The following is a 72,089-nucleotide window of genomic DNA, read 5'->3' as shown; positions in this document are numbered from 1 at the left end:
TTTATTGAACTCTTTTTCTAAAACAAAACATTAAAACATGCAGAAGTGACCTTATGGCATCCACTATGAACAATTCTGGTACGGCTCAGTATGATTTTGATATTCCCATCTACCAAGCTGAAGAGGAGAGTGAGGAAGACTGTGAACTCCCTGCAGAATTGGTCAGACTGCTGAAGCAGGAGGAAAGGGTCATCCAACCTCATCAGGAGGAGTTGGAGGTTGTTAATCTGGGTACTGAGGACGCCAGAAGAGAGATCAAGATTGGGGCTGCTTTAGAGGACTCTGTTAAGAGGAGGCTGATTGAGATGCTGAGAGAATATGTGGAGATATTCGCCTGGTCATATCAAGATATGCCTGGTTTGGATACAGACATTGTGGTGCATCGACTACCCCTCAGAGAAGAGTGTCCGTCAGTCAAGCAGAAGCTTCGGAGAACGAGTCCTGATATGGCTGTCAAGATCAAGGAAGAGGTTCAGAAGCAGTGGGATACGGGTTTTCTGGCTGTTACCAGTTATCCCCCGTGGGTGGCCAACATCGTTCTTGTGCCGAAGAAGGATAGCAAAGTCAGAATGTGTGTCGATTACCGGGATTTGAACAGGGCGAGTCCGAAAGATGATTTCCCATTACCTCACATTGATGTATTGGTTGATAATACGGCTCAATCCTCGGTATTCTCTTTCATGGACGGTTTCTCGGGTTATAATCAGATTAAAATGGCGCCAGAGGACATGGAAAAGACAACATTCATTACACCTTGGGGCACGTTCTGCTATAAGGTGATGCCATTTGGGCTGAAGAATGTCGGTGCTACCTATCAGAGGGCAATGACGACTCTCTTTCATGACATGATGCACAAAGAAATTGAAGTGTACGTGGATGATATGATTGCGAAGTCGCAGACAGAAGAGGAGCACCTGGTTAATTTGCAAAAGTTGTTTGACAGATTGGTCAAGTTCAAGCTGAGGCTGAATCCAAACAAGTGTACGTTCGGGGTGAGATCCGGTAAGCTGTTGGGTTTCATTGTCAGTGAGAAAGGGATTGAGGTTGATCCAGCTAAAGTCAAAGCTATCCAAGAGATGCCTGAGCCGAAAACGGAAAAGCAAGTCCGTGGGTTTTTAGGGAGGTTGAACTACATTGCAAGGTTCATATCTCACCTAACTGCCACGTGTGAACCAATTTTCAAATTGCTCAGAAAGAATCAAGCAATCAGGTGGAATGAGGACTGTTAGAAAGCTTTTGACAAGATAAAGGAGTATTTACAGAAACCTCCAATCCTGATCCCTCCAGTTCCAGGAAGACCTCTGATAATGTACCTATCAGTAACCGAGAACTCGATGGGGTGTGTATTGGGACAGCATGACGAGTCTGGTCGAAAAGAGCATGCCATATACTACCTTAGCAAAAAGTTTACCGACTGTGAAACAAGATATTCACTGCTCGAGAAAACTTGCTGTGCTTTGGCCTGGGCTGCTCGCCGACTGAGGCAGTATATGTTGAACCATACTACCTTATTGATTTCTAAGATGGATCCAGTAAAGTACATCTTTGAGAAGCCGGCTCTCACCGGGTGCGTTGCTCGATGGCAGATGATTTTAACAGAATATGACATTCAGTACACGTCACAGAAGGCCATCAAGGGTAGTATTCTGTCAGACTACCTCGCCGAGCAACCAATTGATGATTATCAGCCTATGATGTTTGAATTCCCTTATGAAGACATCATGTATCTGAAGATGAAAGATTGCGAAGAGCCTCTTGTCAATGAGGGACCGGATCCGGATGACAAGTGGACACTGATGTTTGATGGGGCTATGAATATGAATGGCAATGGTGTTGGGGCAGTATTGATTAATCCCAAAGGTGCACATATACCTTTCTCTGCCAGATTGACTTTTGACGTCACCAACAACGAAGCTGAGTATGAGGCTTGTATCATGGGGATAGAAGAAGCCATTGATTTGAGGATCAAAACTCTTGACATATTTGGAGATTCCGCTCTAGTGATCAATCAGGTCAATGGAGATTGGAATACGAACCAGCCGCATTTGATTCCATATAGAGATTACACCAGAAGAATACTGACGTTCTTCAAGAAGGTGAAGTTGTATCATGTCCCCCGGGATGAGAATCAGATGGCTGATGCCTTGGCAACTTTTTCCTCCATGATCAAAGTTCATTGGTGGAATCATGTGCCACATGTTGCAGTGAATCGACTCGAGAGGCCTGCGTATGTGTTTGCAGCCGAGACTGTTGTGATTGATGAGAAACCGTGGTACTATGACATCAAGAACTTCCTCAAGACTCAGGAGTATCCTGAAGGCGTGTCAAAGAATGATAAGAAGACCCTGAGAAGGCTAGCTGGAAGCTTTTATTTGAATCAGGATGACGTGTTGTACAAGAGGAACTTCGACATGGTTCTGCTCAGATGCGTGGATAGACACGAAGCAGACATGTTGATGCAAGAAGTGCATGAAGGTTCGTTTGGTACACATGCTGGTGGTAATGCAATGTCCAAGAAACTGCTGAGAGCCGGTTATTACTGGATGACTATGGAATCCGACTGTTTCAAATACGCTCGGAAGTGCCATAAATGCCAAATCTATGCTGATAAGGTGCATGTACCACCAAGCCCGTTGAATGTCATGAACTCGCCTTGGCCGTTTGCCATGTGGGGCATTGATATGATTGGGAAGATTGAGCCTACTGCTTCGAATGGACATCACTTCATCTTGGTTGCAATTGTTTACTTCACCAAATGGGTGGAAGCAGCTTCCTATGCTAATGTTACCAAACAAGTGGTTGCCCGGTTCATCAAGAAAGAAATCATCTGTCGTTATGGAGTTCCTGAGAGAATCATCACTGACAATGGTTCGAATCTCAATAACAAGATGATGAAAGAACTTTGCAAAGATTACAAGATTGAACATCACAATTCTTCTCCTTACAGACCGAAGATGAATGGTGTTGTAGAGGCGGCAAACAAGAATATCAAGAAGATTGTGCAGAAAATGGTCGTAACGTACAAGGATTGGCATGAAATGTTGCCTTTCGCTTTGCACGGGTACCGTACCTCAGTACGTACGTCGACCGGGGCAACCCCGTACTCCCTTGTGTATGGTATGGAAGCAGTCCTACCAGTTGAAGTGGAGATCCCTTCTCTGAGGGTTTTGTTGGATGTCAAGCTGGACGAAGCCGAGTGGATTCGAACAAGGTTTAATGAGTTAAGCCTTATCGAAGAGAGACGGTTAGCAGCTGTGTGCCATGGGCAGTTGTATCAGAGAAGGATGAAGCGAGCCTTTGATCAGAAAGGGCGTCCTCGGAGCTATCAAACTGGTGATCTAGTTTTGAAGAGGATCCTTCCTCCCGGTACAGATAACAGGGGCAAGTGGATTCCTAATTATGAAGGTCCATATGTTGTGAAGAAGGTCTTCTCCGGTGGAGCCTTGATGCTTACAACTATGGATGGTGAAGATTTTCCGTCCCCTGTTAACTCAGATGTAGTCAAAAAATACTTCGCATAAATTGACCCGCTGGACAAAAAGAATAAAAGAGTCCAGGCAAAAAAGGGCGTCCCGGCGAACCAAAAAAAAACAGAAAGAAAAGGTTCGGGCAAACATTAGGGATAAAAATGAAAAGAATTTGTACACCCGGTAAGTCGAAAACCCGCAAGGGCGGCTTAGGCAAAAATGGGTATCCCGGTGGATTGAAAACCCGAAAGGGCGATCCAGCCAAAAGAGGGATTAGAGCGAAGACTACAGTCTGAGTTATCTGTACTTCATCGCGCTTCGTCGTCTGTCATCTCGAAAGATGTGATCGGTCCAGTCATTCTTCTCAAAAAGCAAGGAGTTAGGAGGGAAACTGATGATCTGTGGGTTATAACAGAATTGGGAAATAGTGGATGCCGTGTTCACATTGCCATTAGGATAGTTGTTGATACCTCAGGATTGGCATTAATTTTAGAAAACAAATAATGTATCCACCTCTGTTGTTTTAATATGTTGGGTTGAAGAAATTCAACATCTGGACCAACATGTCATGTACGATGTCACGACGTTAGGTCTGTGACATCGCACATGTGTAGAAGACTGAATTAATTAATTCAGTATATGTCAAGGGATCAGCAAGGATATCTGGTGAATATCCTAACTCCCTTGTGGAGGACTTGAAGACTAATTCAGAATATATATAGGCTCAAAATATGGAGATATATATGGAGAGAGATTAGGAACTTGAAGACCTTGTTTTTAGCAGAATTTTTCTGCTGAAGTTGTAACAGCAAAGAACAAGTCTGCTGCAGCTTTCTGAAGGCCCAAATCCAGTTGGGTGATTAGGTTATAAATAGCTGATTGTAATCTAGTTTTTGTAAGCCTCTTAGAATGAATTTTTAGGGGTGTGTGTAAGGTAAACCTCCCAATCTGTGGGAAGGTTACCATGTGTCTCTCAGTGGTAAACCTGAGAGTGTTTGTTACTCAAAGCCTGTAGGCAAGAGTAATTATGTTCTTGAATGAAGCTGTGAAGCAAGTTCAAGGTGTTTGCACATTACATTGTATTTGTAGTGATAGGAATGGAAACTGGAGGTTTCTATCTAGGAGTTCCTAGGTATAGATTGCATTGGGTAGGGATTAAGTGAGGAGTTGTAAACGGGGGAGTTTAACTCTGAATTGATACTACTAATAGTGGATCTTCTTCCTGGCTTGGTAGCCCCCAGATGTAGGTCATGTTGGACTGAACTGGGTTAACAATTTCCTGTGTTTGTTTACCTCTGCATGTTATAATCATGTCTGCCATAATTCAGGTTGTGTTACAGTCTGCCAATCAAGTTAATAACAAACCTGATACATAGCCTTCTGTTGGAATGTCAATCAGAATGTTTTGACATTCATCAACAACAGCACATACTGTTTAATAAGCTGATGAATTCAGTTCAGTATGTAGTGAAGTCTGGTTTTCAAAAGCATATCAGACAAGGCCAAAAGAGCTGTGGGAAACTGTCAAACTGGATGTCTTGACAGTTCTTCCAGTAAGCTGATACTGAAGTAGAGACTGGTTGGTCTTTTACAGTACAGCAAATTTAGCAGTCTGTGTTCAGGAACTAAACAGACCGAGCATATGGTTCTGGGCTTGGATGTCAGACGGAATGTTGTGACATTCATTCCTGACAGCATATGCTATATTGTTGGATGGTTAGTTTTTCTGTTTCAGGATTTTTCTCAGGCTATTCTTCAGGAATCCACCAGCTGTTCTAAAATCTAGGAAACTAACAACTAAGCTACAATTAATGAACCTAACAAATAATCTATTTGTTAGCTCCTTCATAAGTGGAGATTAGTTTAACTTGTTACAACCTTTAATCTAGGAAATACAAGTACATGACCAACAAACTGGAACAATGTAACAGATGATGTTCAAAACAGGATTGAGACATCATGATGACAACTGTGCAGGAAAACAACAGTGGTGAATGTTATGGTGCACATAACTAGGTGTTCCTCCATTCTAGGATGACATAGAATGAGAGGATGTGACACTGAAAAAAATTAAAAAGGGTGTACATTAGTACAGGGTGTAATAACTGTCTTGCTGTATGTACAATGTTAGATCAGATGTCATGACTTGAGGTAGAACATCTGAATACTGACTACACCAGAATTTCAATTGGTATCAGAGCAGGCATCCTGTTCTGTCTCTGGATGAGATCCATGGGTGATACTTTCTGGTAGCTGGCAAGGAGTTATGTTAGTACTGAAGCTGGAACCTGGGTAAGGTTCTGAAATTCCCTGAATGGTCCCTTGAAGTAGGTGGATGGACTGTTCATAACAGGAATGGTGTGTACCTGTCTCTGGAGATTGGCAATTGGGCTGAGTGTGAGACAGCTGTGCCAGTACTTAATAACATTCAAACCTGGTATGGTCTTGGAGGCCAATCTGGTGAAGTGTGTGTTCACAGGTTGAGTTGTATTATGATTTCCGCTGCATAATACCTGGCAGAACTCAAACTCTGATGTAGTTTCCCCTCATGTGGATGAAAGGCTGCTGTGTTCAAGATCTCATCATAATCTACTGAAGATGTCAAAGATACTTGAGTCTCCTCAAGTCCACTCATCATGACGTTCTCACTTCAGGATGGTAAGAGTCACTTAATTACTGATTCTCTTACTCTCTTGAGTAGTGTATATGAAGACCTTGAAGACCTTCAAGGAAGGTTTGTTCCAAGGAGGTGGAACCAATGTTCTATGTGATGTTAGAACATGTTGTTCAACAAGTATGCAGCTACTGGTTGAAGAGCAGATGTATTAGGGCTCAAACAAAGGGATAATTCTGTTTGGAACCTACTCCTGACCTGGAAGAGGAGACATCTGTGTGTGCTAAGTTGACAAGGGCAGAGTCAACTGGGTGTGAGCTCAAGAAGGTCATCCCTAGAAGTTGAGCTGGTTGAGATGTGACATTGTGCAATCTCCTGCTGTTAGGCATCTTCCTGCAATTTGATCAGGATTGGATAGTTGTTCCCTGAAGTACTATGATGTGTTGGAAGACAAGCCTCCTGGATGTTAGCAGTCAATAATGGGGTAACCTGATTGTGATATCATTTAAGGGGGTTGGAACCATGAATCTTGTTATTCAAACACCACGTTCAGAAGTGGCAGTTCTTACTAGGAGTGAGAATATGAAGATTCAGAGGTTGGTTGAGGTAATATGCTCTGGCAATGCATATCTACTATTGACTGGTGTGTGTCTCACAAGTACTTATGATCAGCTGAAGCCTGATTGGTGTGATTGGAGGAGTTAGTTGCCACTGGTAAGGGATGGTGGATGTCATGTTGAGACATTTGTGTACAATGCATGGATATTGGTGTGGAGTTTCCATGATTGTTGATTTGAGGGGGAGTTTTGGTCAACCCCCTCACGTTTGGTCAGCCTAGGGTCAGGTTGGCTGTTGACCTGTGTCACATGGGTTCTGGTTGATGTGTGACACATTTGCAAGGAAGGATTCATCTCTCTCATTCCTAAGGGTGAATCTAATCTGGAAAGAGTCTCAAGACTGTTGAGGTGCTTGCAAGCAGAAGATGTTGACACAAAAAGAGTACCTTCAAAGTATTCTTATGGTGGAAGTATCTGAAAGGATAATTGGGAAAAGGATTTAAGATCAATGTCTACTTGTGTCAAGTACAAGTATTTAATTGATTATCCTTGGAGCTCAAGACAACTGATGTTCTTAAAGATGCTGGAACATCTCTTCTTCAAGACCCTGTGCAGAATCACAGGAAGGATAGTACATTGGCTTTGATCTGTCTCTTTGGTGGCAGCAAAAGCGTATGATCTCTGAAAAGGTTTCCTGGCAAGAAACATGTTCAGGCCTGGTGTGTACAAGAAGAAGAAGACATCATAGTCTTGATGGTGGTTACTTGGATCAGTTTATTTCTGATCTAGGTAAGGAAGTGCATTGGCTAATGCACACTGTGGAGTCAAGAACTAGTGACAGCAGTCTTGACATCATGGAAACAGCCCTGCTTTAGGAAGAGGAATCCTTGGCATAGCTGAAGGGTTAGTTTCTAACTGGTCCTTCTGAAGACTCATACATCAGAGTGTCTGATGTCTTTGGAGAAGAAGCAGGGATTCATCAAGGTGTGATCTTGGATGACTTAACTGCAAACCTGCAGGATGGAGGTTGTTTACTCAAACTTGGTTCCACAATCAAGTCTATGAGAACATTGAACTCTTGTTCTGTGAAGGGAGAAAGTTCTTTCAAAGTGGCAGAAGAAGGAGCTGAATTCAACAGCTAGATGTCAAAACACAATGTTGTGACATTTGGTTCAACATCAGACGCTTAGTTGGTGAAGTGGCACATCAACTTGAGATAGAAAGGTCTACAGGGTTGTAGATTGGATACTTCAAAAGCTTGAAGTTCTATTCTTACTTGGAAGGTCAGAATATCTTTGGGAGAAGTCTGATAAATTTGGGGAGGTCAAAAAGCAGCATTTGACCTTTTCATGTGAGGATTCATGAAGGAGGTAATCAACCAGTGGCATTTGGTCTATCTCAGAAGTGAGTTCTAAGAATCAAGATAATCAACATATGGCAGCAGATTATTCTTGAGTAAGGTCTGAGACTAATTACTTTCGAGTAGAAAAGTAGGAAGTTGAAGACAAAAGGAGGGGCTTCCATTCATCCCTTGGAGCTTGTGGTAGAAGTTCTGATCTATCTATGGAAGACTGTCTCTGGTAGTGGGATGAGAGTGTATATATCCCAAAGTATGTCTGGATTCCTCTGGCCCAAGATGAGGACTCAGTAATATCTGAAGTCTATCAGATAGTGCTCCCTGTGATGCTGTGAAGGAAGTCTCAGCTGATGTTCAAACATCTTGTGAAGTGATCTTCTGTTCTGGTTAGAAGAGAAATTGACACAGAGTGTGGATGTGTTCAGCCAAGAGGGTTGGACAGAGGGTGCGCTCTTGAAGACATGAAGATGCGTCTTATGTTTTCCTTTCATCAAGTGGTCTGGAATCTCTTTGAATCAGGAAGTATGTGAAGGTCCAACCTTTGGGTGTTGGATATGATCATGTGTGACCTCCAAGAGAGTAGGATGTCCATGACAGGGGGAGTTGTGCCTTTGTGCTGCAAGCAATCACCAAGCTTGTGGTCTATGTGCTCTCAGATGACTAGGTAGTTATCAGGATGCTGTGATGTATGTCAAGGCTGAGTGAGCAGAAGAATGTCTGACCGGATGTCATGACATTGCCCTGGACATTGCTGTTGATTCCTTCTGATTTTTCAAGTCATTAGGAATTATGAGGGTGGTGTGGCTAAGTCTGATAAACCAGAATAAGACTAATGGCTACAGCTGTGTGGTACAGGGGGAGTAACCAGCAACTGAAGTGTGAAAAGTGAGCTGTAGCAGTGCTAGGTGTCAAGTCTCTACTGGAGGTATGACAGAGGTCTTGTTGAATGCTGGCTGAATGCAGGAATGTTAAGACATCGCGTGCAACGTGTCTGACTGCATATATGGAATGGTCTCCATGCACTGGAACGGCTGTTTTGGAAAAGACACAGTCAAGAGCTATAAAAGGTATTCAAAGATAGTCTGAGATTTTGTTGGTGATTCTCTGACTGTTTCTCAGCAAAAATAAATGCATCTTGACCAAGCATTTATTTCTACCGGAAATTCCTAGGCACGGGCTGGACTATTTAAAGGATGCAAGAGCTCTCCTCTCCCCACAATAGAAACACTCCAATCTCAGAATCATGGGGTATGTTAAGGTCTGGGCAAGCTGCGCCTGGATCTGGTTTTGTGAAGGGTGCCTTTACAAATGTTTAGCTAAAAAGGGGGAGAGAAAGAAACATAGTCCTGGGGTCGAGAAGCAAACAGATCACTGTGGTAGCAAACAGAAAGTTGGGGTTGGGGTTAGACACAAAATTCACCAACTGAATTACCACTTGTGTCTTGTGATCTGAGTTAAGAGGACAGTTGTGCCTTGTAATCTGAGTTACATCATTCGTGTACTCAGCATTACATACTCTTCAGGAAGCTCTCCTGTTGAAGGGAAGGGTTCTGGTACAACTGACCCGTGTACCTCATCTTCCTCGTGTACACCAACATTGGTGTTCATGGTGGGGGGGAGATAATAACAGAGGCCTATTTGTTTTAGCTAAAATTTGCCAAAGGGGGAGATTGTTGATACCTCAGGATTGGCATTAATTTTAGAAAACAAATAATGTATCCACCTCTGTTGTTTTAATATGTTGGGTTGAAGAAATTCAACATCTGGACCAACATGTCATGTACGATGTCACGACGTCAGGTCTGTGACATCGCACATGTGTAGAAGACTGAATTAATTAATTCAGTATATGTCAAGGGATCAGCAAGGATATCTGGTGAATATCCTAACTCCCTTGTGGAGGACTTGAAGACTAATTCAGAATATATATAGGCTCAAAATATGGAGATATATATGGAGAGAGATTAGGAACTTGAAGACCTTGTTTTTAGCAGAATTTTTCTGCTGAAGTTGTAACAGCAAAGAACAAGTCTGCTGCAGCTTTCTGAAGGCCCAAATCCAGTTGGGTGATTAGGTTATAAATAGCTGATTGTAATCTAGTTTTTGTAAGCCTCTTAGAATGAATTTTTAGGGGTGTGTGTAAGGTAAACCTCCCAATCTGTGGGAAGGTTACCATGTGTCTCTCAGTGGTAAACCTGAGAGTGTTTGTTACTCAAAGCCTGTAGGCAAGAGTAATTATGTTCTTGAATGAAGCTGTGAAGCAAGTTCAAGGTGTTTGCACATTACATTGTATTTGTAGTGATAGGAATGGAAACTGGAGGTTTCTATCTAGGAGTTCCTAGGTATAGATTGCATTGGGTAGGGATTAAGTGAGGAGTTGTAAACGGGGGAGTTTAACTCTGAATTGATACTACTAATAGTGGATCTTCTTCCTGGCTTGGTAGCCCCCAGATGTAGGTCATGTTGGACTGAACTGGGTTAACAATTTCCTGTGTTTGTTTACCTCTGCATGTTATAATCATGTCTGCCATAATTCAGGTTGTGTTACAGTCTGCCAATCAAGTTAATAACAAACCTGATACATAGCCTTCTGTTGGAATGTCAATCAGAATGTTTTGACATTCATCAACAACAGCACATACTGTTTAATAAGCTGATGAATTCAGTTCAGTATGTAGTGAAGTCTGGTTTTCAAAAGCATATCAGACAAGGCCAAAAGAGCTGTGGGAAACTGTCAAACTGGATGTCTTGACAGTTCTTCCAGTAAGCTGATACTGAAGTAGAGACTGGTTGGTCTTTTACAGTACAGCAAATTTAGCAGTCTGTGTTCAGGAACTAAACAGACTGAGCATATGGTTCTGGGCTTGGATGTCAGACGGAATGTTGTGACATTCATTCCTGACAGCATATGCTATATTGTTGGATGGTTAGTTTTTCTGTTTCAGGATTTTTCTCAGGCTATTCTTCAGGAATCCACCAGCTGTTCTAAAATCTAGGAAACTAACAACTAAGCTACAATTAATGAACCTAACAAATAATCTATTTGTTAGCTCCTTCATAAGTGGAGATTAGTTTAACTTGTTACAACCTTTAATCTAGGAAATACAAGTACATGACCAACAAACTGGAACAATGTAACAGATGATGTTCAAAACAGGATTGAGACATCATGATGACAACTGTGCAGGAAAACAACAGTGGTGAATGTTATGGTGCACATAACTAGGTGTTCCTCCATTCTAGGATGACATAGAATGAGAGGATGTGACACTGAAAAAAATTAAAAAGGGTGTACTTTAGTACAGGGTGTAATAACTGTCTTGCTGTATGTACAATGTTAGATCAGATGTCATGACTTGAGGTAGAACATCTGAATACTGACTACACCAGAATTTCAATAGTTTATTTTTCCTTTTGTGCGCGATTACCTCTTTCTAGGAATCGCTTCCCAATGTATTTGCCTTTTCAGGCACATTTTCAATCAATAAAAGTCGTTATTCAGATAAATAGCTCTTTTGTTTTATATTTTACTGTTTTGTTTGCAAAAACGTCCGAATTTTTTATAAACATTGCATATAAGAACATGAAGGCTAGACAATAACGTGCAGAGAGATCAAAACATTTGAAAATCATTTTGAATGTTGAGGACACTTGAGCGTATCTTGTCCATATGTATCCCCTGGGGGCATTTGTTGTGCTGTTTTGCAGGTCGTCATCTGTGAGCGTTCCCCAGCAGTTATTTCCCCAAGCCAGTATGGAAGCTATCAGAGCTATGTTCCCATGCAGAGGTGTCTATGGATAGTACCTTATATCCCCCAACAGATCTAAGGGTTGCCTATCCCCAGCAGACCTGTATTTGCCGATTTCCTCCCCGAGTGGAGCGGGTTCAATGAAGTTTATCTCCAGAGCTTATCCTAGCTGTGGATTGGTTGGGTCGTCCCCAGCGGAGCGTTTTATTTCCCAGAGCAGAGTTTATTCTACTTGTGGATTGGTTGACTCTCCCCAGTGAAGTCGCCGGTTTTGTCCCTAGCAAGTCGCTTTATTACTCCCCGGCGAGTTGCTTTGTTTTCCCCAGTGGGGTTGTATTGATGGTTTCTCAGCGCAGTCGTCTTGTGTATTCCCCGGCGGAGTGTTCATCCTTTGCATTTTGCATATAGTGATCATTGCATCCTCAAACTGCGTAGCATTCCCATTCCATATGGAGCATTACGCCATAGAAAAATTCAAACATATGCATTCATGTGTTAACCCAACCAGACCTTATCCCCGGCAAAGGCGGATCCTTTTTGTTCAAATGTCTGTACAGCTCGTTTGCTACAATTGCTCCTGATAGCATTCATGATTAATATTCCCCAGAGAGATTTACGTCCTCACCCGTCCGCGAACGGAAAGCTTGTTTCTCCCCAGTGAGACCCCAGCAAGTGGTCAGCCTTGCCTTGACGTATTTAAGATGTCATCCTTGTGATACCGGTAAGTGTCATGTCAGCACCCGCGTGTGTTCTTTCTTTGGTGTCGGTAAACACCATTGCTTCGGTGTCAGTAAAACATCTAGTCCTACCCCAGTCATCGGTAAATGTCTGGTCCTTTTTTTCGGATGTCGGTAAACATCATCTTTCGATGTCGGTAAACATCGAGTCTCATCCCAGTCATCGGTAGATGTCTGGTCGCCTTTGTTTGATGTCGGTAAACATCATCTTTCGATGTCGGTAAATGTTGAGTTCTTTCCAGTCATCAGTAAATGTCTGGTAATTTCCCAACTAGAGATCCCCAGTAGAGTCGTCGGTAAACGTCCTGTCTGGTTTCCAGTTGTAAGTATTTGTTTTTTCTTTCCCCAGTAAAGTGTTCACCTCTCTGTTGAAGTCGATAAACATAGTCTCACCCCCCAGTCATGGGTAAATGTCTGGTCGTTTTTGGATGTCGGTAAACATCATCTTTCGATGTCGGTAAACATCGAGTCTCATCCCAGTCATCGGTAAGTGTCTGATCGTGTGTATTTCTTGTTGATAAAATCAAAAATCCCCAAGAGTCGTCGGTAAACGTCTTGTCTGATTCTAGTTGCAAATATCTTTTTCCTCCCCAGGTGGAGACGCCATCGGTAAATGGCCCCGCTTTCTTCGATATCGGTAAATATCGAATCCCTAGTTGGAGCAGCCATCGGTAAATGGTTTTGCTGAAGTTGATATCGGTAAATATCAAGTTGCTTTGAAGCCACCATCGGTAAATGGTCTTGCTTCCTTTTAACATCAAGTTGTTTCCCAGCCGCCATCGGTAAATGGTCTCGCTGAAGTTGATACGGTAAATATCAGGTTTCCAGTATTTAGCCATCGGTAAATGGTTTCGCTTTTCTGAAGTTGTCGTGCAGCCGTCATCGGTGAATGACTTGGTTTTTATTGTATCATATCCAGCGGAGTGCAAATTTCTACGGTTCTTTGGTATTCAATCCCTGTGTACCTTGAAAGTCTGACAGCCGTTGCTCTCATCCGTTCAGGTTCCCAGCTGATTGAATAGGGGAAGCTGTAGCACCTCAAATTTGCACCTACCTTTTGTACATTCATATTCATATTAGGTCATTAACATAACATAGTCCACTGCATAACATTGCATTGTCCTTTGCCCAAGTGCAAGTCCTCTGACAAAATTAGGTCAAACTGGTCAGGAGATCAGTCAATCAAGCAAGCAAGTGCAATTTCCATTGAGACAAGGCCCTAGGGTTGGTCCAACATGTCCACATGACCTAGGGGTCCTTTTGAAGTGTTTTGGTCAAGGATTGGGTGCTCAGAAGTCATCAGTCATTGTTCAATCCACCAGAAACCCTAGAAAGTCAACTATGGTCAACTGTGGTCAACTGTGCTTGAAATCAAGGATTTGAAGCTGGAAGATGGTTTGAAAGGCTTCATTCATGTCCATATAAGTCTCATTTGACATTTCAAAGATCAAGATTGAAGAAAATAAAGTCAGACAAAAAGTTTCCTAAAATAGCAGGTGACTTGTAATTGGAAATTGCCAAAAATGGAAAGTTTTTCTCCTCAAATTTACATCACCATACAAGCTTCAAATGAAATTTTGTCCAACATGAAAGTTGAAGATCTTGCTCTCACCTTTCCAAAAAGTCCAAGAACACTCATTTCTCATTTGTGGTTGGCAAGATATGATCAAATCATTCTTAAGAAATTTTGAACTTCAAAGTGAGATAACTTCCAAACCATTTGGCCAAATTGAGTGAGGTTTTTTGCTACAAGTCACATTTGATATGCTCTATCCAAATTCTTCATCATATTTCATCAAAAATCATCCAATCAAAATGGCCTTTTTCAAGTGCATTGAATTAAAAAAGGGAGAGGTGAAAAATTGACTTTCAAATTAAGCCTTGCCTACACTTTCTACCAATTGGATTTGACTAAAAACCACATTTGGAGTGTGCCTAAGCCCATTTTCGTGCACTGTAGCATGCACCCCCATGCACAATGATTGGTTTTAGCAATTTGTCAAAATATCTATTTTCACTAATTAACAAGGTTTGGCTTAAGGTTGATTAGTGGAATGCATTAACAGTTGGTACATATACATAATCAAAACAGAAAATACACTTAGCATTGCATTTCAACTCAGATATAGATCTGAAAAAGAAACTCTCTCATTTTCTTCATCTGAATTTTTCTGAAAAAATCTTCAAAGGACTCGTGCTCTTGTCCATTGTGCCATCATCTACCAACATTTTTGGAGCTTTGGCAAGCATTACTTCATCACTGTAGAGCAAGAAACCACTACTGTTCCATTGAATATCTCACATGGCAGTTGAACCTTCGAGCACGATGGAGCAAGAGTGAGCTAGAATCATCCTTCCATTCACCTCCTGGAGCATCAAGGCACTGCTGTTTCAACTCATCACGGCCAAAGAACTCCAGAATCAACATTGTTCTTCAAATCAGGTACGTTAGTTGCTTTAGTTCTATTGAGAACTTGCTTTGTTTTGCTTAAGAGCATTTGCATTGAGGTATAACATCCTAACTCCATGTAGTCTGGAAGACCTGGTCTATTACTTGGCCAGGCACCTGTCTGAAGTCCTCCTTAATAGGCAATGTTTGTGTTTGTTTATATTTGTCCTTGTACATATTCAAAGACCTCCTAAGTGAAGAGGCATTGGCAGATATAAGGGATGTGCAATCCATCCCCTGCTATTCTGTGTGTCATCTGTTTTGCTCACACCACTGTGTTGATGCATTGCAGATATTAACCCAAGATCTTGTACAGTTGTACAGTTGAGTCAGTCATATGTGTAGAAGGGTTCCCACTTTCTGAACCCACACATTCTTGTCTTAAGCTCTCCCAGGCCAGGGATAAGAGCTGTGAAGTCTCATCCTCACTCACCTTTCATCAGCTTCACCCTAACTCTCAATGTTAGGGTTAAGAGCTAATATTACCCTGTTACAGTGGTTTGTTTGTTGAGGTTGATATGACCCCTCGACTAAAACCTAACCTTGATTAAGCCCATTGATTGCATATAGTGTGTGCTATTTGTGCTTGTGTGTTTGCTTTAGCTTGCTTCCTGTGCAAGTTAGGTTTAGTTCGGCTTGCTCCCTGTACAAGTCATGTTTAGGATAGCTTGCTCCCTGTGCAAGTTGTCGCATCACGCGAAAACCGGCGGGAAAACAAAAACAACAGAGCCGCCACCGTGCGTTATTTATCCCAAAAGAGGGAAAGGAAACGCTCAGAGTAAACCTGGAAAAGACATGGTCTCGCGACCAAAGAGAATGGGTTCGGGAGTCGGTTATGCGAAGGGAAGGTATTAGCACCCCTACGCATCCGTCGTACTCGACGGGATCCACGCACAATAGAAAGGAAAATGGTTGCTAAACACTGCTCAAACTCACACACACTGGCTGAAAGAGACACAGGAAACAAACAAGACTGAAACTGAAAATGACTCGGCAGGATGTCGCATCCTGGGCCTACTTAGTCTATCAGGCATAGACATCAGAGTCGAAGTAGTTCGGACTGGGGAAACGACACATGCTCGCTAGGATATCGCATCCTATGCATACGTATTTCCTTGGACGAAGGAGAATCAGAGCATTCGTAGCTCGGCTGACACGCACACAAACAAACGCAGGCAAAGGCAAACGTGGAGCCTGAATGCCAATCACTGGGCTTACATCAGCATCCGAACCAACAAACACACACAGGAAACCAACTGCCAATCGCTGGACTTACGTCGGACTCCAAGCACACAACAAGACAAAACAAAGACACAGGCGCCCAGAGAGATCAGCTCATCTCCTGCCTACGTACCTCATCTGGTATGAGGATCAGGGCGACGTAGTTCCCCTACGCAGGGATAAAGGACTAGCCTAACCAGATAACAGAGGGAGACACAACACTAGGGAGACTACGACTCGAACCTAGATGTTGTCATGCAAAATCGACCCTAAGTTAAGGTTTCTAGCTAACTGGCACAGGGAGCCAGCCTATCCTAGTCATGACTTGCACAGGAAGCAAGCCACACACACACTTAACTTGCACAGGAAGCAAGCCAAGCAAAACCTAACTTGCACAGGAAGCAAGTCTAAACTAACCCTAACTTGCACAGGAAGCCAGTCAAACAAACACACAAGCACAGGTAGCACACACTATACACAAGCAAGGGGCTCAAACAAGGGTTAGGTTTTAGTCGAGGGGTCATATCAACCTCAACAAACAAACCTCTGGAACTGGGTAGATGTTGCTCTTAACCTTGCCATTGAGGGGGCTAAGGTGAAGCAGATGAAGGGTGAGTGAAGATGAGACTTCACAGCTCTTATCCCTGGCCTGGGAGAGCTTAAGACAAGAATGTGTGGGTTCAGAAAGTGGGAACCCTTCTACACATTTAGAACTGACTCAACTGTACAATTGTACAAGATCTTGGGTTTGTATCTGCAATGCATCAACACAGTGGTGTGAGCAAAGCAGATGACACACAGAAAAGCAGGGGATAGGTTGCATATCCCTTGGGTTCTGCCAATTGCCTCTTCACTTAGGAGGTCTTTGACTCTATGCAAGGACAAAATTAAACATCCACAAACATTGCCTCTTAAGGAGGACTTCAGACAGTTGCCTGGCCAAGTAACAGGCCAGGTCTTCCAGACTACATGAAGATTAAGGGATTATACCTCAAAGCAAGTTGCTATTAAAGCAAAGCAAATCAAGTTCAAAGAACTAAGCAACTAATGGTACCTGAAATAGTCAAACAGATCAGTACACAATTCAAAAGTTAAAGCAACAGGAAGTAGGAATCAATAGTCAACACAAGCAGGCAAATGTGCAAAGCACAAAGCTCAAGAGCATATGAGCCAAGCAACCTACAAAACAAAGAGGTTAGCTCATGATAATCAAATGAACTCAATCAAATTGTAATGATCTATTTGGAGCATTGGTTGGTCAACCTGAAAACACAAGCTCAAACATAAGTCACAGGACCACTAGGACAAGCCTAGGGTCAAAAATAAATGAGAAAGCCAAAACAGCAAGCAATGTCCAATCAAAAATTCAAATTCAAACATTTAGGAAGCAAATCCAATTGGTTTCATGTTCATATCATGCATCATCATCATTTCATAAGCAAAAGAAGTCAAAGCATGGCAAATGAGAGCTCATAGGAGTCAACAGCAAGACTTAACTCAAAACCAATCATAATCAATTCCAAAAATCATCAAATAATTCATGATCAATCACAATCCATAACATGACATGCATATCAAATTTCATCCCATTTGGACAAGTGGAAGGCAGTCAATGAAAATCAGAAAGTCAAAGCAATTTTGAACATGCTCAAAGAAGTCAACCAAACATGCATCAACTTGAAAAATTCATAAATCAGAGATGGTGTATGATAAATGAATGGGACTAAAACCATGTCAAAGATTAGGATGTCTAGTTATCTCATGTAAAATTTCATGTCCATCTAATAGAGTATGAGAATTTCACAAATGAAATGGGAACATGTGTCACAAAAATTCAACATAAGACCAAACAGGGGAGAAAATCCCAAACAATTAGGAAATACCACAAATAAATCCAAGAAAATTCACATGTAAACTAGACATCCAAGAGTACATTCATGCAAAAATTCAAACCAATTTGAGTTCAAGAAGCATGGTAATGAAAATCATGAAGTTGGACATCAATGGTGTGACACAAATTGTCACACCCTAATTCAAAAAATCATAACTCACAAACCAGCAATGATAAATTCACAAACTCTACACCAAAATCACCATGAGTGTGTCTAGTTTAAGCACAAAAAATTTGGGAGCCATTGGATAAAGCAACATCATTTCACAAATGTTTTGGCAAAGTGTACAAAATATGCATACATGTCACAAACCTTAATACCATTTAAAATCCAATGATCAGAAAATTCATTAAAAATCATGACAAAAGAGTAGGCATTTATGTGAATATGATGCAAAAATTCCCACTGGATTTGGAATTAAAATGAACAAGTTATGAATTTTGCAAAATTGATGATCAAAGTGAAATAATATGTGAAATTAAAATGAATTAATTGGAAATATTAAGACCGAGAATGGCAATTGTGTAATTTAGGAGGTCACTTAACAAAACGACCACGTTTTGGTCGCGAGAATGAAATATTCTCATTGGTCAGCATGGCGTACAGTGCCATGCGCACGTTCACAACAACAATTCTGGGCAAGGCTTATGAAGAAACCCTAGGGTTCATGAACAGTAAGCAACAACCTTCATCCCCAAATCGTGTTTTCATGAAATTTCCCAGAATTCCAAATTGGTTACACAGAAATGTTCAGCATGGCATGGCAAGTAAGAATCCAACATCAATTTTCATCAAAACATCACATATATCATGAATCGAACCAAAGAACATTCAACATTAACACTTGCTCAAGAACAAACATTCCCAGAAATGATCAATGAGTACACCAATAGAACCATCAGACCATACACATGACAACTCCAAGCATTATTTTCATGGTAACAAGCTATTGAGAGAGAATCGAGCAAAAAAGCATATGAACATCAATCTTCATTTCCAGATTTCTTGCTAATTATTTAACCAAATTCTACCATTCAAAGCTCATAATGATCAGGGTACTAAGACCTACACTAAGCATGGCAAAGTTTTGGAAATAGAGAGAATCGAATACTAACCAAATCTGCAAGGCAGATGAAGATTCGGGTGTTTTCTGGCTTGTATAAGCTCGAACAGAGGAAAACTTAGCCTTCACAAGTTGAATGGTGAAGTAATCTTGGCTCAATGTAGCTTGTTCTTGCTAGAATATCAATCTGCCATGGCTGAGCTCTTTGAAAACAGTGCTAGGAAAGGAGCTTTCAGTTGGGGAAATATGGTTGCAAAGTGTCCACAATGATGCTTGGATGGTGAATAAACAATGGCTTGCTCGAGTTCTTTGGAGCTTTTTGACTGATTTTGGAAAATGCAAGCAAGATGGAATTTGAGAGAGAGAGTGATGAAATCTGTGTTTTGGAGGCAGCTGCTAGGGTTTTTTTTGACAGAAAAATGTATTATATGTCTGCTGTTTTGTGGTACTGAACCAAGGTCCATGAAAATGTGGGATAGAGTTGGTAAAAAAAGTGTACTTTTGGCCAATTTTCAAGCAAGTAGATGATGGCTACATGTACTGCACAAAAATGACTTGGTTCATGTCACAAATGCATTTTCAGAACATGTTTGGTAGGTAGAATTGGTTAGAAATGATTATCTCACAAATTCACTTTTGTACCACACTTAAAATTAATTCAAGCAAGTCCAAAAATGCCATTTTGATTGGTAATGTTTTGATGCATGATGGTTACATTTTTGGAAAGAGGGGATCAAATGTGACTTGTAGGAAAAAACCCCACCCAAATTGGCCAAATGGTTTGAGAGATATGGCCTTTTGAAGTTCAAGAATTTCTGAAAATGATTTGATCATAACATGCCAACCATACATGGGAATTGAGTGTTCTTGGACTTTTTGGAAATGGGAGAACAAGATCTTCAACTTTAATGTTGGGCAAAAATTCATTTGAAGCTTGTATAATGATGTAAGTTTGAGGATCAAGACTTTCCATTTTTGGCAGGTTTCAATTACAGGTCCAATTTCTATTTTTGGAAATTTCTGATCTGGCTTCAAATTCTTCCATGATGGTGTCTGACATGATATATGAAGACTATATGGACATGAATGAGACCTCTCAAACCAAATCCAACCATCAAAACCATAAAATCAGACACAGTTGACCAAGTTTGACTTTTTAGGGTTTCTGACTGATTGTGCATTGACTGATGACTTTTGAACATCCAATCCTCGACCTAAACACTTGAAATGGATCCCCAAGTCATGTGAACATGTTGGACCAACCCTAGGGCCTTGGCTCCTTGAGAATTGTGCTTGCTTGCTTGACTGACTGATCTCCTGACCAGTTTGACCTAATTTCTTGATTGGCTTGTACTTGAGGCAAATGGGACAATGCAATGCTATGCAGTGGACCATGTTATGCTATGACCTAATATGAGAATGTATGTACAATGATAGGTGCAAATTTGAGGTGCTACAGCTGCCCCTATTCAATCAACTGGGAACCCGAATGGATGAGAGCAACGGCTGTCAGACTTTCAGGGTAAACAGGGATTGAATACCAAGAACCGTAGAAATTTGCACCGACTGGATATGATACAAGAAGAACCACGTCATTTACCGATGACGCCTGCAATTGACAACTTCAGAAAGGCGAAACCATTTACCGATGGTTAGAAGATGGTAACTTGATATTTACCGATATCAACTTCAGCGAGACCATTTACCGATGGCTGTTGGGAAACAAATCTGATGTAAAAGGAAGCAAGACCATTTACCGATGGTGGCTTCAAAGAAACTTGGCATTTACCGATATCAACTTCAACTTGACCATTTACCGATGGCTACTGCAACTGGGGATCTGATATTTACCGATATCGAAGCATACGGGGCCATTTACCGATGGCGTCTCCATTTGAGGAGGAACAAAATCTTTGTGGTGTAATCAGACAAGATGTTTACTGACGACTTCTGGGGATCTTGATTTTATCAACAAGGAAACAAAGCATGACCAGACATTTACCGATGACTGGGATGAGACTTGACGTTTACCGACATCGAAAGATGATGTTTACCGACATCAAAACAAACGACCAGACATTTACCGATGACCGGGGAACACTTCACTAAGGGAAAAAACAAATATTTGCAACTGGAAAACAGATAGGACATCTACCGATGACTCTACTGGGGATCCCTAGCTTGGGATTATCAGACATTTACCGATGACTGCATAAAAGACTCGATGTTTACAGACACCGAAACAATGGTGTTTACCGACACCAAAAATGATGACCAGACATTTACCGATGACTGGAGAGAATACCCGATGTTTACAGACACCGAAACAATGATGTTTACCGACACCAAAAATGATGACCAGACATTTACTGATGACTGGAGAGAGTACCCGATGTTTACAGACACCGAAACAATGGTGTTTACCGACACCAATAATGATGTCCAAACATTTACTGATGACTGGGGAGAAAACCCGATGTTTACAGACACCGAAACAATGGTGTTTACCGACACCAAAAATGATGACCAGACATTTACTGATGACTGGGGGATACTTGATGTTTTACCGACACCGAAGCAATGGTGTTTACCGACACCAAACAAAGAAACACATGCGGGTGCTAGCATGACACCTACCGGTATCTTAGATATGTCAAGGCAAGGTTGACCACTTGCTGGGGATCTCACTGGGGAGAAACAAACTTTCTGTCACCAACGGGTGAGGTAATAAACCTTTGTGGGGATATCAATCCTGAATGCTGTCAAGAGCAACTGTAGCAGACTTGCTGTGCTGATGTTGAATGAAATGATCCGCCTCTGCCGGGGATACGGTCTGGTGAGGTTAACACGTGAATGCATATGTTTGAATTTTTCTATGGCGTAATGCTCCATATTGAATGGGAATGCTACGCAGTTTAAGGATGCAATGATCACTACATGCAAAATGCAAAATGATGGAAAACCCCGGCTGGGGAGCCAAAACTGATTGGGTACCCCAACTCTGCGGGGAGACTCTGCAGGGAGAGCAACGACTTCTCACTCATGTTGGAGAATAGCACTGCTGCTGGGGAAAGGTAAACTCCGCTGGGGATATCCTTCAGTCCACAGATAGGATAAATGCTGGAGATAAATTTCAATGAACATGCCTCACTCGGGGAGGAAAACGGCAAATACAGGCCTGCTGGGGATAGGCAATCCTTAGATCTGTTGGGGAATAGAAGGCACTATCCACAGACGTCTCCGCAGGGGAACATAGCTCTGATAGCTTCCAAACTTGCTTGGGGAGAATATCTGCTGAGGAAACGTCCTCGCAGACGCCAATCCGAAAAACAGCACAACAAAATGCCCCCAGGGGATACATGGACAAGATACGCTCAAGTGTCCTCAACATTCAAAATGATTTTCAAATGTTTTGTCATCCTGCAAGCTATTGTGTAGCCTTCATGTTCTTATATGCAATGCTTATCAAAAATTCGGACATTTTTGCAAACAAAACAGTAAAAATAAAAACAAGAGAGCCATTTATCTGAATAACGACTTTTATTGATTGAAAATGCGCCTGAAGAGGAAAATACATTGGGAAGCAATTCCTAGAAAGAGGTAATTGCGCACAAAAGGAAAAATCTATCATAATGGCAATGTGAACACGGCATCCACTATTTCCCAATTCTGTTATAACTCACAGATCATCAGTTTTCCTCCCAACTCCTTGCTTTCAGAGAAGAATGACTGGACGGATCACATCTTTCGAGATGGCAGACGACAAAGCTCGATGAAGTACAGACAACTCAGACTGTAGTCTTCGCTTTAATCCCTCTTTTGGCTGGATCGCCCTTTCGGGTTTTCAATCCACCGGGATACCCATTTTTGCCTAAGCCGCCCTTGCGGGTTTTCGACTTACCGGGTGTACAAATTCTTTTCATTTTATCCCTAATTTTTGCCCGAACCTTTTCTTTCTGTTTTTTGGTTCGCCGGGATGCCCATTTTTGCCTGGACTCTTTTTTCTTTTTGTCCAGCGGGTCAATTTATGCGAAGTATTTTTTGACTACATCTGAGTTAACAGGAGACGGAAAGTCTTCACCATCCATAGTTGTAAGCATCAAGGCTCCACCGGAGAATACCTTTTTCACAACATATGGACCTTCATAATTAGGAGTCCACTTGCCCCTGTTATCTGCACCGGGAGGGAGGATCCTCTTCAAAACTAGATCACCGATCTGATAGCTTCGAGGACGCACTTTCTGATCAAAGGCTCGCTTCATCCTTCGCTGATACAACTGTCCATGGCATACAGCTGCTAGCCGTCTCTCTCGATAAGGCTCAACTCGTTAAACCTTGTTCGAATCCACTCGGCTTCGTCCAGCTTGACATCCAATAAAACTCTCAGAGAAGGAATCTCCACTTCAACAGGTAGGACAGCTTCCATACCATACACAAGGGAGTAAGGGGTTGCCCCGGTCGACGTACGTACTGAGGTACGGTACCCATGCAAAGCGAAAGGCAGCATCTCATGCCAATCCTTGTACGTAACGACCATCTTCTGCACAATCTTCTTGATATTCTTGTTTGCCGCTTCTACAGCACCATTCATCTTCGGTCTGTAAGGAGAAGAATTGTGATGTTCAATCTTGAAATCTTTACAAAGCTCTTTCATCATCTTGTTATTGAGATTCGAACCATTGTCAGTGATGATTCTCTCAGGAACTCCATAACGACAGATGATTTCTTTCTTGATGAACCGGGTAACCACTTGTTTGGTAACGTTAGCATAGGAAGCTGCTTCCACCCATTTGGTGAAATAGTCAATCGCAACCAAGATGAAGCGATGTCCATTCGAAGCAGTAGGCTCAATCTTTCCAATCATATCAATGCCCCACATGGCAAACGGCCAAGGCGAATTCATGACATTCAGAGGGCTTGGTGGTACATGCACCTTATCAGCATAAATTTGACACTTATGGCACTTCCGAGCATACTTGAAACAATCGGATTCCATAGTCATCCAGTAATAACCCGCTCTCAACAATTTCTTAGCCATTGCATGTCCGCCGGCATGAGTACCGAAGGAACCTTCATGAACTTCCTGCATTAACATGTCCGCCTCGGGTCTGTCCACGCATCTGAGCAAGACCATGTCAAAGTTTCTCTTATACAGCACATCATCCTGATTCAAATAGAAGCTTCCAGCTAGCCTCCTCAGGGTTTTCTTGTCATTCTTCGACGCACCTTCAGGATACTCCTGAGTCTTGAGGAAGTTCTTGATGTCATAATACCACGGCTTCTCATCAATCACAACAGACTCGGCTGCAAACACATACGCAGGCCTCTCGAGTCGATTCACCGCAACATGTGGCACATGATTCCACCAATGAACTTTGATCATGGAAGACAAAGTTGCCAAAGCATCAGCCATCTGATTCTCATCCCGGGGGACATGATACAACTTCACCTTCTTGAAGAACGTCAGTATTCTTCTGGTGTAATCTCTATACGGAATCAAATGCGGCTGATTCGTATTCCAATCTCCATTGACTTGATTGATCACTAGAGCGGAATCTCCATAAATGTCAAGTTTTGATCCTCAGATCAATGGCTTCTTCTATTCCCATGATACAAGCCTCATACTCAGCTTCGTTGTTGGTGACGTCAAACGTCAATCTGGCAGAAAAAGGTATATGAGCACCTTTAGGATTGATCAACACTGCCCCAACACCGTTACCATTCATATTCACAGCCCCATCAAACATCAGTGTCCATTTGTCATCCGGATCCGGTCCTTCCTCGACAAGAGGCTCTTCGCAATCTTTCATCTTAAGATACATGATGTCTTCATCAGGGAATTCAAACATCATAGGCTGATAATCTTCAATCGGTTGCTCGGCGAGGTAGTCTGACAGAATACTACCTTTGATGGCCTTTTGTGACGTGTACTGAATATCATATTCTGTTAGAATCATCTGCCAACGAGCAACGCGTCCGGTGAGAGCTGGTTTCTCAAAGATGTACTTCACTGGATCCATCTTAGAAATCAATAAGGTAGTATGGTTCAACATATACTGCCTCAGTCGGCGAGCAGCCCAGGCCAAAGCACAGCAAGTTTTCTCGAGCAGTGAATATCTTGTTTCACAGTCGGTAAACTTTTTGCTAAGGTAGTATATGGCATGCTCTTTTCGACCAGACTCGTCATGCTGTCCCAATACACACCCCATCGAGTTCTCAGTCACTGACAGGTACATTATCAGAGGTCTCCCTGGAACTGGAGGTATAAGGATTGGAGGTTTCTGTAAATACTCTTTAATCTTGTCAAAAGCTTTCTGACAATCATCATTCCACTTGATCGCCTGATTCTTTCTGAGCAGTTTGAAAATTGGTTCACATGTGGCAGTTAGGTGAGATATGAACCTTGCAATGTAGTTCAATCTCCCTAAAAACCCACGGACTTGCTTCTCCGTTTTTGGTTCAGGCATCTCTTGAATAGCTTTGACTTTCGCTGGATCAACCTCAATCCCTTTCTCACTGACAATGAAGCCTAAAAGCTTCCCTGATCTCACCCCAAACGTACACTTGTTCGGATTCAACCTCAGCTTGAACTTTCTCAACCGGTCAAACAGCTTCTGCAAATTAACCAGGTGCTCCTCTTCTGTCTGCGACTTCGCAATCATATCATCTACGTACACTTCAATTTCTTTGTGCATCATGTCATGAAAAAGAGTCGTCATTGCCCTCTGATAGGTAGCACCAGCATTCTTTAGCCCAAATGGCATCACCTTATAGCAGAACGTGCCCCAAGGTGTAATGAATGTCGTCTTTTCCATGTCCTCTGGCGCCATCTTGATCTGATTATATCCAGAGAAACCATCCATGAAAGAGAATACCGAGGATTGAGCCGTATTATCAACCAATACATCAATGTGAGGTAATGGGAAATCATCTTTCGGACTCGCTCTATTCAAATCCCGGTAATCGACACACATTCTGACTTTACCATCCTTCTTCGGCACAGGAACGATGTTGGCCACCCATGGGGGATAACTTGTAACAGCCAAAAAACCTGCATCCCACTGCTTCTGAACCTCTTCCTTGATCTTAGTTGCCATATCAGGACTCGTTCTACGAAGCTTCTGCTTGACCGAAGGACATCCTTCTCTAAGAGGTAATCGATGCACCACAATGTCTGTATCCAACCCAGGCATATCTTGATATGACCAGGCGAATATCTCCACATATTCTCTCAGCATCTCAATCAGCCTCCTCTTGACAGAGTCCTCTAAAGCAGCCCCAATCTTGATTTCTCTTTTGGCGTCCTCAGTACCCAAATTAACAACCTCCAACTCCTCCTGATGAGGTTGGATGACCCTTTCCTCCTGCTTCAGCAATCTGACCAATTCTGCAGGGAGTTCACAGTCTTCCTCACTCTCCTCTTCAGCTTGGTAGATGGGATTGTCGAAATCATACTGAGCCATAACAGAACTGTTCATAGTGAATGCCATAAGATCGCTTCTGCATGTTTAATGCTTTGTTTTAGAAAAAGAGTTCAATAAAGTCACAAAAAACAAAAACATTGCCATTTTTATTGTTTTTGAAAAAGGATGAAAACAAAAAATAGAAAGACAGGGATCACAAAGTTTGATTTCAAAAAATGTCCTTCATTAATGATAATCATTAAAACATGATGAGGCCCTACAATGAATCACTACGCCTTGGGCAGATCGTAGGATTTTCATGCAAAATGACAAAACAACAGAAAATTACTCTGTCAGAAGAGTAACTTGAACCACTTCTTCAGCCGTCCAGTTGTTGATAGACCCCCCTGGTGCACACGGGCGAACCCAGTTGTCCAGATCACAATCACTGTCACAGTCTTCACTACCGGTTGCAGAGACGTCGCCATGATTCATCAGCCCAGCGCTGGTAAAGGTACTCGGACCCGCTTGACCATTCTGCTCTGCTTGGAGAGGCTCGTAACCAACGCCAAATTTGTCTTCTTTGACAGGCAAATCCACCATCTTGCCCCAGCCTTCAGCTTTGCCAGAATCAACAACCTCCTTAGCCTGCTTGTAAGAAGTAATTGAAGCACCTGGCTTCCTCTGCTCAGCGTACGCCACTTTCTCAAGAGCCACAGTCTCAAACGCCTGGCATAAGGTTTCGTGGATCTCGCCATCCACCTCAACATATTTGAACGAGGATAGATGACTCACCAGAATCTCTTCTTCACCGCACACGGTCACAATCTGACCGTTCCAGACATACTTGAGCTTTTGATGGAGAGTCGACGAGACTGCCCCTGCTGCATGAATCCATGGACGCCCCAATAAACAACTATAGGCGGGCTGGATGTCCATAACATAGAAGATGATATCGAATACCTCAGGACCTATCTTCACAGGCAAGGTAACTTCCCCACACACAGAACGTTTGGATCCGTCGAAAGCACGAACGATCAGGTCACTGGGAGTAAGCACAAACCCTTCCACATCAATCTTCTTCAGAATCTGCTTAGGCAACACATTCAGCGACGACCCGGTGTCTACCAATACGTGAGACAACACTGCCCCCTTGCACTCCATGGTGATGTGCAAGGCTTTGTTATGGTTCCGCCCTTCAGGCGGTAAGTCCAGGTTGGTGAATCCTACACCATGCCTGGTGCTCACATTGGCCATCACACCCTCCAGTTGATTGACAGAAATCTCCTGAGGCACGTAAGCCAGATTCAACATCTTCAGCAAGGCATTACGGTGTGCCTCAGAGCACAACAACAGTGAAAGTATAGAAATCTTGGACGGAGTTTGATTCAACTGATCTACAATCTTGTAGTCACTCTTCTTGATTATCTTCATAAACTCCTCCACGTCCTTCTCAAATGACCCCTCGGGCGCTTCCTTCTGGACAGGTTCTTCCTCAACCACAGCTTGCTTACCCTTTGCTTTGGCGAGAGCCTCAGCATTATTGTCCCTCAAAGGCTGCGGTGCGAACAGACGACCGCTTCTGGTAAAACCTCCTGGACCCCCTACATTATCCACAGCCGGACCAACAGTTGCAGGAACTCTATTCGGTAAACCAATTGTCACTGGAGTTTGATTCACTGGTCTCGTCTGACTTTCAGCCCTTCTGTTACTGCGGTAAGCATTATCATACTTCCACGGCACGGCTCTACTATTCTCAACAGCCCTTCTTCCAGACGCGGCGATAGTAGTTGGAGCACTGATGGTTACAGGCACGGAAATGGTAACTGGGGTACCATTTGTTGCAGGTGCACTAACGACCCTTTGTCCACGTTCTTCAGACGGTTTAAAGTAAATGGTGATAGTTGACACTGTTCCACGATCTTTTACAGCCCTACTGAATTGCAAACAACCCTCATCCATCATACCCTGGATACCGGCCCTTAACTGGTCGCAACCATTCTCAGATTCTGCACAGCCCAAACAATCCTCATCACAGCCCGAGTAGACACCCCCATTCAGCAGACGGCCCTTCACAACTAGCAGAGAAGTCTGAACATCATCAACATTAACAACCAGATCTTCAGCTTCTTTCCCCTCAATATTGTTCACTCTATGCCCACCATGCTGAGGCATAGGGTTGTTTACGACGTTAGGCACTGGAGCGAAGTTGATCGCCTTGGCATCGATCAAATCTTGGACCTTGTGCTGGAGAGCCCGACACTTCTCAGTATGATGCCCTGGTGCCCCAGAGTGAAAGTCACAACGGACGTTGGCGTCGTACCCAGGAGGCAATACTGTAGGCGGAGCCATTGTACGCAACTCAACCAACCCCAACCTGAGTAGTTCGGGCAGCAGTTCGGCGTACGACATGGGTAGCGAATCAAAACGTCGATCAGGCATCCTTTGTCTGGGCTGATACGGACGTTGCTGTTGTTGTTGTTGTTGCGGTTGTTGAACTCTTTGTTGTTGTTGTTGACGAGGTTGAGGTGCCGGAATGGTTACTGCAGCAGCTTGACGGTATTCAATTCTGTTCTGATCTCTGCGGTGTTGAACAGCATTAGTTTCACCCTCTCTTCGACGAGGTGCCCCAGCAAACGGCTTCTTAGAAGAAGAGGAACCAGCATCTTGGATCTTCCCAGTTTTAATCAAGCTCTCAGTCCTCTCTCCACAAATGACAACATCAGAAAAACTACCGAATGGGCAGCTCCCCATCCGGTCCATAAACACACCTGAAGAGTACCGATAAACATATCTGTCAACTCCCTCTCCAGCATAGGGGGTTGAACTCTAGCAGCCAGTTCACGCCACCTCTGGGCGTACTCCTTGAAGCTCTCATTGGATTTCTGACAAAGACTCTGCAGCTGAGTCCGGCTAGGCGCCATGTCCATGTTATGTTTGTATTGCCTCAAAAAGGCCTCACCCAGATCCCTCCAGCATCGGATAGAATCTCTCTTCAATTCCATGTACCAGTCCAAAGAAGCCCCAGATAGACTATCTTGGAAAAAATACATCCACATCTTTTCATCATCGGTATACGCAGAGATTTTTCGATAATAAGCCTGCACATGGGTGCGAGGGCAAGAAGTACCGTTGTATTTATCGAAGGACGGTGCTTTGAACTTGTAAGGGATTCTCAAACCTTCCACCAACCCCATATTGGTAACATCAAAACCGAGAGAATTCTGACATTCCATAGCTCTAATCTTCTCAGCAAGGGCATCAACTTTACGATCCCTCTCATTAACCCTTCCCAGAACGTCTTCGTCTTCACTGAGCAGAGAAAACATATCCTCTTGTCTGTCAACAATCGGAGCAGGATTACGGGCCGGGGCACGGACTGCTCTGGCATTAGCGGCATCTGGAGCAATAGGTTGACCGTTGATTCGAATACCCCCCAACTCATCACCTACAGCATAGTTGTTGATGGGTACAGCAGCAGCAACATTGTTATCATTGACCGGGCCTCCCTCTGGCGGAGCATGGTTGACCGGTGGAATTGCAGCCTCTTGTCTCTGAACCATGGCTCGAAGTTCTTCTTGACCTTGTGCAACCCCTTGCATCATATTCATAAACTGGGCCATGTTAGCCTTCATCTCAGCCAACTCTGCTTGAACTTGATCCATACCTCTCTGTTGATTCAGTCTTGTTGAGTAGCGGTGCGGACGTTGATCAGCTATCCTGCCTGAACAGGAACCAAGAGTGAGAAGTCACGACCAAGAACACCTGTTATGCAAAATGATATGAGTATGGTGCTAATGATGCGTATGATGCACATGATATGTTCATTCCTCAGGCATTCAAAGAGCCTGAGTCATCCTCAAAAGATGGCAACCTGCAGCAAGAACAACATAGAAGCACAGAAACAACATACACAAGAGTGATGAGTACAAGGTGAAACCAACAACCTCATCTATATGAGTAACAGGATCATACAACAAAGTCGACAAAGAAAATCCAAACAATCGGAGTACAACAATGAATCCCATCCAACAAGCCTGGAGGTGATTCCCAACATACATATCAAAGATACAAGCTAAGACAAACGGCCTCCCGGAATGAGAGTCTTCAAGTACTGACACTGGTCTATCAACAGGTCACATTCTGAACATTCTGGCAAAAAAGTGATCTTCTCCTTCAGTTGTCGTCTAAGCTCTACCACTTCTCCTCCAAGGTGGTTCTCTGATGCCTGTCTCAAGTCTACTTCCTTCTTCAACTGGATGTCTTTATCTCTGAGTTGCTTCTCCAAGTCTCTGATCTTCTTCTGATAGCTGGCCTCAGCTCTCTGCAGCCTCAAGCACTCCCGGTGTTCTGCATCTAACATGCTCTCCACCTCCTCGTAGGATCTCTTCTTGCTTCTCAGTCTGCTAGCATCCTCTTCTCGCACCCCTCTGAGTTGATGAGCTAAATTCAACCTATCAGCTTTGGCCTTGTACAGCTCCATCTGGGTATCTTGCTCCTTCTCTCTCAAACGGCGATTCTCCATCAAGGCTTGCTTGTAGTGCTCCGCAGGCACACTCTCAGCAAGGATCAAAGGTGGTTGCTCCTGCAACGGCTCCATCCTATCGTAGGGTAACAACAAAGTTTCTACTCTCTCCTTGACCCAATCAGTGTAATCGGGCATAGCAACGGCAAACTTCTTCCCTAAGATAGATCCATCCTTCATACCAATAGACTTCCAAGCTCTTCCTATCTGCTCCAATCTAGCCGGGTCACTCTGCTTCTCAAAATACACACTTTCAGCTACCTCAGCCTCAAGTGGTCTTCCCTTCATCACAAACCCCAACTGGCGAAGAGAAAGAACCGGGTTGTAATTGATGCAACCCCTAGTCCCTACGAGTGGCACATTACGGAATCCTCCACAGCTCATAATGACGTTACGCACATCCCTCCGGTAAGATTGCCACCTGATATCATAGGAGGTAAGAGACATAACCCTCTGAGTCCACTTATGCGTGCTCTGAGCATCCACAAAAGGTCCACTGACTGGCAGAAGAGACAAGAACCATCTGAGCAAAAGCGGGAGACAACACCTGATAGCCCCACCCTTACCATGCCTACTGTGAATAGCATAGTAAGTGTCTGCTAACAGAGTAGGAACTGGATTTCCTCCAATGAAAATACTGACTGCAGCATAGTCAACAAAATTGGGCATACTCGGAAACAGGACGATCCCATATATCATGACGGCCAACTGAGCATGAAAGGCTTCCCAACTTCCCTTCTCTGCTTCTTCTCTAGCTACCCTCAACAGAAACTTCAAAGGCAAACCTACAACATCCCCACTGGACTTCCAACTATCGCTGACTTCCTTGATACCCAAATGGAGAGCTCTGGCAACAACTCTGAAATCAACCTCCTTGGGCACATCCAAGAAAGGAACCTGATACCGGACCGGGACACTCAGTAGAATGGAGTACTCCTCAAGAGTAGGCGCCAACTGATAATCTTGAAAGGTGAAACAATGAAGCTCTGGGTCGTAGAACTGTAGAAGAGTCTGCAACGGCACCGGATCGACTACCATCTTCAACAGTGTCAGAATATCTCCATACTGGTCAACAAACCCCTTCTGGTTACCACTGGTCATAAGGTTGCTCAACTCAATCAGAGACGTCAAAGGTTCACGGTGAAAGCTGTAGGAACAAGTCTTCCGCTTCAACTCTGGGACTGTTGCCATCTCTATCAGTGAACAAGCTCTAGAATGTACCTGAGAAATGATATGCATGCAGGGATTAGTTTTTTTTCTTTTCTTTTTCTCCCCTTTTTTTCCTTCTTTTTTTTTTGTATCTTTTTTTTATTGCGTTTCTTTTGAAAAATAAATATGCTATGATGCAAATGATGCAGACACGACTGGTTGGCTGTGTCTCTCAGAACACAGGATCAAAGCTTCGGCTTGAACTCGGAACCACAAATTTATCTGAAACCCAAAGTCATCTGAGACCCCAAACTTCTGAACCAATAGTCACCAACAGGATCACAAGTCACCAACTGTACCTGTAATAATGATCATTCCCTCCCCACTCACGGGTGTCATCTAGGCCAGGGTAAGGTCGAGAGAAACGCAGCATAAATAACCTTTCGCAGAACATCATCATATACACACCCGAAGTATGTAACGATAATATCCCACCAGGGTCTGAACTGCTCGTGATATCAATGTTCCGCTAAGTGGCGCAATACCACCCGCTTCCCATGAATCACTCTATTCCTAAGTATCCTAGATTTCACTCATAGCCTGGGTATTGGGCCTTTTACCTCATGTAACTCCCACCCCAACAGAGAGAAACAGACAACCAGCCAGGTGAACAGATGAATATGAATGCAAACATTAATGCAAACATGAATGCAAACAATAAATAAATGAATGCAATAAATAACAGCAAATAACAACCAAAGCCCTAACCTAGAGAGCGCTAGGAGAGACTCGCTCAGGGAAGATGGACCAGCATAGGTCAACTTCTCTATATCCCCAGCAGAGTCGCCAGCTGTCGCATCACGCGAAAAACCGGCGGGAAAACAAAAACAACAGAGCCGCCACCGTGCGTTATTTATCCCAAAAGAGGGAAAGGAAACGCTCAGAGTAAACCTGGAAAAGACATGGTCTCGCGACCAAAGAGAATGGGTTCGGGAGTCGGTTATGCGAAGGGAAGGTATTAGCACCCCTACGCATCCGTCGTACTCGACGGGATCCACGCACAATAGAAAGGAAAATGGTTGCTAAACACTGCTCAAACTCACACACACTGGCTGAAAGAGACACAGGAAACAAACAAGACTGAAACTGAAAATGACTCGGCAGGATGTCGCATCCTGGGCCTACTTAGTCTATCAGGCATAGACATCAGAGTCGAAGTAGTTCAGACTGGGGAAACGACACATGCTCGCTAGGATATCGCATTCTATGCATACGTATTTCCTTGGACGAAGGAGAATCAGAGCATTCGTAGCTCGGCTGACACGCACACAAACAAACGCAGGCAAAGGCAAACGTGGAGCCTGAATGCCAATCACTGGGCTTACATCAGCATCCGAACCAACAAACACACACAGGAAACCAACTGCCAATCGCTGGACTTACGTCGGACTCCAAGCACACAACAAGACAAAACAAAGACACAGGCGCCCGGAGAGATCAGCTCATCTCCTGCCTACGTACCTCATCTGGTATGAGGATCAGGGCGACGTAGTTCCCCTACGCAGGGATAAAGGACTAGCCTAACCAGATAACAGAGGGAGACACAACACTAGGGAGACTACGACTCGAGCCTAGATGTTGTCATGCAAAATCGACCCTAAGTTAAGGTTTCTAGCTAACTGGCACAGGGAGCCAGCCTATCCTAGTCATGACTTGCACAGGAAGCAAGCCACACACACACTTAACTTGCACAGGAAGCAAGCCAAGCAAAACCTAACTTGCACAGGAAGCAAGTCTAAACTAACCCTAACTTGCACAGGAAGCCAGTCAAACAAACACACAAGCAAAGGTAGCACACACTATACACAAGCAAGGGGCTCAAACAAGGGTTAGGTTTTAGTCGAGGGGTCATATCAACCTCAACAAACAAACCTCTGGAACTGGGTAGATGTTGCTCTTAACCTTGCCATTGAGGGGGCTAAGGTGAAGCAGATGAAGGGTGAGTGAAGATGAGACTTCACAGCTCTTATCCCTGGCCTGGGAGAGCTTAAGACAAGAATGTGTGGGTTCAGAAAGTGGGAACCCTTCTACACATTTAGAACTGACTCAACTGTACAATTGTACAAGATCTTGGGTTTGTATCTGCAATGCATCAACACAGTGGTGTGAGCAAAGCAGATGACACACAGAAAAGCAGGGGATAGGTTGCATATCCCTTGGGTTCTGCCAATTGCCTCTTCACTTAGGAGGTCTTTGACTCTATGCAAGGACAAAATTAAACATCCACAAACATTGCCTCTTAAGGAGGACTTCAGACAGTTGCCTGGCCAAGTAACAGGCCAGGTCTTCCAGACTACATGAAGATTAAGGGATTATACCTCAAAGCAAGTTGCTATTAAAGCAAAGCAAAGCAAGTTCAAAGAACTAAGCAACTAATGGTACCTGAAATAGTCAAACAGATCAGTACACAATTCAAAAGTTAAAGCAACAGGAAGTAGGAATCAATAGTCAACACAAGCAGGCAAATGTGCAAAGCACAAAGCTCAAGGCATATGAGCCAAGCAACCTACAAAACAAAGAGGTTAGCTCATGATAATCAAATGAACTCAATCAAATTGTAATGATCTCTTTGGAGCATTGGTTGGTCAACCTGAAAACACAAGCTCAAACATAAGTCACAGGACCACTAGGACAAGCCTAGGGTCAAAAATAAATGAGAAAGTCAAAACAGCAAGCAATGTCCAATCAAAAATCAAATTCAAACATTTAGGAAGCAAACCCAATTGGTTTCATGTTCATATCATGCATCATCATCATTTCATAAGCAAAAGAAGTCAAAGCATGGCAAATGAGAGCTCATAGGAGTCAACAGCAAGACTTAACTCAAAACCAATCATAATCAATTCCAAAAATCATCAAATAATTCATGATCAATCACAATCCATAACATGACATGCATATCAAATTTCATCCCATTTGGACAAGTGGAAGGCAGTCAATGAAAATCAGAAAATCAAAGCAATTTTGAACATGCTCAAAGAAGTCAACCAAACATGCATCAACTTGAAAAATTCATAAATCAGAGATGGTGTATGATAAATGAATGGGACTAAAACCATGTCAAAGATTAGGATGTCTAGTTATCTCATGTAAAATTTCATGTCCATCTAATAGAGTATGAGAATTTCACAAATGAAATGGGAACATGTGTCACAAAAATTCAACATAAGACCAAACAGGGGAGAAAATCCCAAACAATTAGGAAATACCACAAATAAATCCAAGAAAATTCACATGTAAACTAGACATCCAAGAGTACATTCATGCAAAAATTCAAACCAATTTGAGTTCAAGAAGCATGGTAATGAAAATCATGAAGTTGGACATCAATGGTGTGACACAAATTGTCACACCCTAATTCAAAAAATCATAACTCACAAACCAGCAATGATAAATTCACAAACTCTACACCAAAATCACCATGAGTGTGTCTAGTTTAAGCACAAAAAATTTGGGAGCCATTGGATAAAGCAACATCATTTCACAAATGTTTTGGCAAAGTGTACAAAATATGCATACATGTCACAAACCTTAATACCATTTAAAATCCAATGATCAGAAAATTCATTAAAAATCATGACAAAAGAGTAGGCATTTATGTGAATATGATGCAAAAATTCCCACTGGATTTGGAATTAAAATGAACAAGTTATGAATTTTGCAAAATTGATGATCAAAGTGAAATAATATGTGAAATTAAAATGAATTAATTGGAAATATTAAGACCGAGAATGGCAATTGTGTAATTTAGGAGGTCACTTAACAAAACGACCACGTTTTGGTCGCGAGAATGAAATATTCTCATTGGTCAGCATGGCGTACAGTGCCATGCGCACGTTCACAACAACAATTCTGGGCAAGGCTTATGAAGAAACCCTAGGGTTCATGAACAGTAAGCAACAACCTTCATCCCCAAATCGTGTTTTCATGAAATTTCCCAGAATTCCAAATTGGTTACACAGAAATGTTCAGCATGGCATGGCAAGTAAGAATCCAACATCAATTTTCATCAAAACATCACATATATCATGAATCGAACCAAAGAACATTCAACATTAACACTTGCTCAAGAACAAACATTCCCAGAAATGATCAATGAGTACACCAATAGAACCATCAGACCATACACATGACAACTCCAAGCATTATTTTCATGGTAACAAGCTATTGAGAGAGAATCGAGCAAAAAAGCATATGAACATCAATCTTCATTTCCAGATTTCTTGCTAATTATTTAACCAAATTCTACCATTCAAAGCTCATAATGATCAGGGTACTAAGACCTACACTAAGCATGGCAAAGTTTTGGAAATAGAGAGAATCGAATACTAACCAAATCTGCAAGGCAGATGAAGATTCGGGTGTTTTCTGGCTTGTATAAGCTCGAACAGAGGAAAACTTAGCCTTCACAAGTTGAATGGTGAAGTAATCTTGGCTCAATGTAGCTTGTTCTTGCTAGAATATCAATCTGCCATGGCTGAGCTCTTTGAAAACAGTGCTAGGAAAGGAGCTTTCAGTTGGGGAAATATGGTTGCAAAGTGTCCACAATGATGCTTGGATGGTGAATAAACAATGGCTTGCTCGAGTTCTTTGGAGCTTTTTGACTGATTTTGGAAAATGCAAGCAAGATGGAATTTGAGAGAGAGAGTGATGAAATCTGTGTTTTGGAGGCAGCTGCTAGGGTTTTTTTTGACAGAAAAATGTATTATATGTCTGCTGTTTTGTGGTACTGAACCAAGGTCCATGAAAATGTGGGATAGAGTTGGTAAAAAAGTGTACTTTTGGCCAATTTTCAAGCAAGTAGATGATGGCTACATGTACTGCACAAAAATGACTTGGTTCATGTCACAAATGCATTTTCAGAACATGTTTGATAGGTAGAATTGGTTAGAAATGATTATCTCACAAATTCACTTTTGTACCACACTTAAAATTAATTCAAGCAAGTCCAAAAATGCCATTTTGATTGGTAATGTTTTGATGCATGATGGTTACATTTTTGGAAAGAGGGGATCAAATGTGACTTGTAGGAAAAAACCCCACCCAAATTGGCCAAATGGTTTGAGAGATATGGCCTTTTGAAGTTCAAGAATTTCTGAAAATGATTTGATCATAACTTGCCAACCATACATGGGAATTGAGTGTTCTTGGACTTTTTGGAAATGGGAGAACAAGATCTTCAACTTTCATGTTGGGCAAAAATTCATTTGAAGCTTGTATCATTATGTAAGTTTGAGGATCAAGACTTTCCATTTTTGGCAGGTTTCAATTACAGGTCCAATTTCTATTTTTGGAAATTTCTGATCTGGCTTCAAATTCTTCCATGATGGTGTCTGACATGATATATGAAGACTATATGGACATGAATGAGACCTCTCAAACCAAATCCAACCATCAAAACCATAAAATCAGACACAGTTGACCAAGTTTGACTTTTTAGGGTTTCTGACTGATTGTGCATTGACTGATGACTTCTGAACATCCAATCCTCGACCTAAACACTTCGAATGGATCCCCAAGTCATGTGAACATGTTGGACCAACCCTAGGGCCTTGGCTCCTTGAGAATTGTGCTTGCTTGCTTGACTGACTGATCTCCTGACCAGTTTGACCTAATTTCTTGATTGGCTTGTACTTGAGGCAAATGGGACAATGCAATGCTATGCATGGGACCATGTTATGCTATGACCTAATATGAGAATGTATGTACAATGATAGGTGCAAATTTGAGGTGCTACACAAGTTAGCTAGAAACCTTAACTTAGGGATGATTTTGCATGATAACATCTAGGCTCGAGTCGTAGTCTCCCTAGTTGTGTCTCCCTCTGTTATCTGGTTAGGCTAGTCCTGTGTCCCTCCGTAGGGGAACTACGTCGCCCTGATCCTCATACCAGATGAGGTACGTAGGCAGGAGATGAGCAGATCTCTCCGGGCGCCTGTCTTGTTTCCAACTCTTGCTTCTAAACATATATAATCTTATTATAATTTGTTTAGTTAAGTTTGACCCATTGTTTTAGCAATTGGATATTACAATTATCCCATCGCACCTTAATAATATAGAACATGCACCTCGCGTAGGCGAAACCTACATTATTTGATACTAGTCTTGATGATTGCTAAAACTTGGAAAGCGTAAACTTAATATTTAATTTGAGGGAATTTGCAATTATTCTGATCTCACCGGCTTATTTATCATATAAACCGTCTCTCACATGCATCAACACACATTCACATGCATCAACATACATAATGAAATAGTTATGACCCCTAGCGCAATTGTTCTCCCAAGCCAATGAGAGAACCTAAGCTAACCTAATAACGATCTAAACTTCTCCAAGCAAGATCTTCAAGGTTGTCCTCCTTTGATATTGAATTCTTCTCTTTCTTCATAACATTACATTACATAAAAGAAACTCGTTTTACGTACGAGGGAGTGAGATGAGAAAAGAAGTTACATTAAGAGATTAAAAGAGAGGCACGACACGCAGGTCGTATTTTAAAAAACCCAAAATAAAATAAAGAAAAATTAAGGCCATAATCGATCACCACAAGACAATAATAATAAACACATTATTATTATTAATTTTAATTCTTTTAATTAATTAAAACCAAATTAAATTTCGGCGACCGATCACACTACACAGAGTTAGCGAGGGGTCCGCTGCCCGGTCAGCGGGACGGGGGTTCCGCTGACCGATCAGCGGACGGGGGTTCCGCTGACCGATCAGCGGACGGGGGTCAAGGGGGCAGCGCCCCTGGTCGAAATTTTTAATGAACAATTCGTTTGATATCGACGTCGTTTTTCGCATCAATACTTGATACTTTAAAGCACAACTCTTGCGCAATCACAACCCTAATCGCATAACTCTTTGACAACACAACCCTTGTGCCGTCATTAACCCTAATGCACCAATTTCAGACCGTCAAACACACCTCGATTGTTGATTCAGTATGATTGATCAACACATTATTGCTTCACCATACTAATGTTGGATCAAGAAGCAAACGACCATTGATCGCCCAAAGGAAAATAACCATTAAGTGTTTGAATGAACGAAACAGAAACAGTATATCATATATATTGTATTTTGCATCAAGATTACTTATATCATATATATAACTTGATCGATCTCAATTGCATAACCTATGGACGACTGATGTATCGCTGCTTCACCATACTAATATCGGATACCAAAGCATAGTCAACATCAATCATCCAAATCGTACACACATGATGCCAAATTTAATTACTCGTTTATTCTTTGATTCATTTTGTCTTTTAATCGTATTAATACAGAAAATACAGAAAACGAACAACTATCAGATGCATGGTTTCGTAAGGAGAAGAGCGATCCAAAATGCAGCGGAATTTAAAATTTCTCCTTTAGTGATCCTTACGAATGGGCATGATCAGTGATAGAATCGTTACCTCTTGTGGCGATTATAACCTTTGATGCACATCTACGGAGCGATCACGAATGTTGAACGATGACAACGCCTCTACTCAGCCCACACAAACGGATTCCTTCAATCTCAGTGCTAGCTGTAACAGCCCAATGTTAGTAATTAATTCTTATATTATTATTCTTATTATATTTAAGTATTTGGAGTGTTAAGTAATTAATCGGTTGTTAGGTAGTATAATGATCGAGTATATTAATTAATTTGGTGTGTTAATTAATTATTTAGTTGATATAATTAAATAATCGAATTAACTAACTTGGTGTGCATAGTGAGTGGTTTAATTTATTTAAATTTAAACAAGAGATATTTAAATATTAGGTTTTATTGGGCCTAGTAATTAAATTAGATGGATATAATGATTTAAGCCCAACTAGAATACTAATATAAATAGTAAGAGGTGAGGAGAGTGAGAATTAGAATTCATTTGAACATTGAAGACAATAGAGAAAGAGGAGAGGAAAAGTAAAGAGAAGAGATAGGGTTTCCATCAAATTGAAGAGGTGAGGAGGGAATCCTTATTATTATGGGTTAGTATGATTGGGTCAATGAGTAGATGTATGTTTAGGTTAAAATCCCTAATTTGCATGATTTAGGATTGTTAGGTTTTGATGATTATGCTTGATTGTGGTGATTGATTGTGTTAAAACTGCAAATTAACGTTATATAATTGGAGTATGGTATGAGTTATAATTTTCTTAACGTTTGGCTTTTTACGGAATTGAAATCGGAGGTCCGAAAGTCCTCCAACGATGAAAACCGTGGAAAATTCTCCATGTTGTCCGTCACACTCGCGGCCTGTTTTTATGTTTTATTGTCGAAATCGTTTTGGTCATAACTTCTGATCCGTAAGTCCAAATCGAGTGCCGTTCGAAGCGTTAGATAGCTGAAACAGAGGGTTATAACTTTGTTTCAGGAATAAAATAATTTTAGAGATTATTTTATGGACAATCTGGGGGTTGAAGAAGATGAAAATTATGTTGGAAAATTTAATAAACAACAACTTTTAGTAATGCCTTCGTGCACGGTTTTGATCATAACTTTTAACTCGTAAGTCCAATTTTGGTGGCGTTTGAAGCGTTAGAAAGCTAATGCTCATACCTAAAATATGGTATTGATTGTTAATATGTTTTAATAATATTCACATGCCTACTGTATTGATAAATATATTGGGTTATACGTTTGGTTGATGAATCGTTGCATTGTTGTAATATGATTGCGTGATAATTATGTTGTTATGTCGATGATGTTAAGATGTTGATAAGTTGTTGTTATTTGTTGATATTATTCTTGTGGTAATATGAATTGGTTATTGCATGATGAATGGTGGGATGCATAATTATGAATGATATATTGTTATGAATGTGTATATGTGTCATTGGTGGATTTGTGGATGATATGTTGTTATGAATGTGTATATGTACCATTGGTGGATTGTGAATGATATATTGTTATGAATGTGTATATGTACCATTGGTGGATTGTGAATGATATATTGTTATGAATGTGTATATGTAATTGTAGATGATATGTTGTTATGAATGTGTATATGTACCATTGGTGGATAATTCATAGAGTTGAGTTATGGTGATATGTGGAATGTTAAGATGGTAGAGATGATCTTAATTGCATATGTGTTGGTATGTGTGCATTCATTCATAGCATGGTCGACTTCATTGTGGAAGTGGTGAAACTGTGGGTTCACATGAGCACTCATTGATCCTTAATTGGAAATAGCTAAGGTAGATGTAGCACTCATTGATCCTAATTGGAAACAGGTGAGATAGATGTAGCACTCGTTGATCCTGGATTGGAAATAGGCAAGGTAGATGAGCACTCGTTGATCCTTAATGGAAATAGGCGAGGTAGTAGATGGTACCACATGCATAGAGTCACATGTCTTGCATTGAGTCACATTAGAGTCATGTGATAGTTGAATGTTTGCATGGTTGTGATTGTGATGTGTGTATGAGATATGGTAATTGAATTTGGTGATGTTTGGATACTTAACTTGGTGAAGTATGTGATTATGTGATAATTGTGATTATGTGTATATTTGAGAATATTGCATTGAATTTTAGTATTAACTTCTTGAGTGTTAATGTATGTTTGAAACGTGTGAAATAAATGTTGGTTAATATTATTGACATGATTATCCAAGGTGTGATGAATTCCTTTAATTGTTGATTTAATCATTGTGCCTTATTATGCTATTTCATAATGATCTGAATTCTCACCCTTTCTGTTTGAATGTTACCTTTACATGGGTATCATGCAGATACTCCAGAGTAGTATCACTGAAGTAAGAGGACGGTAGCTCGCTCGAGATTAGCTGGAGAGTTTCCGTATTTTAGTTTGACACTTAGGTAATGAGTCAATGCTCTGGTCATGTAACACTGGGTAGATTGGTAGTATCGAACTCATATCTCATTGGAGATGCAGTATGTTATTACTTGAGTTACGTTATCTTGAGATGATTGTTGAGAGATGATCATGGTATGGGACATGGATCATTTTATGAAAGACATGAGTATTCTTTATTTTCCGCTGCGAACGCATATGCTTGAATATTCATGATAATTGAGATGTGTTATTTTAAATGACCAGGTGTATTGTTGGTTTTTGAAAGCTTTTAGTTTTTGAAAACGTCGATGTGACGCCCTTTTGTTTATATGCGTGCTTATTTTACTCTGATTATATGTTAAATATTTTGGGGTAGAAAAAGGGGTGTTACATTAGTTGTATCAGAGCATGGTCGACCAGTTGGTCAATAGTCATTAATGTGTTACATTAGTGGTTTTAAAGCAGATCGGTCCGTCCGACCAGGTTGTTTAGTTAGGTTTCTTCCCTAGTATGCGACATGTGTGTGAGAACACTATCGATGCTTGTTTTATTCTCCATTGCAGGTTGGGAATGAAATAAGTGGGGGAGAAACATATGTTTCTCTTGGATGTTCCAATTGTATCGAGCTTGGATATTATGTTGTTGCATGCAAGAGTGCAGTGTGGGCTAGCTAACTGTTTTGGAGAACACGGTTATTTTCCTGAGGTTGGTGCTAAGGAAGATTGGTTTGTGAAGCGACGTCTTCGTGTGTTAAGCTTGGTATGTTGAAGCTTACGTGTGGCATTCTTGACGAGATTAGAGAAGATCGAGAAGTGAAGAAGCTTCGTGGTAAGGAAATTGCTTTGGTGAAAGTGATATGGGGCGGAGTCACCAATGACAATATTACTTGGGAACTCGAGGATAAGATGAGGGAATCGTATCCGGAGTTGTTCGTTTGAGGAATTTTCGAGGACGAAAATCTTTTAAGTGGGGGAGAGTTGTAACAACTCAATTTTAGTAATTAATTCTTATATTATTATTATTATATTTAATTATTTGGAGTGTTAAGTAATTAATCGGTTGTTAGGTAGTATAATGATCGAGTATATTAATTAATTTGGTGTGTTAATTAATTATTTAGTTGATATAATTAAATAATCGAATTAACTAACTTGGTGTGCATAGTGGTGGTTTAATTTATTTAAATTTAAATAAGAGATATTTAAATATTAGGTTTTATTGGGCCTAGTAATTAAATTAGATGGATATAATGATTTAAGCCCAACTAGAATACTAATATAAATAGTAAGAGGTGAGGAGAGTGAGAATTAGAATTCATTTGAACATTGAAGGCAATAGAGAAAGAGGAGAGGAAAAGTAAAGAGAAGAGATAGGGTTTCTATCAAATTGAAGACGTAAGGGGGGAATCCTTATTATTATGGGTTAGTATGATTTGGTCAATGAGTAGATGTATGTTTAGGTTAAAATCCCTAATTTGCATGATTTTAGGATTGTTAGGTTTTGATGATTATGCTTGATTGTGGTGATTGATTGTGTTAAAACTGCAAATTAACGTTATATAATTGGAGTATGGTGTGAGTTATAATTTTCTGAACGTTTGGCTTTTTACGGAATTGAAATCGGAGGTCCGGAAGTCCTCCAACGATGAAAACCGCGGAAAATTCTGCATGTTGTCCGTCACACTCGCGGCCTGTTTTTATGTTTTATTGTCGAAATCGTTTTGGTCATAACTTCTGATCCGTAAGTCCAAATCGAGTGTTGTTCGAAGCGTTGGATAGTTGAAACAGAGGGTTATAACTTTGTTTCAGGAATAAAATAATTTTGGAGATTATTTCATGGACGTTCTGGGGGATGAAGAAGATGAAAATTATGTTGGAAAATTTAATAAACAACAACTTTTAGTAATGCCTTCGTGCACGGTTTTGATCATAACTTTTAACTCGTAAGTCCGATTTTGGTGGCGTTTGAAGCGTTAGAAAGCTAATGCTCATACCAAAAACATGGTATTGATTGTTAATATGTTTTAATAATATTCACATGCTTACTATATTGATAAATATATTGGGTTATACGTTTGGTTGATGAATCGTTGCATTGTTGTAATATGATTGCGTGATAATTATGTTGTTATGTCGATGATGTTAAGATGTTGATGAGTTGTTGTTATTTGTTGATATTATTCTTGTGGTAACATGAATTGGTTATTGCATGATGAATGGTGGGATGCATAATTATGAATGATATATTGTTATGAATGTGTATATGTGCCATTGGTGGATTTGTGGATGATATGTTGTTATGAATGTGTATATGTACCATTGGTGGATTGTGAATGATATATTGTTATGAATCTGTATATGTACCATTGGTGGATTGTGAATGATATATTGTTATGAATGTGTATATGTAATTGTGGATGATATGTTGTTATGAATGTGTATATGTACCATTGGTGGATAATTCATAGAGTTGAGTTATGGTGATATGTGGAATGTTAAGATGGTAGAGATGATCTTAATTGCATATGTGTTGGTATGTGTGCATTCATTCATAGCATGGTCGACTTCATTGTGGAAGTGGTGAAACTGTGGGTTCACATGAGCACTCATTGATCCTTAATTGGAAATAGCTAAGGTAGATGTAGCACTCATTGATCCTAATTGGAAACAGGTGAGATAGATGTAGCACTCGTTGATCCTGAATTGGAAATAGGCAAGGTAGATGAGCACTCGTTGATCCTTAATGGAAATAGGCGAGGTAGTAGATGGTACCACATGCATAGAGTCACATGTCTTGCATTGAGTCACATTAGAGTCATGTGATAGTTGAATGTTTGCATGGTTGTGATTGTGATGTGTGTATGAGATATGGTAATTGAATTTGGTGATGTTTGGATACTTAACTTGGTGAAATATGTGATTATGTGATAATTGTGATTATGTGTATATTTGAGAATATTGCATTGAATTTTAGTATTAACTTCTTGAGTGTTAATGTATGTTTGAAACGTGTGAAATAAATGTTGGTTAATATTATTGACATGATTATCCAAGGTGTGATGAATTCCTTTAATTGTTGATTTAATCATTGTGCCTTATTATGCTATTTCATAATGATCTGAATTCTCACCCTTTCTGTTTGAATGTTACCTTTACATGGGTATCATGCAGATACTCCAGAGTAGTATCACTGAAGTAAGAGGACGGTAGCTCGCTCGAGATTAGCTGGAGAGTTTCCGTATTTTAGTTTGACGATTAGGTAATGAGTCAATGCTCTGGTCATGTAACACTGGGTAGATTGGTAGTATCGAACTCATATCTAATTGGAGATGCAGTATGTTATTACTTGAGTTACATTATCTTGAGATGATTGTTGAGAGATGATCATGGTGTGGGACATGGATCATTTTATGAAAGACATGAGTATTCTTTATTTTCCGCTGCGAACGCATATGCTTGAATATTCATGATAATTGAGATGTGTTATTTTAAATGACCAGGTGTATTGTTGGTTTTTGAAAGCTTTTAGTTTTTGAAAACGTCGATGTGACGCCCTTTTGTTTATATGCGTGCTTATTTACTCTGATTATATGTTAAATATTTTGGGGTAGAAAAAGGGGTGTTACACTAGCTGCTACGAATGAAAGCTTTGAGTGAGAGAGAGAGAGAGAGAGAGAAACGAAATTGCAACTGCACAAATGCTTCTATACAAGGGTTCTATTTATAGAACCACTTGTGTGAGCTGCAAGCTAAAAAGCCCACTCAAGTGTATGTGGCCCATATCTTATAATATGCCAAAATCACTTAAGTGCGTGGTACCTTACAATATTTCGTATTCTACTTAAGTACACCGTACCTTACGATGTTCTACAATTCACTTAAGTGCATTGTACATTACAGTATTCCTTAGTTACTCTATCTCTCATTAATCCGCCTTTTTGTGTGTGACCTTGTAGGTTTTCGCGGCATTGGCAATTATATTAAATCACGTATTTAACATAATAAACAGTGAGCGGTATCTAGCAACAAATCACTACTACCCAAGACACGAAAATGTCATGTGATTTGACAAATCCTTTTGTGATAATACTTATGTGTACAATTACCCTTTTGCCCTTATGTCTATATTGAACACAAGGCATAAACCGTGTCATCCTTATCCAGTTCAATATTGGACCCATAGACATTTATCCTGTTATGCAGGATGGGCAAATTCCATTTAGGTCACTCATGTCCTTTAGCATGCTTCGTGGAGTACCCATCAACTGTCTTTATGGTCATCCAGTTACAGACAATGTTTGATCAGCAATAAGGCACTCGACTCTACATCTAGGGTCCATAGTGGTTTCAGGTCTAAGAGTGGTATACACCATTATCACCATGAGAATAACTTATGACACTTTGCATAACATTCTATATAGTATTCTCATAGCGGGTCAATCCAGTATAAATATTACTCTTAATATTCATACCCATGTTTAAGACTTGATAACTCCTTATCCATGATCCATGAGGATGTGATCATCAGTCTATATACATAATAGTCTTAATGCTTTAATGTTATCCCACTTCACAATAAAGCTCGACTATGGATACTTTAAGAATAGTGTCCTTATGTTTAATGTGATCTCGTGATTAAGTCACACTTGATACATTAAACGGACTATCTATTCCAGGGACTTTATTAGACAAACATAATAAAGAAAAAGCCTTTTATTATTAATAAATAATTAGATACAAGTACCAAAAGTATTGGCTTCTAGGGCTTACACCAACAACACCAGCCCTAGGAACCCACTATTTTCTGTTAACAGGGATGTGTTGTTTGGGTCTAGGTTGATGATGAGTAGAACTAGGATAACCATACAGCCTAAAGCAGAATGGTTTTATGTGGCCAAATTTCCCACAGTAATGACTTCTCCATCTTTGGTATTTTCCTTTATGTTGTCTTTCCTTGTGATGTTGAGACACCTGATGTGACATCTTTGGTTTGCTACCAGTGGGACTACAATCAGGAGAGGATTCATTGAACCCAAGGCCAGTCATGTCTCCTACCATCTTTCCAGTCTGGAGGATTTTGTCTAAGGTGTCAGATCCACTATTTAGCATTCTGACATACTTCGTCATCTCATTCAGTTTGGAATTCAGGAACACGACTTTGATCTTCAACTTAGAAATGGTTTCTAAGTGTTTTGTCTTCTCATCCTCTAGTTATGTTATCAGTTTTTTCTGATTCTCCACTTGTTGACACACTTCTTCACTTCTGAAACATAACTTCCTATAGGAAGTAGCTAATTCATCAAAGGTTAATTCATCATCACTGGAGTCTTCATCAGAATTCCATCTTCCACTCAAGGCAGCCACAAGATTGACAGACTCTCCTTCTGTTTCACTTTCAGAATTGTCATCAGACCAAGTAGCAGCAAGACTCTTCTTTTTTTTCTTGAGATAGGTCCCACATTCAGCTCTAATGTGTCCATACCATTCACATTCATGGCACTGAATTCCTTTGCCCTGTTTGGATTTTTCCTTAGATTTTGTTCTTCTTCCAGCATCATTGGGCCTACTGATGTCAAATGAATTGTTCTTGACATTAGACTTTGACCTCACATCCATCCTCTTCAGGAGTTTATTGAATTGTCTCCCAAGTAATGCTACATCATTTGCCAGACCTTCAACAATATCCTGACTATTGTCTTCCTCTTTATTTTCAGTGTTTGACATAAAGGCTATGCTTTTGACTTTCTTTTCAGATCCATCACTCATTCCCAACTCGAATGTTTGGAGGGATCCAATTAGCTCATCCACTCTCATCTTGCAGATATCTTGAGATTCTTCTATGGCTGTCACTTTCATTGTAAATCTCTTGGGATGTGATCTGAGAATTTTCCTCACAAGCTTTTCATCTGACATCTTCTTGCCCAGGGCACCTGAGGCATTAGCAATTTCAAGTATATTCATATGGAAGTCATGAATACTTTCATCCTCAAATTCTCAAACTTAGTAGTAAGCAGCTGCACTCTAGATATCTTCACTCTAGAGGTACCTTCGTGAGTGGTTTTGAGAATATTCCAAGCATCTTTAGCCACCTCACATTTGTTCACCAGTCTGAAGATGTTCTTATCAACCCCATTGAATATAGCATTCAATGCTTTAGAGTTTCCAAGAGCTAGTTCATCCTCCTCCTTGGTCCATTCTTCCTCAGGCTTCTTATCAGTTGTAGCTTCTCCTTCCTTCGCAGTGAAGGGATGTTCCCAGCCTATTAGAATAACCTTCCAAGCCTTATTATCCAAAGATTTTAAGAAGGCTACCATTCGAGGTTTCCAGTAGTCATAGTTAGATCCATCCAGAATTGGTGGTCTGTGTACAGATCCTCTATCTCTATCGATAGTAACAGAAAGTAACATCCCAAGATCTCACCCAGAACCAGAGCAGGATGCCTGCTCTGATACCAATTGAAATTCTGGTATCAGATATGAGATGTTGAAGGTAATGTCACGACACTAATATCTGAACAACAAGTGCAATATAAACAGGATAAAAACAGAGAAACAATTGAACAAGCGACACAAGAAATTGTTAACCCAGTTCGGTGCAAACTCACCTACGTCTTGGGGCTACCAAGCCAGGAAGGAAATCCACTAAACATAATTAGTTCAAAGACTCTCAGTAAACAACTTCAAGTTACAGTCTTTTCACCTAATCTCTACCCGTGTGACTTCTATCTAAGAACTCTTAGATATGAGACCCTACTCACTCCCCCTCAATCACAACAGTGATACTATAACAAATACAAAAAAGAAAGAAGACACACTTCAAGAACACATACTTGATCTTGCTTAAAAGCTTCAACCAAGTAAACAAATACACTCGTACTTCAAAGCTTAAAGCGGACAAATAACAACACAAAAGTCAGTCCAATTCATACATCAATAAGATGAATGAATGGCTCACAATACACAAGCTCACACAAGACTAAAACCCTAAAATTCTCTCACTTTATCATTCGTTTCTTGTGTGTGTAAACAGGTTTTACATGGCCTTTAAATATAAGCTTTTTGAATGGGCCTGGGCAGCATAAAACCCTAATTCTATTTTACTTGCGTATCTCCTAAGAAACAACATCTAATCATCCCTTATTGGAAAATAGATCATTCTGGTTTTAAATTAAATTACTTCTTGAATTGCGCATTCAACCTCCACATAAGCACACACAGATTTGCATGAAAAGCGCAATACCAAAATACATAACATTCAGACTGAATGTTCTGTATACACATGTCTTAACGTCGGGTATGATATCTTAGCTAAATCCTGCACAACCATATTTAAACAACCTGCAGGAAGCTGATATCACATGTCAAGACAACACGCGTGACATCTTATGATAACACTAAGTTTTACCAAAATTGATGCCAACACAAGGAACCAACAGTTATGATGATATCTGATGTTTTGTTCTGAGTGGATCAAGGAATATTTCATCTGCTACATTGGAAAACAATGAGGACTGCTAGCTATTGGAATGCTTGCTTGGATGTGGCTATCTTTATTTGATGCCTTGATCTTCATGATGTCTGGACATTGCTCATTGTTTATTGATCATTGCTTGATTAAAGTCCAAAGGAAAATGGGTTTCTATATGACATTCTTGTCTGTTGGATTGCATCCCATTGGTAAGATCTTTTTAACTCTTAGCTTTTAAATGTGTGCTTAGGATAGCCTATTCATCTCCTCCCACTTCTTAAATTTCAAAATCTCTCACTCTTTTCAAAAACTTTCTTTGCTTGTGATTTCAAACTTAGACATGTTTTAATGATTATAAAATTTGGCCTTATGCCAATGAATTTTCAAGATTTTTCAAGATTTTTCTTAATCAAACTTGTAAATAAACTTAAACATATTGACTTAAATTTCAAAAGACAAAAAGAACTAACAACTTCACTCAATTTTATGGCCTTTTGTGCCCTTTTCTTATTAAACTTTTGTTAAAAGCAATTCACCAATTTCTTTGAAATTTTTACCATGAACTACGAGGTTTTGATCTGTAATTCTGGTGTAGTCAGAATTCAGATGTTCTACTCAAAGTCATGACATCTGATCCAACATTGTAACTAATACAGCAAGACAGTTATACAACTTAAAGCCCTGTACTCAAGCACGCTTTCACAGTAGTCACAACTTCTGCTACTGTATTACCTTAGAATGAAAGAACATTTAGTTCTGTCCTTCTAGTACATAGACACAACAGAGATCAAATACCATACTTTCTTCTGTTGTGTTTGGACAGTTATCAGCATGATATATCAATATTGAATTGCACATCACCTGATACTGTATTTCAATTTGCTGGGTTAGTACTGGTGTATCCTAACCTACAAGTCAAACAAGGTAACCTAATTTTCACACATTAGGGAGCTAACAATTGTGCTAGTTGTTAGTTTCATTAATTGTAGGTTAGTTGTTATTTTCCTGAATTTTAGCTCAGCTGTTGGATTCCTTAAATTAGCCTGAGAAAAATACTGAAACAGAAAAACTAATTATCCTACAATTTAGCCCAAGCAGTCAGGTGTGAATGTTACAACATTCAGGTTGACATCCAGAACATATTCCTCATGCTGATTCTGTTATGTTCTTGAAACCTGACTGTGCTGACTTTGCTATACTGTACAAGACTAACCAGTCTCTACTCCAGTACCAGCCGACATGAACAACTGTCAAGACATCCAGTTTGACAGGTTCACTATGATCCTTTGGCCAGGTCTGTTATCCTTTTGAGGATCAGACTTACTTAAATACTGAACTGAGATCACCATGCCTAAAGTTCAGTATCTGTGTTCAATGATGAATGTTAAAACATTCTGATTGACATTCACACAGAAGGATATGTACCAGGTCTGTTTTCATCTTGGTTAGCAGACTGCAATACAACCTGAGTTAGTGCAGACAGGATTATAACATGCAGAAGGAAAACAAACATAGAGAATTGTTTACTCAGTTCGGTCCAACATGACCTACATCTGGGGGCTACCAAGCCAGGAAGAAGATCCACTATCAGTAGTATTAATTCAGAGTTAAACTCCCCCGTTTACAACTCTTCACTTAATCCCTACCCAATGCAATCTATACCTAGGAACTCTTAGATAGAAACCTCCAGTTTCCATTCCTATCACTACAAATACAATGTAATGTTCATACACCTTGAACTTGCTTCACAACTTCATTCAAGAACATAATCACTCTTGCCTACAGGATTTGAGTTACAAATACTCTCAGCTTTTACCACTGAGAAACACATGGTAACCTTCCCACAGATTGGGAGGTTTACCTTACACACACCCCTAAATTTTCATTCTATGAGGCTTACAAATACTAGGTTACAATATGCTATTTATAACCTAATCACCCAACTGGATTTAGGCCTTCAGAAATCGCAGCAAACTTGTTCTTTGCTGTTACAAATACAGCAGAAAATTTCTGCTACAAACAAGGTCTTCAATCCTAAAATCTCTCCATATATATCTCCTTATTTTGAGCCTATATATATGTTCTGATTGAGTCTTTAAGACCTCCACATGGAAGCTAAGATATTCACCAAATATCCTTACTAATCCCAGAATATATATTGAATTAATTAATTCAGTTTGCTACACATGTACGATGTCACAGGCCTGATGTCGTGACATCGTACATGACATGTTGGTCCAGATGTTGAACTTCTTCAACCCAACATATTAAAACAACAGAGATGATTACATTATTTGTTTTACAAAATGAATGCCAATCCTAAGGTATTAACAATCTCCCCCTTTGGCAAAATTTAGCTAAAACAAATAAACATTACACTGGACAAAACATCCCATTATGGGTATGCTCTTCATCTCTGTCATTGACTCCACCACCACAAACACCAAGGTTGGTGTACATGAGGAAGTAGAGGAACACGGATCAGTTGTACCAGAACCCTTTCCCTCAACAGAAGAGCTTCCGGAAGAATATGTAATACTGAGTACATAGATAATGTAACTCATATCACAAGACACAACTGTCCTCTTAACTCAGATCACAAGACACAAGTGATATACTCAGTTGGTGGATTTTGTGCCTGCTGTTTGCTACCACAGTTAGCTTGCTTCTAGTACATTCTCAACCCCAGGACTGTATTTCTCTCCCCCTTTTTAGCTAAACATTTGTAAAGGCACCCCTCACAAAACCAGATCCAGGCGCAACTTGCCCAAACCTTAACATATCCCATGATACTGAGGGAATGGAGTGTTTCTCTTGTGAGAAGAAGAGGACTATTACATCCTTTAAATAGTCCAGCCCGTGCTTAGGAATTAACGGTAGGAATAAATGCTTGGTCAAGATTCATTAATTTTTGCTGAGAAACAGTCAGAGAATCACCAAAAAAATCTCAAACTATCTTTGAATACCTTTTATAGCTCTTGACTGTTTCTTTTCCAAAACAGCAGTTCCAGTGCATGGAGACTATTCCATATATGCAGTCAGACACGTTGCACGCGATGTCTTAACATTCCACGCGGCTTTTTCCTGCATTCTGCCAGTATTCAACATTTCCCAAGACCCCTGTCATACCTCCAGTAGAGACTTGACATCTCGCATTGCTACAGCCAAATTCCCACACTTCAGCAGATGGTTACTCCCCCTGCACCACACAGCTGTAGCCATCAGGCTTATTCTGATTTATAGGAATTAGACACATCACCCTTATAATTCCTAATGAATTTAAGATTCAGAAGGAATTGACATCATTGTCTAGGGCAATGTCATGACATCCGGTCAGACATTCTTCTGCTCACTCAGCCTTGATATACATCACAGCATCCTGATAACTGACAAGGTGCCATACCTAGTTATCTGAGAATACGTAGACCACAAGCTTGATGACAAAACTCCCCCTGTCATGGACAGCCTGCTCTCCTCTTGAAACTTGGAGGTCACACATGAGCATATCCAACACCCCAAAGTTGGACCTTCACATACTACCTGATTCAAAGAGAATCCAGACCACTTGATGAATGGAAAACATAAGACGCATCTTCATGTCTTCAAGAGTACCCCCTCTGTTCAACCCTCTTGGCTGACCACATCCACACTCTGTGTCTCTCTCTCTTCTAACCAAAACAGAAGACCCCTTCACAAGGTGTTCTAGCATCAGCTGGAACATCCTTCACAACATAACAAGGAACACCATCTGATAGTCTTCAGATATCACTGAGTCACCAGCTTGATCAAGAAGAACCCAGACATAAATTGGGACATATACATTTTCATCCCATTACAAGAGATAATCTTCCATAGATAGCTCAGAACTCCTACCACAAGCTCCAAGAGATGAATAGAAAACACCTCCTTTTGTCTTCAACTTACTACTTTTCTGCTCAAAAGTAGTTTGTCTCAGACTTTCCTCAAGAATAATCAGCTGCCATATGTGGATTATCTTGATTCTTCGAACTCACTTCTGAGATAGACCAAATGCCACTTGTTGATTACCTCCTTCATGAATCCTCATATGAAAAAGTCAAATGCCATTCTTTGACCTCTCCACGTTTATCAGACCTCTCCCAAAGATATTCTGACCTTCCAAGTGAGACTTGAACTTCAAGCTACATGTTGACCAAAACTTAGATTTTCTAAGACATGAACATGTAACATCCTTTATGTCCAGCAACTCCAAGAACTGCAACGAGAACGACCTTTTTGAAGTATCCAATCTACAACCCTGTAGACCCTTCTATCTCAAGTTGATGTGTCTCTTCACCAACTAAGAATCTGATGTTGAACCAAATGTCACAACATTGTGTTTTGACATCTAGCTGTTGAATTCAGCTCCTTCTTCTGCCACTTGAAAGAACTTCCTCCCTTCACAGAACAAGAGTTCAATGTTCTCATAGACTTGATTGTGGAACCAAGTTTGAGTAAACAACCTCCATCCTGCAGGTTTGCAGTTAAGTCATCCAAGCTCACACCTTGATGAATTCCTGCTTCTTCTCCAAAGACATCAGACACTCTGGTGCAAGAGTCTTCAGAAGGACCAGTTAGCAACTAACCCTTCAGCTATACCAAGGATTCTTCTTCCTAAAGCAAGACTGTTTCCATGATGTTAAGAAAGCTGTCACTTGTTCTTAACTTCATAGTATGCATAAGCTAATGCACTTCCTTACCTAGATCAGAAATAAACTGATCCAAGTAACCACCATCAAGACTATGATGTCTTCTTCTTCTTGTACATACCAAGGCTAAACATGTTTCTTGCCAGGAAACCTTTTCAGAGATCATATGCTTTTGCTGCCACCAAAGAGATAGATCATAAGCCAATGAACTATCCTTCCTGTGATTCTGCACAGGGTCTTGAAGAAGTAATGTTAACATCTTTAAGAACATCAGTTATCTTGAGCTCCAAGGATAATCAATTAAACACTTGTACTTGGCACAAGCAGACATTGATCTTAAACCCTTTCCCAATTATCCTTTCAGATACTTCCACCATAAGAATACTTTGAAAGTACTCTTCTTGTGTCAACATCTTCTGCTTGCAAGCACCTTGATAATTTTGAAAGTCTTCCCGGATTAAATTCACCCTTAGGAATGAGAGAGACGAATTCTTCCTTGCAAATGTGTCACACAACCACCAGAACCCATGTGACACAGGTCAACAGCCAACCATACCTAGGCTGACCAAATGTGAGGAGGTTAACCAAAACTCCCCCTCAAATTAACAATCATGGAAACTTCACACCAATATCCATGCATTGTACAGACATGTCTCAACATGACATACATCATCCCTACCAGTGGCACCTAACTCTATGAGTTATACCTATACATACTCCAATCACACCAATCAGACTTCAGCTGACCATAAGTACTAGTGAAAGACAACAACACCAGTCCATAGTAGATATGCATTGCCAGAGCATACTACCTCAACCAACCTCTAAATCTTCATATTCTCACTCCTTGAAAGAACTGCCACTTCTGATCGTGGTGTTTGAACAACAAGATTCATGGTCCCAATCCTCTTAAATGGAATATCATTCAGGTTACCCCATTATTGACTTCTATCATCCAGGGGACTTGTCTTCCAGTACACCATAGTACTTCAGGAAAAAACTATCCAACCCTGATCAATCTACAGGAATAAGGCACACAGCGGGGATTGCACAATGTCACATCTCAACCAGCTCCACTTCTAGAGATCATACTTCTAAAAGTGACCTTCTTGAGCACACACACAGTTGACCCTACCCTTGTCAACTTAGCACACACAAATGTCTCCTCTTCCAGGTCAGGAGTAGGTTTCAAGCCAAAGTATCCCTTTGTTTGACACCTAAACACATATGCTCTTCAACCAGTAGCTGCCTACTTGTTGACCAACATGTTCTAACATCACATAGAACATTAGTTTATCCTTCTTGACAGTCTTCAAGGTCTTCATATACACTACCCAGGAGAGTACAAGAATCAGGGATCAGGTGATTCTTACCAAGAAGAGTGGACTTGATGGGGCTCAAGTATCTTTGACATCTTCAGTAGAATATGATGACATCTTGAATACAGCAGCCTTTCATCCACATGGGGGAAACTACATCAGAGTTTGAGTTTTGCCAGGTATTATGCAGCGGAAATCATAATACAACTCACCCTATGACTACGCACTTCACCAGATCAGCCTCCAAGACCATACCAAGTTTGAATGTGATTCAATACTGGCACAGCTGTCCCACACAAAGGCCAATTGCCAACCTCCAGAGACAGGTACACACCATTCCCGTCATGAACAATCCATCCACCTACTTCAAGGGACCATTCAGGGAAAATACAGAACCTTTCACAGGTTCCAGCATCAGTACTAACATAACTCCTTGCAAGATACCAGAAAGTATCACCCATGGATCTCATCCAGAAACAGACAGAATGCCTGCTCTGATACCAATTGTAATTCTGGTGTAGTCAGAATTCAGATGTTCTACTCAAAGTCATGACATCTGATCCAACATTGTAACTAATACAGCAAGACAGTTATACAACTTAAAGCCCTGTACTCAAGCACGCTTTCACAGTAGTCACAACTTCTGCTACTGTATTACCTTAGAATGAAAGAACATTTAGTTCTGTCCTTCTAGTACAGAGACACAACAGAGATTAAATACCATACTTTCTTCTGTTGTGTTTGGACAGTTATCAGCATGATATATCAATATTGAATTGCACATCACCTGATACTGTATTTCAATTTGCTGGGTTAGTACTGGTGTATCCTAACCTACAAGTCAAACAAGGTAACCTAATTTTCACACATTAGGGAGCTGACAATTGTGCTAGTTGTTAGTTTCATTAATTGTAGGTTAGTTGTTATTTTCCTGAATTTTAGCTCAGCTGTTGGATTCCTTAAATTAGCCTGAGAAAAATACTGAAACAGAAAAACTAATTATCCTACAATTTAGCCCAAGCAGTCAGGTGTGAATGTTACAACATTCAGGTTGACATCCAGAACATATTCCTCATGCTGATTCTGTTATGTTCTTGAAACCTGACTGTGCTGACTTTGCTATACTGTACAAGACTAACCAGTCTCTACTCCAGTACCAGCCGACATGAACAACTGTCAAGACATCCAGTTTGACAGGTTCACTATGATCCTTTGGCCAGGTCTGTTATCCTTTTGAGGATCAGACTTACTTAAATACTGAACTGAGATCACCATGCCTAAAGTTCAGTATCTGTGTTCAATGATGAATGTTAAAACATTCTGATTGACATTCACACAGAAGGATATGTACCAGGTCTGTTTTCATCTTGGTTAGCAGACTGCAATACAACCTGAGTTAGTGCAGACAGGATTATAACATGCAGAAGGAAAACAAACACAGAGAATTGTTTACCCAGTTCGGTCCAACATGACCTACATCTGGGGGCTACCAAGCCAGGAAGAAGATCCACTATCAGTAGTATTAATTCAAAGTTAAACTCCCCCGTTTACAACTCTTCACTTAATCCCTACCCAATGCAATCTATACCTAGGAACTCCTAGATAGAAATCTCCAGTTTCCATTCCTATCACTACAAATACAATGTAATGTTCATACACCTTGAACTTGCTGCACAACTTCATTCAAGAACATAATCACTCTTGCCTACAGGCTTTGAGTTACAAATACTCTTAGCTTTTACCACTGAGAAACACATGGTAACCTTCCCACAGATTGGGAGGTTTACCTTACACACACCCCTAAATTGTCATTCTATGAGGCTTACAAATACTAGGTTACAATATGCTATTTATAACCTAATCACCCAACTGGATTTGGGCCTTCAGAAATCGCAGCAAACTTGTTCTTTGCTGTTACAAATACAACAGAAAATTTCTGTTACAAACAAGGTCTTCAATTCTAAAATCTCTCCATATATATCTCCTTATTTTGAGCCTATATATATGTTCTGATTGAGTCTTTAAGACCTCCACATGGAAGCTAGGATATTCACCAAATATCCTTACTAATCCCAGAATATATACTGAATTAATTAATTCAGTTTCCTACACATGTACGATGTCACAGGCCTGATGTCGTGACATCGTACATGACATGTTGGTCCAGATGTTGAACTTCTTCAACCCAACATATTAAAACAACAGAGATGAATACATTATTTGTTTTACAAAATTAATGTCAATCCTAAGGTATTAACATGATCCCTCACTTTTGTGTTGGTACATAGGCACAAGACAGAAGGCAAGACCGAAGGTCTTGTCAAACACAAAATATAATCAATGAACTCTTTTCTCATCCCCACATTCTGTATTGTATCAAATATTATTTATACCAAAAACACATGCACACATGAAAAAGGGCTCCCTAGGAGTACCTAGGATATTTTGGGTGCTAACACCTTCCCTCTATGTAACCAACACCCTTACCTGTAATCTCTGGCATTTTGTTAGTTTTGATTTGAAAACTTCTTATCTTTGGGTTTTGTTCGTACTTAAACAATAAAAGCGCGGTGGCGACTCTGGTTTTATCGACGTCAAGTTTATCCATAGCTTGATGGTCATGAATTTACCGCTACAATCCCTTCTTTATTGCTTAAGACTCATGGCACATAATTTGGCTCATGATCGACAAGTGTTGAATCCACCTTTGTAGTGCTTGAGTAATAGTTATGTCTTGTACTGATTTGCAGTCTTGAACTTATGTTTGAATCTTGGTTGAAGTCTTGAGAATAAGTTCTTTCCCTATAAAGTGATCAAGTGTCTTTTGATCACTTGAATAGACTTGGAGAATTAAGCACAGTCAAAGGATTTAGTTGATCAACGCATACTTTGATCGACTTAATCAAATTGAGAAAAAATCAGTTGAAAGTGAATATACAATAACCTAAAGGATTAATTGATCAATTAGAAAATCTCTAAGTTTTAAAACTAGGGGAGCATGCAAGATTAGACTATTTCTAGTCCTAGGGGCAAAACAGTCGATTCACAAATCATGGATTAATTTCTAAACATGAAATCCTAATTAAAATCAATTCTAAATCCTAGACAATTTTGACTAAATCTAATTCTAAAGGAACCATCTAATCTAAATATTTCTATTTCTAAAACTAATCAAAATATCTAATATTTCCTAATATTCTAAATCATAGTTAATTTCTAATCTAACCTAAAAATTAATATCCTAATTAAACTAATCAAGGCTCTAAAACCCTGATTAATTTCTAAACCCCCAATTCTAGTCTAACAAACACACACAAGAATAAGAAAAAGAATTATGCCAAAAACCTGGAAAAAAAATGGGCCTTGAGGGAGAAAGGGTGCAGGCCCACTTTGGGGGGTGAGTTTCACGGATGGAGGTGCAGGAAAAAACATTTGGGCCAAAGGCCCAGTTCCTCCAACCACAAGAGTCGGGTTTCATGTCCGTGATATGAAAGCGCCTAAAGCTTCTAGGTCGAAATTCCAATCACGAACTTCTCGGTTCACCACCTTCCACGAACGCCTTCGACTGTATGACAAAAAAAAAACTCATGGCTCGAACGTCAACTTCTCCATACGCATCAACATCGTCTCGTCGATCCAGGATGAACGTGAAGGAATGTAAATCGTGCGGCCAAGAGTGAGCTTGGTTCAATGTTCCACCTCCTCAATTCTAGGTTAGGAACGAGGACTCAAAAGGGCGCCAGGAAATAGACGCCTATGGGTTCATCATGTAACTGTTCAAACATCGGAATCGCCACCATCGGAGGTTCTCATTTGCGCACGGTACGAAGGATGCATGAATCGTGAATGAAGCGAAAGATTCAAAATAAAAGACTCACTGAAATGAAGTTTCCGTCGCAATTTAACAACGTTTCACGTATTCGCGTTGTACAATCAATCGGGGCTCGCATTCATCCATCATCACCGCAATTCAAAAATTCGGAAATTCACAAATTCGATTTACCCTACTACGCGCGCAAATAGAAGGAGAAAATGAAGAGCGTGAATCAGAGACTCACCAGGTACTGAGTTTTTCCGTTTAATTTCCGCTTGATTCTCCTTCTTCTCGATCTTCTGCTACGATTGTGAACTTACTTGCGTTTTCATGATTGATTTTCTGTTGAATTGCCTTCTGTTATGAATGCTTGATGAATCTCTTTTGATGAATTCGTTGTGGTTAATGCTTGGATTTGTTAAGAGTTTCTTCTGTTTTCATTGATGAGTGACTGAATGCAAAATCTGTTGAATTTTCTGCTATGTAGAGAATGAATGAAAAATGGATCAAGAAATTTGTTGTATGTGAAAAACTGAACTATAACGAGTGTTATGTATTTATAGTAGTAGAATTCTGTTAGAAACTCAAATGAGATTCAAATTAAATTCACTTGTCAATTAGAAATTAATTAGTTTGTTAGAGTCATATTCAATTGAAATTCAGGTGAAATGCAATTGTTAGTTTGTAAATACAAATTGAAATGAAATGAAAATAGTTAGTGAAATGGATGTTAGTAATTTTCCTGATATTCCATTTGTTGTATGTCTATTGATACTACTATTCTTAATTGAGTGTGAATGGCTGGTAGGGGTGTGCATGGTTCAAAACCATAACCAAATTGAACCAAATATATGGATCAGTTTGGTTTTTAAAACCACTTTGATAAAACCGGTTTATATTTTTAAAATCGGTTTATGTTTGGATCGGTTTGGTTAATAACCGGTTTGTACTAAAAAAATTAATTTTTGTTTGGATCAATTTTAAAACCAAATTTCCCTCAAATTTAATTTTCATTCCAACAACTTCTTAACTCTATCCAATCGCTCTTGAAGTTAATCACTATTTTTAAATTTCAATCGGAAAAATCAAAATTAAGTAATTACCTATAAGATAGAAAAAAAATCAATTTTAAAAAAAGAGTTTTAAATCGGTATTTTTCAAACCAGTTTTTTATTTTCTTTAAAAAAACAGTTTTATAAGAAAAACAATTTTATAAAAAAAAACAATTTAAAAAAATTATAAAAAATAAATCAGGTTTAAAAAAAATAATTTATGAGACCCGTGTAGGGGGCAAACTATGTTACCAATTTCTAAACAAACAAATTTAGATAGAAATAGATAAGAATCTCTTGAGTGTTAGTCTAATTAAAGCAAAAGATTTGTTAGTAGCAACAAAAAAGTGATTTGCACATAACAGAAAATTGTTTGCTTACATTCTAAATTATAATTTTTCTGTGTATATAAAAACACTGTATGCATGGTTAATCTAAAATGAAGAATGATCTTCCAATCAAATTGATGATGTTGAGAAAAGGCTTTCCATCCTTGTTTTCATCTCTTCATTCCATCCTTGTTTTCATCTCTTCACTTCTAGTTCCATAAGCAATTAATCAGCTTCTTCTACAATAAGCTTAATGCTGCATAAAATAAAATGAAATTACAAGAATGTTAGCATATTCAAAAGTGAAAACAGTGAAATTGCAAGTCTATTTTACATTTTAAGACATGGACGACCCGATTTCTAAGACCATGTCTCGAACAAAATCTAACTCAAACTCATTATCTCAAAAAAAAATATATTCAAGTTAAGGAGCCTAGTTTAAAGTACAAAAATATGAGACCCGTGTAAGGGAAGATTCAGTAACACATTAAGTCAAAACAAATCACGCAACAACATAAACCCACAAATGCAGAAAATGCACATATAATAAATTGAGTAGAATATGCAAAAACAAACTTTAGAATTCTTTACCGTTAAATCATCTTCGAGTGTAACAGAAGTTGAAGAGGTTGAACAACTAGCACCATCTTCCGTATAAAGTAATTCTACAAAACATATAAAGAGATTTCATTATACCTCAAATATAATAAATAATAATACATTAGCGAATATACTTAGTTATCATACCTTGCTCAAATCTCTCAAGAATATCAAAATCTTCATTTGTAATCAAAGAGGAAGATGTTCCTTTGAGCCAATCTTGGGTGCGTGAACAAATCTGAAATCTTGGTGATGCGAGACTCATAAATTCATGAAAAGACTCATGTTCAACCTTCCGAAAAGGAATCTCCATGTTTATGAACATCTTAACCATTGCTCTTCTAATGGCTTCTTGGTCAAACTTGACAATTAAAGGAGAGCCAACATGTTCTTCAACACTTGTCGTAGAAGATAATGTCCTTTGCCTCTTGTAAACAAGGCATCTCGATACATGAGCATGCATGGAACTAGTTCCATTATTATACTTAATTTTCGTGTCACAGTATTTGCACGAAGCTTTTTGTTCTTCTTCCGACGATACAATGAAATGCTTCCAAACCTCTGAACGATTCTTTCGCTTCTTAGTGTGAGGAGGTGGCATTTCATTAGAGATTGTAGGTGGAGGGGTTGAAACTGTATTCTCGGATGTTGCATAAGTTGTACCAACATTAGTCATCTTGATTCTGTTAAAAATAGGAAAACAAATTATGATAAAAAAACACAATAAAAAATCTGATATGAATATGACATTTCCTTATTCAATTGGTATGTATGATGCATTACTTTTTCACAAGATTCTAGAGCTGACTCATCCAACATGGCAATGCATTTCCAATTAACAGAACAACAATTAACTAATAACTAGCAATAGGCAAAAACAGAATGTTGCAGCCATAGCATGATTTCAATCCAAGCATATCATTCAGCAGTAACAAACCAACAGTCTGAGCATTTTTCACAAAAATTGACTTTTTCCCAACTAACCATTTCTTTTCAATAACAAAGGTGGCACAACTCATCTTCACCTGATAACTGAGATTAAACTGAAAACATTCTAACTAATAACTGAAATCTAAAATCACTAATTTCTAAACTAATTTCCAACTAACATATAAACTCTAACAAACTATTGAATTTCTAACTGATAAGTGAATTTCAGGATGAACTTCATGTGAGTTTCGCAATAGAATAGGGGTCCAATCATTGTTCATCACTCTTCATCCAGTCACAATTCACGGAAAAAATTACAGCACAAATCAAACACTCCACTCTCAATCTCTCTCAGCAACTCTCAGAGAATCATGCAGGTATTGAAGTACCGTACAAGCTTGGGCTTGAAAATAAAGTTGTTTATGCTCTTTTAAGATTTGCATGAAGAACTGAAAATCGTAAGCTCTATCAGTCATGACAGATATAGAAGCATAAATTCTGACACAACACATGTATGTTAACGATGAAACTGTAAAAGACATATTTATTTGGAGGAATAGGAAAAGTCGCCATCTAAAATGGGCCACTCTGGGATTCCATATTAACCACTGTATGTATATGATTCTCATATCTGCCAAATTATTTAAAGTGTCCGAACGAAATTAATTGGGCATATATTCAGTTGGCAAAATGATAAAAAGGTGATGACACTATACAATAATTCACCATATTATTCAACTCACAAAGAAAGGTATATAGATTCCAAAATCATTCAATACCTTACTAGTTCTCTATATATATCAGAACTCATTTTGAATACTTCAAAGCATAAATAACAAGCAAACAAACATCACAACAAACGTCGCAATGGCCTCTGCTCAGTGCTACAAAACCTGTGAACAAAGCTGCCAACAGAAAACCCACCATAACCACCAGCAACAACATAGCTCAATCGGACAGAAGGTAACCGACTTGTTCAAAGGACACCACAATGATGGAACACAAACCAAAACCGAATACTATAGCGAGACAGATGTGATTTACCAACCAGGATATGTTGCCAAAAATCAAAGCAACACGTGCAACCGTCACAATCACGCCGCTACTGCCACCACCATTGTTACCGGCACCACTGTGGCAAAATGCCAAGGCAGAAACAGGAAAGAGAAGAGAAACATGTTCCAGAGGATCAAGGATGGCATATCAGGTCACAGCAGTGACAGTGGCAGTAGCAGTGATGAGTGTGACAGCGACAATGAGAATCGTCGCCACAGGAAGGCAAGTATATATAGATGGAATAATTTCTTTCTTTTAAATTATGAGATTTAGTATTATTATTGATGGAAAAAAATTGTTTCTCAGCAAATCACAAAATCAAGATTATATAGCTGACTTATTTCTGATATGGGCCCTTTCACTATTTAGAATCATGCAGTTCACAGCTGTAAAGACAAAAGCTATTAGTTAATTGCTCAATGTGATTGATTTGTATTCTCTCTTGTAGTTTGTCTGGATGGATCTTTACCGGCTTACCACTTCCATCGCGGATACGGTTCAGGATCAAGTACAAAACAACACTTACGCAGTACTAATCATCTACAGCAAAGTTACTAAACTAAACTAAAAAAAGAAGTAACTGCAATGCAGACATAAATCAAAAGCAAACCCGACGATGTAACCACATTACATGATATATCCAGCAAATTCTGAGATTTACACCCTCATCCCTCAAAAATGTGGAATAAGCATAAAGTTTAAGATACTAAAAAAATAGTATCTAATGATAACTAATCTCAATTTTTAACAAGATATTAATGATAATTATGAAGCCAATGGAATATCAAAATCAATATCACCATCAAACTAAATGCAATTGAGCCTAACTTTCTTGGTCAGTGTCTGCTTCAGAAAAACACAAAGCACCAGTTCAAAATACCACCAGAAACAACTTCAAAGCAGACATTATTTGACGACATAAAAGTCTATCATAATTAGTAGGAGCTTATCTAGATGGCAACACTCAAACTGTCCCTTTTTCCTAACAGATTTGATGGTTCATATCAGTATTTATCCATATCATTGCTGAACACGATTGTCTAATCAAATAAACAATGTTTGTAACAAACAAGTCAAAGAACGAAATGGTGGTCAGCTTTGAAACCTTTTTCCTAACAGATTTGATGGTTCATATCAGTATTTATCCATTATTATTCGCGGAAGCTGATCTATATCTCGATTCTTGTTTGACGACAACATAATTCTTTCGAATTTCAGCGTTGACGTATCTGGCCGGTGTAGTTTAAGGAAATGGAAGTGTATCTTCTACACTAGAAATTGTTTTTAAAAAAGTTGAAGCATTCTCGCACCATATCACATTATCTAAATTAATGTTCTTTTAGTTTTTGCTGGAAGATGCATCGTGCATAAAAGTTACCAGAAATACTCAACATCAATTAAAAGAAGCTTCAGTAATTATAGAACGTACCTGGGCTAGAGTTAAATCAAAAAAGCTAGAAGCATCACTATCTCTTCTCTGTACACATACACAAGACAGACTTCTACCAAGCTATGCTGCTGATCCTGCCACAGCCTCCGCTGTAATGAAACAAAATTGCCTATCAATGACTACTCAAAGAGCTTTTACGCTACAAATTTCATCCTAAGTTAATAAAAAAGCAAGATTTATTTCATCCTTAGCACACAGTTTCTTTATACTTCAGTTTCCCATGTAAAAACAGAAGCATCAGCTTATTTGAACCACATTTTCATACCAAAAAGATGAATGCAAGTTTCTATAACTGGTTTTTTTCTAACAGTTTACATAATTTACATTTGATTTCAATTAAATCCACAAAAAAGGATAAAAACAACAACAATGACTAAATTGTGTAAAAGCAGCCCAGTACATCATCTCCTTGAATTCAATTTCACAGCAAAGAAAGAAACTGTAAATCACTTTGTTAATTTCCCAAACAATTTATGTGTTCCTAATCACATTAAGCTTAACCTATAAACCTCTCAAACAAAATAAACAAGCCAATTATAGATGAATTTCGTGAACACCAGATCTAGAGGGATAAAAAAGTAAAATAAATTAATAATGGAATTGAAAGGAAAAGAAAAGTAGATATAAAAAATTCACCTACCAATGCAACTTAAAATAGATTCTGAGTTGCAAGTTGAGGGTTTGAGAAGAAAGGGTTAGGGTAGGGATTTGGTAGAAGATACACCAGACAATCTTTGTTTCACGATGCAGGTTTTGATGAGTTTAGAATTTGAAGAATGATGAAGAGAAAAAAAAGATGAAAAAAATTTGGATTTTTGAGAATTAGGGATTCTGAAATTTGAGAATTAGGGATTTGAAATGATTATTGAAAAATGGTAACCGTTTACCTGAACCGGTTTGTAATAATGGTTACCGGTTTTTTTTTAATTTGATAAATGGATCACCAATTTTTAAATATAATTTTGGGTTGGGTTTTAATGTTTGGATTAATTTGGATAGGAAATTGGTTCATGGTTATTGGTTATTTTGCACACCCCTAATGGCTGGTATGATTGAATGGTCACTTAATTGGATGCTTAGCTTTTATGTTAGTTGGTGTTAATGTTAATTTTCCTTTCCCTGCTAATGCTATGTTAAAGGCTGAAAAAAATCATGTTAGAACCAAGCTTCTGTTAAATGAAACGGTGGTGTTTGAATCGCAATTAGATTAGTTGTTAATGATGGAATGTTGATTTTGTTCTGTTAATCATGAACTATGCAGGTTTTGCTCATGTAGAATTCAAATGAACTTCAGCCATTAGTTACCCTTTGCATATGTAATGAAATTCTACTTTCAGTGAGATGAATGTGGTTAGTCGTGCTGAAAAATCATGTTTCCGTTTCAAACTGTTGGAAGGTTTTTGTATGGGTAGGAGCTGAAGTCAGAGTTTGTTATGAAAAAAGGAAGTGAAGTTTTTGTTTTTGAATTTTTGGTTCAGTCAGTTTGTTATGTTGATTGCAATTCCTGATGGTTGATTCCTTTCTTTTCTGTGTTTATTTTGTAGGAACGATTTGTCATTCTCTTCATTTGCATATCATCACCTGGTTTTTCAGAACAGACCCGGAGAGCTGAATGTCACCTTTTAGATGAAATGTTGGTTTCTCACTCACGACAGCCATGTGTTTGTTATCCTCATATGAAGAACCTATCAAATGATTTTTATCAATGCTATTGTATTTTCTTGAAGTGTAGAAATCATCCTCTTGGCTATCAATTCGACACTTCATTTCAGAAGAGGTCTCATGTACATAATCTACAAATAGAATTCTCTAAACAACAAGGTTATCACTTGAGTTGGGTGGCTAATGTAAGGCTGATTTGGGGATGCTTGGAACACGCTTCGGTCACATTGTAGTCTTGTATTGGAAACTTGGTTGTAATTGGAAAGAATGTAAATGTAATTGGAATATGGTTTGAAATTGTGTATAAATTTGGTTTAATGTTTATAAATCTTGTCACTTTGAGAATTGTTTTGAAATGTATGAAAAATTGGAATTAAATGGAAAACTTGAATGTTAACGGTATGGTTATGATTGAAATGAAATGGTGTAATCTTTGATCGATTCGAAATTGTAATGAATACATAGGAATTGAATGTATGGAGTATTAAATTGGGATTGAAGTGGTTTATGGACTATGGTTTTGGGTTTGAAAATGAACATGGTTACAAGAAACATGAGGTTGTGGTTTCCATGTGAATCATAGTGAACTAAGGATGAATTATGGAGAAAGGGAAATAAAGACTAGGGTTTGGGATAAAGAAATGGTGAGTTGACTTTGATCAAAGTTGACCAAAAAGTCAACTGTTGACCAAAGTAAACATTTTGTCCATATTTCCTTTTTTTTTTTGTAATTTTCATGTGATGGACATTTTATCCGTAATGAATTGCTATTCTTGAGTGAAATAAGATCGGTATGGAGTTCATATGAATATGATACTTGAAATGAATTTAATATGAACTTTGAATATGAATGGACCATAAAGCTTGACCAAATGGGCCGTTAATGCACCATGAATAAAACTGTGAACTTCAAGTCAATGGACCATGAAACTTAAATCAATGGAACTTGAATGCACCATGATATTTACATTAATGCATGAATATTGAATGAACCAATATTAGAACCTGAACAATCAAAGTTACGAAACCATGGTTGTCAGATGAACTTAATGATTGATTTCAATGGCAATGACATGATGCAAATCACAATGAACAATCAAACCCTTTCTATGAGCTAGGGTTTCATATGAACGATTGATATACAAACCAATCCACAAGTGTCAGACACACATGCTTAGGGTTTCAATCCATATCCAATGATCAAGATGCAAATCAAGCAAATTAATGGTCACAAACCAAACAACCATGAATCACTAACTAGGGTTTCAAGCATTGGTCTAAGAATATACTTCCACATTGACTACAATACCCCAATCCTTAGGGTTTGATCCTCGGGAAAACAATAGGATTTTGTTAGGTAAAATCAAGCTCAAACCTTTGAATCTATGATGTTGTTAGCAAGTGTTGATCATGAACGAATGATGCACATGAATGGGTATATATGGATCTCAAGTTATAGGTTAGATGAAAATCAAAAAGGGAGGGAAAATTTTGGGGTATGACAAACAGAAGTCACCGTCAGATTGAAAAGAGGATTCAGTTGTGATCAACTTCTCTAGAAAGGACTCAGAAGGAGTGTTGGATCATGAAAATGATCCCATGGTGATTAAAGTACAGATCCGTGATTGGAGCATAAAGCGAGTCGTGATGGACCTCAGAAGCTCAACATATGTCTTGTATTGGGAAGTATTCAAAGGGATGAACTTCGATACCACTGAGTTACTACCATTCAAGGTACTTTGGTAGGATTCTCTTAAGAGCATGTACATGTACTAGGGAATCTTCCCATAATGACCACCTCCGGGAGTAGAGACCATGCGAAAAGTATACAGGTAAGGTACCTAATTGTCAATGTTGCGTCCTCATATAACATTATTATTGGCAGGCCCTCATTCAATGCTCTAAAAGCGGTGTTGTCCACCATATATCTTACGTTAAAGTATCCATTAGAGGACGACCGAGTTGGAATACTAAAAGATGGTCAAGGAATAGCCAGGAAATGTTATAAAGATAGTCAGAGACTGAAGAGAAGGAGTTACGCTGACGAACCAATCAAGGGTAATCAGTTAAAAGTAAATTCAATCAATATTGATCTAAGAGAGGAGCTACCAAAGAACTATCTAACACACATGGGGAATACATGAAGGATATAGAACAATGTCGGATTAATTCACCCAACTCAAATTGGGGCTGTTTAGATATCAAAAGATGAAAATGGAAATGTTGGAGTCAATCTAAGCATAAGGCACCACCTTCTTGTACATGACCTCTTAAGCACATGTGGAGGTTTTGTAAACAAGTACCAAATATTTCGCGCTTACTACTCGTGGCGGTTGGACAAATGAAGTTTCCAGTAGGGGCTATCAATGACTTCACTAGATGGGAAACATCAGAGCCAACAAACAGAGTTGTATTGTCCAGAGTAAGCATGGAGCAAGGTAGGATCATAAAGTTATGGACCAGGAACACCATGCCGACTTGGGGATGTCATACTGCGAATGAAGAAATCATCTTGGTAGGCCTAGATAACATGACAAACATGCAAATAATTACCAGGAAGTTCGAGGTAAAAGTCTGGCATGGAGAATATCACAGAGCAAGTCTGATAATGAAGATAATGGGCTTTAGGGAAAAAGATGAGTTGATCCCGGATGGGGAAGGTTAATTTAGTACCGGTCAGAGGGTGAATATTTAGGCTTACAAATTGGAAGATCAATTAATCCTAACTGGGGCTCTCTGAATCCTCCCTATCTGGGGCGCGCAAAGCTCTGTAACATCAGCAAGATAAGATCCCACTGGGGCTCTTCGATTTCCCTGACCGATTTCGCCATAAATGATTTACTATTTTTCATAACTAAAGATTTTACTTGCATTTTTCCGCATCACAAGTCCGACAGGGTCTTCCGGAATCTTAAAAATTATAAGTCTCCAAAGAAAGAAAATTCTAGTCATACTCGGCAAGGTCATGGACCAATCTAAAATTCTACAAAGTCATTCATACCATACTTATTACCTTTTTAAGTTTCCTACTAGTTTTCTAAAATATGAATACATAAGTTATCTCCTGAAAAGCTTTGTAAAAAGTTAAGCATTCATCATGTTTAGAAAACACTCATAATTTCTGTGAAAACCATATAGGAAAACATGTTTAAAGATAAGGACAATCGATAAGCATTGAACAAAATACGAAGTGTCATGATATAGGTCATAGTCGGACCTGGATGCAAAATGAAAAAAGGGAAAAACCAATATTATTGAAAACATTACAAAATGAATGGCAGAAAGCTACTCTTCATCTTTATCCTCACCCCTAGCCTCAGGGTTACTAACTACATCACGGTCTTCTTGTTTCGGATCGTCAGTAGGAGAGGGCTCAACTTCTTCCATATCTATAAGGTGACCATTAACCACGACCTTGAAGAAGTCCATCTCGGACAAGTCAATATCGGGATAGAGACATAAGGCTGGAGCCTTTGCCCTATTAAAGGCAGCATCACCTACGTCAAGGACGACAATTTAGGATTTCTACAAAGAGCTTTGCAACTGGACATTTGAATCCTGAAGTGATTTCATTTTCTCGGACTGTTGGTTAATAGTGGATTTTAACTCCTGGTTCATAGCCTCCAATTTCCCCCTCCTGGTTTTCTCCTCCAATAATTACTGCTGAGAGCCAACAGAGTATCCACTCTTGGAAGCTTGAACTTGAGTTGAAGGGTATTCTTCTTTTGTGACCCCATCTTGGAATGTTCACTGCACAATTACAAACCCTTATGATTCTCCGAGAATAAGGCCTAAGTATGTATGCAATACGATATGTTATGAACGCACATGCTACAAGAGGACATGATCATTGTAGATTCAAGGTGTGTTGGAGGTTAAGTTTCCTTGCAAGAAACCCATATACCCTCATAAGGTGGGTATTAAGACTTCTGAAGATGCTTAGATTCACGGATCATGAGGCAAAATTATCGTTATCGCCACAAGATAGCTTGCGAGTTAACAACACTTTCGGGATGACCTTCTCTAAGTGAAGTTACCTTCAACTTCAAAAGCCAAGGGTTTTCTAAAGGTCCTCGGAGTCATGAACCCTCTTTGGAAGAATGGTTGTCAGAGCGAACATGACTCACGTGCCAGAGAAACTCCAAAAACAATCTACTCCAAGCGGTATCTTCGTATCTCCCACTCAAGACAACTACGTCCGATAGGTCAATACGAAGAGCCCTCATATCTTAGGTGAACTTACTAAGCCTGTGTATTGGGCTTTTCACTCCATAGTATCCGCCCCACAAGATCATGACAAGATAATATATAATAGGAATATATAATAGGAATGGCTAAATAAAGAAAGCGATAGGATATAGTCAAGCTAGGCTTGACTCGCTTATGGGAACTCCCCATCCCCAACAAAGTCGCTAGTTGTCGCACCGTTAAAAATACAGAGTCGCCACCGAATTTTATTTATTCCAAAGGAAAGGGAAAATAACGATAAAACCCCAAATGAAAGAATGGTCTCGCAACCAAGAGCGGATTCGGAAGTCGGTTATGCAAGGGGAAGGTATTAGCACCCCTCACATCGATGGTACTCCATGGGAACCACTTGCTCGTATCAATGCGTATGTATGTTGTTTATCTGTATGTTGCTTGATATGAGAATAAGATGAAAGAACAAGGTGGGGAGGGAAGATAAGTTTTAAGTTTGTGTGCTCGCCAAGGATTTGGGCCGTTGTGCCTACATATCCTCATACATGTTATTAGGAAGTCAGAGCTCCGTAGTTCGGCTCACAACGGGAACATTTGTTTGGTTGTTTTTACTGAACTATATTAACGTTCGTGTGCTACTGTTCACTTGCTTATATACACTATTATGGGAGCAGGAAATATTTACTTGTTTGCGGTGAAGTGGATGTGCTTGGATCATACTCTAGTAGTTAAATATTACTTCCTCACACAAGGGGGCTTAAGCGTTGTTCACAGTAGAACGGAAGTAACACGTCCTTTTTGAAAGGATTTTGAAGAGATTGCACTAAGGAAAAATATGATTTCATTCGTTGGGGTTGATTTTAGGTACGGAGAGAAGCATCAAACCCTTGGCTAGATACAATCAACAGTTCAAAAACTCGGGAGTTGAGAGGACAATGTTATCCTAACCACTCTTTTTCATCCAAAAAAGAGATTTGAGTTATGAAAAGAGTTTGGCAAGTCTAATCATTGGAACTTAGAGGGAGATAAGTATCTGACCCTTAACTAAGTACGACCAACAATCAGAATACTTGAGAGTCGAGAGATAATGGAGTCCTAACTATCCTTTTTCTCCCTCATAGCACCTAGATCTAACTTGTTTGAATCATTAGATGTTTTAAGGGGGAAGTCAAGTGTCGGGTCCTCAAGCTAGATACGGCCGAAAACCCAAGTACTTGAATGTTATGTACAAGCACGTACACCTCATTTTTGCATTCCAGTTTGTTATGAAAATGGGTTTGAAAAAGGCAATTGACGTTGGATCAAGTGTTTGAGTTTATGATGAAAACTGTGTGTGAAGAATGGAGGTGAGAGATAGAATGAGATTGAGAAGTGAATGGATAAGAGATGTGAATCACGGATCATGGAATGGATGAGAGATACTTGACGTTGGATCAAGTACTCGTGTTGCAATGGTCTGGGTTTTATTTGGAAAACAACTTGACGTTGGATCAAGTAC

General features: G+C 39.7%; 1 protein-coding gene and 3 long non-coding RNA genes across 5 annotated transcripts; 1 reads left to right on the top strand and 3 right to left on the bottom strand.

Annotated features, from left to right (window-relative positions):
* Positions 1-30,481: 30,481 nt before the first annotated feature.
* LOC127129633 (uncharacterized) lies at positions 30,482-60,329 on the bottom strand. Its single transcript, XM_051058788.1, has 3 exons — positions 59,557-60,329; positions 34,562-34,625; positions 30,482-32,255 (listed from the first exon to the last, which is right to left on the bottom strand). Exon 3 carries the CDS (start codon positions 32,223-32,225, stop codon positions 30,585-30,587), a length of 1,641 nt encoding a protein of 546 aa, XP_050914745.1. The 5' UTR covers positions 32,226-32,255; positions 34,562-34,625; positions 59,557-60,329; the 3' UTR covers positions 30,482-30,584.
* Positions 58,971-66,736, top strand: LOC127129642 (uncharacterized). Its single transcript, XR_007806371.1, has 2 exons — positions 58,971-59,559; positions 65,991-66,736. It is a non-coding gene; the product is annotated as an uncharacterized LOC127129642 (long non-coding RNA).
* Positions 60,648-61,518, bottom strand: LOC127129649 (uncharacterized). Of its 2 annotated transcripts, XR_007806373.1 has the most exons (3): positions 61,441-61,518; positions 61,285-61,358; positions 60,648-60,949 (listed from the first exon to the last, which is right to left on the bottom strand). It is a non-coding gene; the product is annotated as an uncharacterized LOC127129649 (long non-coding RNA). The 2 variants fall into 2 exon arrangements; XR_007806375.1 differs by lacking the exon at positions 61,441-61,518 and having other exon boundaries at positions 61,285-61,392.
* Positions 61,524-65,762, bottom strand: LOC127129646 (uncharacterized). The gene is made up of 3 exons (XR_007806372.1): positions 65,130-65,762; positions 64,709-64,818; positions 61,524-61,976 (listed from the first exon to the last, which is right to left on the bottom strand). It is a non-coding gene; the product is annotated as an uncharacterized LOC127129646 (long non-coding RNA).
* Positions 66,737-72,089: the final 5,353 nt, after the last annotated feature.

Source organism: Lathyrus oleraceus, chromosome 1, assembly GCF_024323335.1.
Source record: "Lathyrus oleraceus cultivar Zhongwan6 chromosome 1, CAAS_Psat_ZW6_1.0, whole genome shotgun sequence".
In the NCBI taxonomy this organism is placed as follows: Eukaryota; Viridiplantae; Streptophyta; class Magnoliopsida; order Fabales; family Fabaceae; genus Lathyrus; species Lathyrus oleraceus.
The sequence above is the reverse complement of the archived record's forward strand: the minus strand, read 5'-3'. Positions and strand labels throughout refer to the sequence as shown.

What these genes read in the sequence shown, in the direction of transcription:
- LOC127129633 (XM_051058788.1), bottom strand. Translation starts at nt 32,225, where the DNA reads ATGGCAACAGTCCCAGAGTTGAAGCGGAAGACTTGTTCCTACAGCTTT.